This window comes from Oryza sativa, chromosome 9 (genome assembly GCF_034140825.1).
Source record: "Oryza sativa Japonica Group chromosome 9, ASM3414082v1".
Lineage (NCBI taxonomy): Eukaryota > Viridiplantae > Streptophyta > Magnoliopsida > Poales > Poaceae > Oryza > Oryza sativa.
The window spans coordinates 9,998,382-10,070,470 of NC_089043.1; the positions used below are offsets into that span (position 1 = coordinate 9,998,382).

Sequence of the window (72,089 nt, forward strand, 5' to 3'; positions counted from 1 at the left end):
TAAGCGGACGTCATAGGTCGCCTGTGATACAGCCTGTGTATCCTTCAGACCGAACTTATCCCATAGAGATTTGCTTCGGTCCGATGAAAAGTACCTCGAGGTACCGGTACTTCATGGTACCAAATCATTTCCGATCGTTGGATCTAACAATATCCATCCTACTTAGCTAGATCGAACGATAGGAAACGATTTGATACCATGAGGTACTGGTACTTTGAGATACTTTTAATTTGTTAGAACAGAGCAAATCTATATCACACATATGGGCGTTCTCGTGTTCCGTGCAATCCTGTATGAGGGTCGTCTGCGAAAACTATTTTGTACTCCCTCCGTCCCATAATATAAGGGATTTTGAGTTTCTATTTGTACTGTTTGACCACTCATCTTATTAAAAAAAAATTTTACATGGTGCTATAACCAGAACCAGCGAACGCAACCTTACATGGTGCTATAACGAGAAGATGTGATTGGAACGAATTTTTGAACAAATGAATCATATAGTCTATCGTTTCTCTTTCCTCCCTCTGTTCGTTGTGGGACAACATGGGCTCAGCATGATCAGCTTCGAGGAATCTCATCCTATGGATTGCCGACAATTAATTTCAGCCCTTAGAATGATAGGGATGGAAAAACAGAAAGAGTTAGAAAAACATAGGATTTTGATAGGAAAGTAAGTGCAAAACGGTAGATTATGAAATAAGGGAAAAGAAAAAACATATGAATAAAGGCATGTTTAGATCCCACCCCAAAATTTTACACTGCCCTGTCATATCGAACGTTTGAACACATGCATGAAGCATTAAATATAGGCTAAAAACATAACTAATTGCACATATTACAACTACTTTGCGAGACGAATCTTTTAAGCCTAATTGCTCCATGATTTGTTAATATGGTGCTATAGTAAACATGTGCTAATGACGGATTAAATAGGCTTAATAAATTCGTCTCGCGATTTAATGATGGATATTATAATTAGTTTTTTATTAGTGTCCGAACACCCCATGCAACATCCTATATAATACCCGATGTGACACGCCAAAACTTTACACCACTGAATCTAAATACCCGTAACCTTTTAGTTGTACTGCAAGAGAAACATAGATATCGGATGAGAGATTGACAAATAAAATTCTCCTAAGGCCAGTTAGAGCTCTTACTAAATTTCCTTCAAAAACTATATGCAATGAGCCATTAAAATAATTCATATGATTTAAAAGCTCCAATACTTTGTTAAAAAGACCAAATAGAAAAAAGATATTATGGGATTTCAATCTTATGAAATTTCTAAATAAATTGTTTGATTGAAAGGGGCTCTAATTTCATGGTATGCTTACTGGAGATACTTATAGATGGATCGTAGAAGATGAATAAATTGTTTGCTCTTTTATTGTCGGGAAAGATAGCAATATATTGACTAAGTAATAGGAATATATAGCAGTACTCCCCTCGTTTTATATTACTCTCTCCATTTTTTAATCTATGATACTTTGAATTTTCAAAATATATTTGACCAGTTTATGTAATTATTATTTATGTTATTGTTACTTGATTTATCGTTGTTTTTAAGCATGACTTAATTTTTTTTATATTTACACAAAAAATTTTGAATAAGAAGGATGGTTAAACGTTTGTCAAAAAGTAACAGCATCATATATTAAAAAACGAAGATAGTATTAGATTATTAAACTTTTTTAAGTTTAACAAAGTTTCTAGAAAAATTTAGCTATATCTATAATACAAAACGCACCTATTATCAAAATATATTCAATGCTAGATTTACTAAAACTAATTTTAGCGTTAAAATTATTGCTATGTTTTTCTATAAATTTAATCAAACTATTATATTTTGGTATCTACTTAGTAAACATCAGGTGCGCATCCTCTCACCGCACGGCGTAACAATATACCAACCGTTTAGTAAAGTTAGCAAAGTTCATCAGTAACTATGACACTATTTTCACACGTGAAGAAAGACCTGCACATCATCATCAAGGAGAAGACACATGAGGCTCGTCGTCTCTCGAAGGAGGAAGCTGCACCTCAACTTTTGCCCCGTCGTTCGACAGTAACAAATCAGCAATTGATGATGCTATCGAGCTCAGGAATGACTGGACGCTGGATAAATACGAGTGACTTTTCTTGCACCGTACAAGCAGGAGATATCTAGCGCTTGCATATATAGTTAAGACATGATTGACAAGTTCGTCGCTATCCACCGATCTTTTCAATTGCTAATTTCGTTTTAAAATAAAATATAAGGATTTTAAGGCTTGATATGGACATTAAAAAATAGATGAAATTAAACGGGGGAAGATTGTGAAGGTTACTATTGGTCAAGTGAAGAATATAGGCCGGTGAATAAATTATTATATTTTAAGATAAATTTGAATGGTAGAAGTTGTTATATTTTGAAACGAAGGGAGTGGTGTAGACTAACAAATAATAAGATCTATTATTATATACTAAAAGTCCATTAAACACCCTATAAATGCTCCTAAAACGTCACGTGGCACTCCTACAAATGCTCCTAAACTGCCATGTGGCACTCTAATAAATTAAATTTATTTTTCTTTAAATATGGTGGACCCATTACTTTCTACCATAGAAAAATAAAAAATTGAAAGGCCCACGTTTCACCCCTTCCAACCTGTACGTGTAGTTCTAACACCACGCTAACATACGTATTGGCCTCTCCTCCCCTTCTCTTCATGTCTCTTTTATTTTAAATATATTAGATTCAAAACATATTAATTATATGACTATACGATCTAAAATCATATAATTATTTTTTATGCACGTACATCAGATTTTGTTGCATAATTTAAGACCCAAATTAACTATATTTAACAAGTAAAAGAATACGTTACTTTGGACAATCTATTGGTCATTCAAGACAAAATTTTAGGGAAAATCTTAAGTATTAAACACCTAATTAACAGCATGTAGCATATATCAGAACAATATGAAACACAAAGAATTAATTAATAAGATTTAAATAATAAGTAGTAGAAGAAATACATCATTTTGTTCGCTAAGACTACATTTATTGATGTGACCATAGCAACCACAGATGCATCCATAGCTCATATCATGGATGAACAAGAAGATATCGAGATCAAGTGCTGGAATCCGATTCGGCCACCTGCTGCACTACTGATTTCAAACGGCCGCCAAATCTGCATACGAGCTCCGTTTTCGGCCCGTGCATACTTCATGGAAAGCTATCGGAGTCCTCTTTCCAACGGATCCAGCCTCATTGCGAAATTCCATCACAGTGAGCCGCAATTGATAGACCAAGGTGCTGCGCCACCTGTAATGGGCCTATGGGCTTGTAGCTTCATTTGGGACCCTGGCCCAAGTGGGGCCCAAGTGGGGTGCGCCTCAACCAGGTGGAGCATGACCCTTGTTCTTGCTTGTTTCTTCGATTTGCTTGCAGGAATAAGGTTGATTTGCACCGGCAGGATCAACAACCCTCGGAGAGGTGTATCGACCGCTAAGGTGCAACACAACGTCTCGTACGGTTGTAGTTGGGTCGTCAACGCTTCTCCCAAATCGTAGTTATCTACAACTCACTGAAAGATCGGGCCAACAACAGCCTTGAGTGTTGAGAGGAACTCAGGGTTCATCAGGTGGTATCAGAGCTTTCGTTGCTCGGTGAGTTTTTATCTACCCATAACCAGAAAATAGCCGAAAAAATTGCATCATTTACCTAGCCATATTGTGCCATTGCATTGTTCATTTCGGTTTTTGCTTTGTTGAGTTTTGCGTTACATAGTTGAGTCGTGTTGCTGCTCTTAGCGTTTAGTCCATTTAGAGTTTCGAGTTCTGGTCACATCATTTATGTTTAAATATAGATAACTCAAAACGGTGAATCCATTAATTGGATCTCTCTCAATCTATCCGTAGCCTGATATCGCATATAATCTATCCGTTAATAAACAATAATCTTACTTGCTTATAGATAAAATATTATTGGATTACTCTTTTTAAAAAAATGACACATAGGGTGTAACTCTATCAGTATTTATCATATCGTAAAATTTGAACTAAAAATAAGATTTGTATATAAAATAGAAAATAGAAAATAACCATACAGTGTAAATTCAACCATTCGTAGAAATTCTTATAATTTCATAGAACCATTAATATGAAACACAAAGAATCAATTAATATGATTTAAATAATAAGTAGTAGAAGATATACATCATTTTGGTTCGCTATGAATACATTTATATTTAAATATAGATAACTCAAAACGATGAATCCATTAATTGAACCTCTCTCAATCTATCTGTAGCCTGATATCGCATATAATCTATCTATTAATAAACAATAATAATCTTACTTGCTTATAGATACAATATTATTTGATTACTTTTTTTTAAAAAAATTGGCACATAGGGTGTACCACTATCACTATTTATCGTATCGTAAAATTTGATCTCAAAATAATATTTGTATAAAATAAAATAGAAAAATATCCATAGAGTGTAAATTGAACCATTTGTAGAAATTCTTATAATTTCGTAGAACCATTAATATGAAACACAAAGAATTAGTTAATAAGATTTAAATAATAAGTAGTAGAAGTAATACTTCATTTTGGTTCGCTAAGACTACATTTATGTTTAAATATAGATAACTCAAAATGGTGAATCCTTTAATTGGATCTCTCTTAATCTATCAGTAGCCAGATATTGCATATAATCTATCCGTTAATAAACAATGATGATCTTACTTGCTTACAGATAAAATATTTTTGGTTTACTTAAACGCAGACTAATGACAAAACTCATTTCATAACCCTGGACTAATTCGCGAGACGAGTCTATTGAGCCTAACTAATCCATGATTAGCCTATGTGATACTACAGTAAACATTCTCTAATTATAGATTAATTAGGCTTAAAAAATTTGTCTCGCAGATTAGCTCTCATTTATGCAATTAGTTTTGTAAGTAGTCTATGTTTAAAACTCTAAATTAGTATCCAAACATCCGATGTGACAGGCACTACTATAGTCCCTGGATCTAAACACCCCCTAAGTCATCTTTTTAAATGATAAAGAAGATTAACAACCCCATCAATTGGTTTATTCCTGGAATAAGCCAAGTAGCATATTTGCAAACGAAAAGTGATTTATGAATAATAATTTTATATGCGTGTTATTAGCGATCTAAAAGCAAAGGTTGAATAATAAACTTCAATGAGAAAACTCCAAAATCAACTCCAAATTTAAAGTTGAAAATTCAAATTTTGGCTGATTGGTATAACAATAAGTGAAAAGATAAGGCTGTAAGATTATAGATAAGTGCGTACATAGATGAATTAAGTATTACATAATATAAAACTAACAAATATCTTAGAAAAATATTTAACAATGATACATGCATGCCTAGGCGAATGCATGGGCTAAAAGTCCGTTAAACTTCCTATAAACGCTCCCAAACCGTCAAATAACACCCTATAAATGCTCACGAGTCGCCCCGTGGCACCTAATAAATAAGAGAAATCCAACCATCTATTTTTACTTAAATTGGTGTACCCATTGTTTTGGATGGTTATATCTATTTTGTAAAAAAAAAAACATCTGGAGCCAACATCTGAACCAATGTACAAACATACGTAATAGTTTTGGATCGTACTAACGAACGTACGTATGTACTATACGTACATCCCATCTGTTCCTTCCATATTTCTATTTTAAGAAGACTAAAATCAAAATTACTTTTACCGGTAAAAGAAAAAATCACAAATAGACTACAGCTCTCCCCTCGTCACTTTAAAATCCTACCAAAGCTTCGAAATCTCTACGTGGTGCTATTAAATTAGAGAAAGTACTAATTTTTTTTTAAAAAAATACAAAGCAACCGATCATCGATTTTTACTTAAATTGATGTATTTTAGGTTGTTATATTTTTTTAATAAAAAATGCCAAACCTCTCTCCCTCCCCCCTCCACACCCCCATGCGGTGTTAAAATCCATTAAACATTTTATAAACACCTCTAAGCTACTATATAGCATTCTTAAATTAAAGAAAATCTTAGAAATGTCAAAAGAAAAAGACTATTATAAGTCTATTAAACATCCTATAAATACTTCTAAACCGCCGAATTACACCTTACAAACACTCCTAGATTGCCAAGTGACACTCTAATCCACGATCATCGATTTTCATTTAAATCGGTGGATCTATTATTTTATTTTCAAAGGTTAGATCGTTTTTTTAAAAAAACACACACATCTAGGACCTCCTCGTCAAGTACGTACCAACGAGCTAACTTCATGGTAAATTAAAATCAATATTATTTTTACATTAAAATACCACAAATAGATCTCCACCCGCTAGGTTTAGCAGCTTTCTCTCTCTCATTCTAAACATGCTGCAAACGCTTTTAATATGCTATGTGGTACTATTAAATTAAATAAAATACTAGAAAATATTAAAAATGAACAAAGCATTAGACTAGCGATTTGTTAGTTTTTTAATAGAAAAAACTCTAAGCAACAACATCCTTTTCTTCGAGATTAGGAACCACCTCCATAGTTTTGACACAATATTTTCTTATCAATTCAAAACCGTATGATATTAAATAATTTTATTTTAGAATTTATATGTTGCAAGAGTAATTATAAAAAAATAGCAGCGTTCAAAGAATACAAAATAAGTTTAGTTTTAGTTTGGAATATAATAAAAATATTTTAATAAAAAACCCCGCACATAAATATTCATAATAAAATTTCACTCACATTATATAAGAAGGTGTCTGCGCATGTGCGTGGGCTACCATTCTAGTTGATATATAATAAGTAGGTGCTAGTTTGCTTATCAGTTGTAGCTAAATTTTAAATTTTAAAACTTTAATATCAAGTTGATCTTGGTGTCTATACCGTTGTGTATTTTTCTGCCTTTGAAGTATTGAAGTCATATTCGTTTTACTTTTCTAACTAATCCTGCAGTCCTGCACACCATCCATTCGGTTCACTTTATAACTGCCAAAAGTCCGTCTCTTTCTCCCACATCATTCCTGTCGTTTATATATTTTTCTTTTATTTTTGTTATTTCTGAGCAATTCCATAATTCTCTCGCCAATATTCTTCTTTACATGCATCATGTCAATACAATACATGACCCCTCAATATGCACACAATATGGAAGCTATCATAATCTATAGATTTCTTCCATATGTTCCTCTCTTTTGTTGTACATGGTTTTGTTTGTCTTTCCGGAAACATTCTTAATGTCATGTGCCTCTGTTCTTGATAAATTTGGAGGAGCGGTAACCCATCACTCTTACCACTGAAGCTTTTACACAAACATATGTAAGGATAACGGCACCATAGGAATTAATCTTCTATGATCCATGTAATCCATTGCCACCAGATCTCTAGAACAAAGCCACAACCACACTGCCCCAACATCAACTCCAAACAGACAAGCACACGCTGGCTCCTGACATCGCCAGGAAGAAGGGTCGTAGAGGGAGAAATAGCTATAGAGAATAAAAATCTACTCATCTCTCGCATAGATATGAACTAAGCAATAACTGGAGTGGCGGATCTAGAAATTTTTTTTAACCTAGACAAATCTAACGATAGAAAATAAATTAATAAGTAAACACAAATACATATAGCATTTTATCATGGATAGAAGTAAAATTGGGCTATTAGCTAATGACTAAGTATGATAATTAGTACTAATCTAATTGTGTATGTACGCATCTAGGCTAATTAATGGCTAAGCACTATAATTAGTTCTAATGCATGGATGTATGCGGCGGAGCCCGAGCGCCTGCCCGCGCTGGCCGGGCCTTGGCTCCGCCGCTGTCTGCCCGTCATAAGCAAGATCTCAAGTAAGGATGCGATAATAATTAAGTTACCAAAATCATTGCTGCTGCTCATCCAAGAAATCCTTAGATATGATTTTCACTCAGAGGATCCCGCTAGAGAGGGAGAGGGGCCACCTCGTTTAAGCCTCTCCTACATGGATCATGATGCCAAAAAGACATCGATGTTGCCGTCCCAATATGCCGGCAGGCTAAGAATTCACTTGCAGCCTACCAACCCCATAGTCATTCAATCCAAGCCTCATCAACCACCATCATCCATCTAATGTTAGCTAGCGAGTCTCTGCTGCATACATGCGTCACATAACCAACATGAGCGACATGGGTGGTCTAGGGGCACTGGTGGACAGGTGTGGTTCAGGTAGACCACGGCGTCGGCATTCAGAATGCGAAGGGGGTGACAACAGCGGGTGGGGTGAGAGCATGGGCATCCCTGTGGTTGGGCAACAGTGCCCCTAGACCACCCCACACCACACTGGCACACTTGGCCACCAGGGCAACACAGTCGGGCATCACCCCCTGGGACCACCCACACCGCATCTGCACAATAATATTGGTCACAGTCTGATTCATTTAGAGCAAGTTTAATAGTATAGTCCACTACTAGCTACAATTCATCTATAGCCAATCTAATAGCTAATTCATACAATAGTTGCTTACTATATTATTAATGCATGGTCCCACCTGTCATACACACATTGCATCTAAGAGGCCGCGCTACAGCTGACTACAGATCTGTAGCCCGCTGCTCTTCTCTCTTATTTTTTATCTCATTAAAATATGTTTACAGCTGGCTAATAGTCTATTATTGTACCTGCTCTTAGCTTGAGAGTGCGATGATTGGTTGAGCATATGGCTGAAACATTCAGGCAGCCAATTTTAATAAGAGCAAGAGCTAGCTAGATGCAGTTACAAAGGGAAAGCAATTACTCCTCTATTTGATGTATTCTTTTCTGGATAAATTGCTCATATGAAATGTCCATATGCTTCAGGGATACAACTAATTAATTTACACGTCAACAACGTAATTAATAATATTATTTACAGATGTATACGTGCTCATTTATAGATCATGATTTTATTGTAAACTTTTTTAATCGACAATGTGTATCTACAGTTGCACGCACAGAGAGAGATATCCATACTTAACTCAATTCTAGTCAATTTAGTACTATTTCATAGGCCTATGTTATTTTCTATAAGTAGTGTTTGTAGGTATACAAATTTTCAGTCAATATTTATACCTATTAATAGGCCAAATTTACTATAGGACACTCAAAACATATGGCCTTTACTGGCAGACGTTGCAAGAACGTGAATTTGCTTGAGAAGACTTCTGGTGGACACTGTAAGCATTAAAATATAACATTCACTCGGTTGAGCAGAGAGAAGCTACAAAATATCTATTTTACCCTCATATTCTTTCTCCTCAACAGTAGTAGCACCAAGCCATGTCCATGTCAACTTGGCCATCGATGCCTTCGCCTCCCACCGCCCAAACTGCTACGACCTAGCCGGCATAGCCATCGACGTCAGGCCACCTGTCACACCCTAAAATCACCCTAAAATTTCATCGTCTAAATTATTTCTAGAAATTGTAAAGGCTAAAAATAGCATTCAACAATTAAAAATCACCAAGTTTCAACTCAAATTGGCATATGGGAATTTTTGTTAAATTCCTCATGCTTCAAAAAACTTTTCAAATTTTCATAGCATTATAAATAAATAATTTTAATGCATCAAAAACCTTTCTCAAATTTTCTTAAAAAAGAAAAAGTAAAATAAATATACCTCCCTCTCCTTAGGCCATTTCCGGCCCATCTCTTCCTCTCTCTCTGCCTCCCACCAGTCGCTGGCCCACTCCATCTCTCCCTCTCCTCCCACCCTTTCTCGGCCCGGCCCAGCCTCAGCTCTTCCCTCCCTCTTTTCTCCCACTGTGGGCTGTGCCCCCTCTTCCCCGTCCCAGCGCCGCGTGCTCACCAGGCCGCCCCGTCATTCTGTTCGCGCGTGGGCCAGGCCGACCCACGATGCCGGACACGCACTTAGCTGCTGACTGGTGGACCCCACCAGTTAGGCCCTTCTTCCACCTCCAGTTGCCCCCGTATCTCTCTCTCCCCGTGAACCCTAGCCAGCGCCGCCCCTTGATTCGGCTCCTCCTCAAGCCGTTTCTCCAAATTAATAGAGGAGTTTTACTCCACAGATCCACCCCTTCATTTCCCTTTTGAGTTTCACACTCAATCAAGCCATTAGAACTTGTTACTCGAAGTTTTTATTCCTTTCAGCGAATCGACGCCATTGATGGCGTTGTCCAAGCCCCAAGGCACCTCCCTTTCTTCTCCGGTGATGAATAAATAGAACACAAGACCTCCTCCTCCCTTTCCCAATGCCACACAAACACCACACTTGCCCCATCCCTGTCCCCTTTACGGGGATTGAATATGTAGTTAAAATTTAACTTGTAGATGTAAGATCTTGTAATTGTAGTTAAAAATTAAATTAAGAAATTTGTGTGATGTTATAATTATTGAATTTAATATAGTTATAGAAACACCTACATAATGTCTGAAATACATAATTAAAAAATAACTTATAGTTCTTAAAAAATAACCGATGCCAAAATGAGTCTGCAGCCCACACTCGCAGTTGTATGTGCCGTTGTCGGTATTGTGGGTTACCAAATAAGTACCACGACACCAAGACCCAATTTCTTCCGTGTTGACATCTGTAGCTTTGTACAGACCAGACTCTTCCTCATATGTTATGATATAAGAGGTTGATTTGGAAACCTCTTACACGAATAGGTTGTATGCAGCGATTGTAGTAGATCTGTGCTACATGCCGCACTATTGGGTACCCAAAAGCAGGCTTGATACGTACCTATTCGAGGCATGGAAAAAAATAGTAGCTGGAAAAATCAAAACATGCATATATGAAAAAGAAACCAAAATTGTTATTTTCCCTCTCGCACATGTGAATTGTCATTCTGCTGTTGGTCATCATCCTCCTCCCTTTGATGGACGAGCTTGGCATACAGTTCAACAAAATCATGCAGAGGAGAATTGCGAGGGACAAAAATTTTTACCATAAAGTTCGCGCACTCACTACGTTGTGTGCTTGTCATCCTAGCACAGAACGTATCCTTAAAGAATGACTTAGCCCACATTTCCTTACTTTCAAAGGCACGACTCAGGAAAGGATTCTTCTAGAGATTGTATCTCAAAATTAGTGATGTTCCATCCTTCATTGAACTCTTCAATAGTCATCATTTCGTTTACTATCTTCTGGAACTCATTTTTGAATTCCTTGTCGTTCACGTACACTTGATCAATCCCCGTTTGTGTGTCCTTCAGTACATGCCATTTGCACCACCTGTGCACTGTCTGTGGATGGGGATATACCTTCCTTATTGCAGCTGCCATAGCGGGAGCTTGATCTGCATAACAAAAAGCACCACATAACCAAAGAAGTGCAGCAAAGGTTTCCCAAAATAAATATAAAAATTTAATTATAGGCAATGACAGATCAACGAACCAGTCAGGATGGTCATGGGCGGAGGGCCACCCATTAGGTTAATAAACTCTGAAAATGCCCACTCAAAGCTTTCTTTGTCTTCGTTGTCAGCAAAACACCAGCAAATACCAAAAGTCATGTCATAGAAGTTTGTTTGGTGTGTAGTGTCAAACGTAACTGCATCACCGAAATGGCTATACATCCTCCGACTTCGGCCACTGCACCACATCAATGATTTTATCTTGTTCTCCTCATCAAGCTGTACTGAAAATTTGAAGTCAGGGTCTGACTTTGAAAGCTTTTGGAATAGTTCCATGGTCTTTTTTACATCATCTTGCAGGTTGTCCTGTGCAATCTCAGCACATACATTGCGCACAGAATTCTTTGTCAATAGTAGAGCGTTCATCGATCCATGAATGCTTTCTAGTATACAGTTCACTTTTGACAGGCTGACGTTGTTTTTTTCTTAGGTGGCGGATCATCTCCTTATCGATGGCCAAAAGGCCCGCCCGGCACGGCCCGGCCCAGGCACGGCCCACTAGCCATCGGGCCGGCACGGCCCGATTGGCACTTCGTGCTAGGCCGTGCCGGCTCATGGGCCACGCCTCCCGCCCAGGCACGGCCCACCAGCCGTCGGGCCGTGCCGGGCCGGCCCAAAGGCGCGGGTGGCCCATCGTGCCTTTTTTAGATAAGTCTATTTTCAGTCCCTCATCTTTAGGCTGTGACTATATATAGCGAAAATAAGTCTATTTTCCGTCCCTCCTCTTTGGGCTGTGACACATGTATAGTGAAAGTAAGTCTATTTTCCGTCCCTCCTCTTTGGGCTGGCATATATATAGCTAAAATAAGTCTATTTTACGTCCCTATTCTTTCGACCGTGGTATATAATGTCTATTTTTACTCCCTACTGTTTATGTGTCGGGCCTGGCCTACGGCCCATCGTGCCGTGCCGGCCCGGCCGTGCCGGGTCAGCCCAACGTGCCGGTGGTCGGGCCAGGCCGGCACGGGCCCGACCCCTAACGGGCCGTGCCATGCTTGGGCCGGGCCAAAACATCGTGCCGTGGGCCGGGCCGTCGGGCCTCGGGCCTTCTGGCCATCTATACATCTCCTTGACAGCCTGATCAATGGATTTATGGGAGAAGAAGTGATGCTTCTCGACACAACTTTCAACCAGCCGATGGTTATGCTCATGCACTACGGTTTTAACGTAACAACTACCCGTGGCTGTTTTCAGCACTCTCCAACGTGCAGAGCACTCACATTTGGTGGTGGACCTTTGGTGCTCCTTTGGCCTCCCCTATACGACACAGTATTGCAGAATGCTATTAGGTGCAGTGATAGTGCATCTAGGCCCCTAATAATTTTGATGATTGATTACAATACGATTAGAGAGGACTAACATTTTTATTCAAGCAAATGTGAAGGTTGTTAAGTCCTCAAAGTGTTGTAATACAATGCATATCCCGTGAATGCGACATCGCGATGCAATGCGGCAATGATCAAATGGTATATTGTATCTTTTTCCTCGCATTGTGTCGTAGGAAAGCCGTATTATTAAGGGGGATGATGCATAGACATATAAGGAGTGATGCGTGTGCTTAAAATCAATTTTTCTTCGAAGCATTTTTCTTTTGGAGCGTTCTGGAAATTTTCGGAAGTTCCGAAAATACACAGAACCGTGTTTAGGCGTTCTGGAAACTTTCGGAAGCTCCGAAAATACACAGAACCGTTTGAGAGCTCTCTGGAAATTCTCGGAAGTTCTGAAAATGATTTTCGAAAGTTCCGAAAATACAAAGAAGCGTTTTAGAAATTTTCGGAAGTTCCGAAAAGTGCGTTGACTTCGATTATTTCTCAGATCTGGAATTTTCGGAAGTTCCGAAAATTACTTTTATTGCACTCCAACGGGCAGATTTGTGCTGTGGGTATAAATACCCACCTCCCCCCACTTGTGAGGGCTGCTGGTTTCATTCCAATTATTTGTGCCCTTGGCTTGCTCTCTCTCTCTGGTTCATTTGAGCCTTGCTTCCTCGATTCATCTCTCCACCCGTGTTTGATTCGGATTTGGTGTGTATGTGAGAGTGTGGATTCGAGTTTGTGTGGGTGCTTCTTGTGGTCTTTGTGAATATTTGTGAGCACTTGCATCATCTTTTACTCTTGGAGGTTGAGGACTCCTAGACGGCTAGGTGTCACTCCCGAGCCAACGATCTACTTGTGGTTGGCCGGGAGAAGTTTATGAAGGCCGGATCTCGCCTCCGCAAAGGAAGAGATACCTCTTAGTGGAAGGAGGAGTGCTTAGTGCAACCTCTTGAGGAAAGGGTTAGCTAAGATCCGGCTCTTAGTGAGCTCCTCAACGGAGAGAAGAATCTCCTTAAGGATTTGAACTCCGGGAACAAGTTTGCAAGCTTCACCTTGGTGATATCTCTTCATCCCTCTCCTCTAACTTTGCTTGCTTGTGCCGCTATTGGTCTAGTTGATGTATGTGCCTTTGATTACATGTGGTAGACTTCTAGATCTAGATACTTCTTTTTGTGTGCGCTGCTCTGTGCATTTTCGGAAGTTCCGAAAATCCTTTTGGAAGTTCCGAAAATTCCCAGCCTAGTTCCGAAAATTACTGCTTCCGCTTTACTTAAGTTTTTAAATGAGCCTATTCACCCCCTCCTCTAGGCCTAATTGACCTTTTCAATTGGTATCAAAGCCTAATCTCCTAATTAGGCTTAACCGCTTGGAGAGATCATGTCGGGTCAAACGGGGGATGGTAATGATGGTGAAAAGGGAGCTAGGATTCCTTTTGACTATCCCTCCACATCTACATCTTATGTGAGTACCTACAATGGCAAAGCTCCGTACTTCAATGGTACGGACTATGCCGCTTGGAAGCATAAGATGAAGATGCATTTGAAGTCTATTAACCCATCTATTTGGAGAATAGTCGAAAAAGGCTATGTTTTGCAGAATCCCGAAGATCCCACCAAGGAGGACGACGAGAACGAGCACAAGAATGCTCAAGCCGCTAATGCAATACTTAGCGCCTTGAGTGGAAGTGAGTTCAACCGTGTGGATGGTATTAAGAGTGCCAAAGTGATTTGGGACATGCTTCGGAACTTGCATGAAGGCACGGATAGTGTTCGTGAGTCTAAGGTGGAGATTCTAAAGGACAATTTGAGAGGTTTGTGATGTTGGATGGAGAGAGCCCAAGCGACATGTACGACCGGTTGAGCAAGATCGTCAATGAGATCAAGGGACTTGGCTCTAAGGACATGACTGATGAGGTTGTGGTCAAGAAGATGGTTCGGGCAATCACTCCAAGGAACTCTAAGCGTCCGGACTACAAAAATATCACACCTCATGATTTGCTCGGGCATATCCTTGCCCATGACATGCTCGTGCAAGAGTCCAAGGATGTTATCCAATACATCAACCAAAGCTCAACCGCAAGCATCAAGAAGGAAGACTTGGCACTGAAGGCAAAGGAAGAAGAAGAAGAGAACCACGAGAGCAAGAGCAAGGCGGAGATCGATGATGAAGAGATGGCTCTTTTCGTCAAGAAGTTTGGCAAGTTTATGAGACGAAGCGGCTTCTTCAAGGGAAACTCTTCCAAGCACTACTCCAACAAGTCAAGTGGAAGACACTCCGCAAGGGTGTGCTACGTGAGCAAAGAGCCCGAACACTTCATTGCGGAGTGCCCCCACCTCAAGGATGGTTCCCACCTCAAGGAAGATAAGAAGGGTGAGAAGAAGGGTGAGAAGAAGGATGAGAAGAAGGAGAAGCACAAGCATAGCAAGCGAGAACATTATGGCCAAGCTCATATTGGGATGATCTTCGGCTCCGACTCCGAGTCAAGTTCAAGTGATGAAGAAGGAGTCGCCACGTTCGCCGTCAAGCCTTCATCACCACCGAGGCTCTTCGATTACTCAAGTGATGAGGATGCTCCCATTTGCCTCATGGCAAAGGAGCCCAAGGTACCTTGTCCTCTCAAGTCATTTAATGCTGATCTTGTTAGTAATGAGGAGGATGAGGTTGAGGATGAGGTTATAGATGATGAGTTGTTCAAGTCCATAACCAAGGAATCCATACCACACTTGAGTGAGTTGCTTGGGAGAATTGAGGACCAATATACAACCCTGGAGAGGCAAGAGGCTTTGCTCATTCGTGAGAAAGAGCGGTCTCATGAACTCAAGAGTGAACTTGCTAAGGAGAGAGAGAAAAATGAGGCTTTGGTACGGCTTTACAAGCAAACCAAAGAGTCTCATGCTAATCTTGAGGTGGCGAACGCTCAACTTCAAGAGAGAGTGGATGGCTTGGACAAAGCTTACCTCTCCCTTGAAGAGAAGTTCGAAACCTTAAAGAGTAGTGTCTCTCTCCCAAGCGAGGCATCGTGCTCCAAAATTGTCCCAAGCAATAAACCATGTGTGAGGTGCAAAAATATTGATATTGAAGCTTGTGCTACTAACTCTATTTCATTGAGTGCTTTGCAAAAGCAAAATGAGAAGCTTATGGGACTTCTTCACAATGGCCTACTTAAGTGCCACATGGGTAGTAAGGCCCTAAAGGAGTACGTAGGCTATCAAAGGGACAACTTCAACCATGAGGGTCTTGGGTATGTTCCTCCACCAAAAGGAAGGTGGACAAGAGTGTGATGATCAAGAGGCCCCAAGGTCTTAGCAACTTTGTTAAGGCCAAAAGTATCCTCCCTAATGATCATGCTTCACATTGTTCTTTTGATGCATCTTATGTTCTTAGGAAGAATGCTAGTGGTCGTATTATTGCTAAGTATGTAGGCCCAAGGGGCAAGAATATTTCTATCAAGAGAGTGCTTTGGGTGCCGAAGGCACTTATTACTAACATGAGAGGACCCAAGCAAGTATGGGTACCTAAAACTAGAAATTAATCTCTTGTAGGAATATGTCTCCGGTGGAAAAAGTTGGGTGATTGATAGTGAATGTACCAATCACATGACCGGAGAAGAATCAATGTTTTCATCTCTTGATTCAAATGGCACTTCTCAAGAGAACATAGTCTTCGGGGACGATGGAAAGGGAAAGGTTATGGGATTGGGTAAGATTGCAATCTCCAATGATCTTTCCATTGCCAACGTTCTCTTGGTAAAATCTCTAAATTACAATCTTTTGTCCGTTTCTCAATTATGCTCTATGGGTTACAATTGTCTTTTTACCGATGTTGATGTGACCGTCTATAGAAGGAATGATTCCTCGGTAGTCTTTACGGGTGTTCTCAAGGGAAAGCTTTACCTTGTGGATTTTTCCTCAAGTAAAGCCAAACATGAGACATGCTTAGTGGCTAAGTCCAACACGGGGTGGCTTTGGCATCGGAGGCTAGCCCATGTTGGTATGAGGAATCTTCGCAAGCTTCTAAAGCACGATCACATCCTTGGACTAACAAATTATCAATTTGAGAAAGATAGGGTGTGTAGCGCGTGTCAAGCCGGCAAACAAATTGGAGCACATCACTCCGTCAAGAATGTGATGACCACTTGTAACACCCTGAAAATTCGACCGACAAAATCAAAACTCTAAAAATACGGATTTTCAAAAACTTTTTAAATAAATTGCATCATGCCGATTTTATTCGATGATTTTATTGGATTTTGATTTCGGAATTCATCGATCACAAATAGAGGAAAATTAATTAGGAATTAACCCTGAAATTAGATTTGGTTAAAGAAATAAATTATAATTTAAAATAAAGACTATATAAGGATAGAAATAAATAAAATATCATCGAGGCCATATTTGTATCAATTAGGTTTAAATGCAATGGAACAAGAATTAATCCCAATTAAAAATTCAAATAAATTATATAAAAATAAAATATGGGTAATATTAATCTAGGGTGAATTCATTAGTTGGGATAACACAAATATTGAGTAAAGTCCATATATGCAAAAATTAGGAATAGTAGAATCAAATTTATATAGGAAAAACAACCAAAATTGGAAAAATAAAAAAATTCACTGTTCATTGCGCTTTAGGTGTTCGATCGTGTCCTCTAGCCCTAACCCTCCCCGTGCACCCACGCCGTGCGTCCTGTCGCCGCGCCGCTGCCGCCTGCCGCGCGCCTCGCGCCCCGAGCCGTCGTTGTCGCCGCACCGCGCCGCTGCCGCCTGCCGCGCCGTCGCCGTCGCCGTCGCATCGCCGCTCGGCCGTCGCGTCGCGCCTCGCGTCCCGCGCCCCGCTCGTGCCCGCGCCTTGCGCCCCGTGCCGCGCCGCTCCCCCGAGCCCCGTGCGCCGCTGCTGTCGCGCCGCGTCGCCGCCCGTCGCGTCCCGCCCCGAGCCGCGCACCGCCGCTGTCGCCCCGTCGCCGTCGACGTCCCGTCGCCGCGCGCATCCCATTCCGCTGCTGCGCCGTCGCCGCACCGTCGCTGTCGCCCCGTCGCCGCTGACGCCGCCTCGCGCCGCGCGCCGCCGCTGCCGCGCCGTCCCGTCCCCGCGCCGCCCGCCAGTCGCAGCGCCGTCGCGTCGCCGCCTCGTGCCGCGCGCCTCGCGCCGCGCATGCCTCGCGCCCCGCGCGCCGCTCGCCCGTCGCGTCGCCACCTCGCACTCCGCGCCGCTGCCGCGCCGCGTCGCCGTCGCATCATAAGGCCTCCCAGCGCCTTTATAAAACCCCAACCCGTCCCCTTCACCACCCCACACCATTCCCCAATCTTTCCTCCTCCTCCCCATCTCAACCGCGCCACCGTCGCCCTTAGGCCGTGCCGCGTTCCCCGCTGCCGTCGCAGCCGCCGTGCGCCGCCGCCGTTGCCGTTGCCGCCGGTAAGCCGTGCCGCCGCCGCCTTTTCCCCTTTTCCCCAACTGGTCTTGGTAGGTAGAAAGAGGGAGAGAGGAAGAAGGAGCCGAGGGAGAGAGGGAGAAAGGGGCCGGGAGAAAAAGAAAAAAAAAAGAGGAGAGGAAAAAGAAAGAAAAGAAGAGAGAAAAGAGAGAAAAAGAAAAAGAGGAGAGAAAAGAAAGAAAAAGGAAAAAGAGGGAAAATAAAAGGGAAAAGTTAGGGGAAAGTTTAAAATATTTAAAAATAGTAGAATTAAATTATAGTATTAATAAAAATATAATTAGATGAATTCTTACTAATTAAATACCTAAAATACTAGCATTTAATTATAGGATTAATGAGAATATGACTAGATGAATTCTTATAGATTGTTATAGATTATTTTTAGTAAACTCTATAAGGGATTAATTCGCGGTAGTGATCTAGATGTAATTAAGGACTAGATAATTAGATAAAGTCTTAGGGTATGACTTTAAATCACAAAATTTCTTAAGAAACACAAAAATTTTAGGTAGAGGAATAATTCCACTTCGCGAATAATATACTTGATGTAGAGTTCGTCTCTCGTGCTCGTTTTTCATTCGGTCATTGTTTCGATTTTGTTTGAATTCTAAATGAATTCAAATTGTTTTCCTCACACGTAATTATAGAGACCGAGGGAGCCGCGGATCCGGGTGAAGGCCAAGACCCGCAAGACCTCGAGCAAGGCAAGTCATCACTATTCTTTGATCACGTTGATCCCAATTGCGAAATCAATTTTTATTTATAAATAAGATTGCATGCAATGATGAACATCCTACTTGAGATTATGCCATGCCTTGATTATTGTTTATCCTTAAATCTTTGTAACCACGATTACGTATGAGTCCCTAGTCAACTATGACACTTGCTTAGAAATGCTACTTTAGAATCTTGCATACTCATGTTTATCAAACGCTATATGCTTGGGCAATTACCTTTGGGAAGGTAATTGAGATGCGGCATGTGGAGACATGAACACCACATTGCCATGATAATGATGACATGAAAGGAATTAAAAACCTATGTTTTAGATCGGGGCGGACGGTGGATTTGGGTGGTATCTGGGAAAGGCTAGTACCGTCCCCGGTCAATTAAGGATCGAGCCATGAAGTTAAGCATGAAACGACTTCGTACAACCACATTTCTCGAATGGGGATAGACCTAGCGGAGTAAATAGCCGAGCGGAGGCAGTATCCATGCATAGTGGTTTCTCATGTGTATGGCAGGGGGTCTACAATGGTGTCGCCATTGCTAGGACTGTCGTGTGTTGAGTTGAACCTAGTTATAGCTTAATTACATGGGTGTAAAACTTCCCTTCCCGGGTGCGCCAGAACTCCTCTCACTGCTAGAAACTGTGTACACCTAGAGTGCATGAGGATGAAAAGTTCATGGAGCGGGTACTGCCAATGCGGGGTTATCGAAAAGCTTTGCCGTGACGCGTCTCATGTGTTGAGACAAGGCTCATGTGTTGGGCAGTCGCGGAGTGTGGGTAAAGTGTATATCCACTGCAGTGTGAGTAAACCAAATCTATTCAAATAGCCGTGCTTGCGGTTATTGAGCACCGGGACATGTATTACACTTGGCTAGTCTCTAAATTATTAACTTGTGTGGGATGGGTTGTTGCATGATGAATTTTTATGCTGTTGGAGCCACTTCCTGAGAAGGGGGAAAGTGAGCGTCCTCAGAAAACCATAACGATTCAATGGCGGGAAGCTATCCTTGGGATCACAATGGATGGTGGACAGAACCGTCATTGTTTAAATACAAACACTGGTATTAAAATTTGATCAGTCAATACTAGGTCTTATGCTTGTGAAAAGAATTACAAAATTTGCTTTGCGCAAAAGAACCATAGCCATCCTTTGAAATACCCCTTTCATATGCATTGTTGCTGTGGTGGCTTGCTGAGTACGGTTGGTACTCACCCTCGCAAATATAAACTTAATCAGAAGCGGGAGATGAAGCTCCGGAGGATCCCTATGCCTACTACCAGGAGGGAGATGAAGACGATGGCGCTCAGTAGGTCTTAGTACGGTCGTTGCCTGTGGCAATGGCATGTCGCTGCCTAAAATCCGCTGCCTTATCTAATTCTGCTTTTGGTTGTATTTCGGACCGCTCGGTCTGATGATTTAAGACAATGTCTGCGGGCTTATGTTGTAATAATTCGCACTAAACTCTCGTGTATGAGCATTTGGTATTTCAGCTATGAACTCATGTGTACCAGACTACTTGATCCAGAGAAATGGTACTGTTTACACGATTGATTCCTGTTATAAAAACGGGGGTCCACACCACTACAAGACCATTGGAGCTTCTCCACATGGACCTCTTCGGACCAATTGCTTATCTAAGCATTGGAGGTAACAAATATGGTCTTGTTATTGTTGATGACTTTTCACGCTTTACGTGGGTGTTCTTTTTGCATGACAAGAGTGAGACATAAGCCATTTTCAAGAAGTTTGCAAGAAGAGCATAAAACGAGTTCGACCTCAAGATCAAGAACATTCGTAGCGACAATGGCAAGGAGTTCAAGAACACGTGCATCGAGAGTTTCCTTGATGAAGAAGGCATCAAGCACGAGTTCTTGGCTCCATATTCACCTCAACAAAATGGAGTAGCCGAGAGGAAGAATAGGACTCTCATTGAGATGGCGAGGACCATGTTGGATGAGTACAAGACATCGGACCATTTTTGGGCCGAAGCCGTCAACACCGCATGCCACGCTATCAACCGCATTTATCTTCACCGCCTTCTTAAGAGACTCCCTATGAGCTTCTTACCGGTAACAAACCAAATGTCTCTTACTTTCGTGTTTTCGGTAGTAAGTGTTACATTCTTAATAAGAAGGCTAGATCCTCTAAGTTCGCTCCTAAAGTGGATGAGGGATTCTTGCTTGGGTATGGGTCAAATGAATGCGCATACCGCGTTTTCAACAAATCCTCCGGTATTGTTGAGATCGCACGTGATGTGACATTTGACGAAACTAATGGCTCTCAAGTAGAGTAAGTTGACTCACATGTGTTAGGTGAAGAGGAGGACCCGAGTGAAGCAATCAAAAGGTTGGCTCTTAGGGACGTACGCCCTAGGGAGCCACAACAAGGAGCCTCTTCCTCAACACAAGTGGAGCCACCTACATCAACCCAAGCCGACAATCCCTCTACCTCAAGCTTGGATCAAGGTGAAGAAGGCGTGCAAGTGCCACCCTCACTGATCAACTTAGCTCGCCCAAGAATCCACCAAAGTATCCAAAGAGATCATCCCACTGACAACATCTTAGGAGACATCAACAAGGGAGTATCCACTCGTTCTCGTATTGCAAATTTTTGTGAGCATTACTCGTTTGTGTCTTCTCTTGAACCTCTAAGGGTGGAAGAAGCTCTTAATGATCCGAATTGGGTGATGGCGATGCAAGAGGAGTTGAACAATTTCACCCGGAATGAAGTGTGGACTTTGGTGGAGTGACTTCAGCAAAATGTGATTGTCACAAAGTGAATCTTCCGCAACAAGCAAGACGAGGCCGGGGTCGTAATAAGGAACAAGGCGAGGTTAGTGGCGCAAGGGTTCACCCAAATCGAAGGATTAGATTTTGGTGAAACTTTTGCGACGGTAGCTAGACTTGAGTCAATTCGCATATTGCTTGCTTTTGCTACTAACCTCAATTTTAAGCTATATCAAATGGATGTCAAAAGCGCCTTTCTCAACGGGCCTATGAACGAGTTGGTATACGTGGAGCAACCACCGGGCTTCGAGGATCCAAAATATCCCAACCACGTGTACAAGCTCCATAAGGCACTCTACGGGCTTAAGCAAGCCCCTAGAGCTTGGTATGAGTGTCTTCGCAATTTTCTTGTGAAAAAATGGCTTTGAGATCAGGAAAGCCGATTCAACTCTTTTTACTAAAAGGCATAATAATGATATTTTTGTGTGCCAAATATATGTCGATGACATTATATTTGGTTCTACTAACAAGTCTTTTAGTGAAGAGTTTAGTAGGATGATGACCAAGCGTTTTGAGATGTCCATGATGGGTGAATTGAAGTTCTTCCTCGGCCTTCAAATCAAGCAACTCAAGGAAGGAACTTTCATTTGCCAAACAAAGTATTTGAAGGACATGCTCAAGAAGTTTGGAATGGAGAATGCGAAGCCAATCCACACTCCCATGCCATCAAATGGCCACCTCGACCTTAACGAGCAAGGTAAAGACGTCGACCAAAAGGTATACCGTTCCATCATTGGCTCACTCCTTTATCTTTGTGCATCTAGGCCCGATATTATGCTTAGTGTGTGCATGTGTGCAAGATTTCAAGCCGCTCCGAAGGAGTGTCACCTTGTGGCCGTGAAGAGAATTCTTAGATACTTAGTGCACACTCCTAACATTGGTCTTTGGTATCCTAAGGGAGCGAGGTTTGATCTCATTGGCTATGCCGATGCGGATTATGCCAGGTGCAAAGTGGATAGGAAAAGCACATGAAGTACTTGCCAATTCTTGGGTAGGTCGCTTGTTTCTTGGTCTTCCAAGAAGCAAAACTCCGTCGCCCTATCCACCGCCGAAGCGGAATATGTTTCGGCGGAGAGTTGTTGTGCTTAACTTCTTTGGATGAAGCAAACCTTGAGAGACTATGGCCTAAATATGTCTAAAATCCCATTCCTATGTGACAATAAGAGCGCCATTAAGATAGCCAATAACCCCGTCCAACATTCCCGAACCAAACACATAGATATTCGCCATCATTTCTTGAGAGACAATTCCACGAGAGGCGACATAGATATCCAACATGTGAGAACCGACAAACAATTGGCGGATATCTTCACCAAGCCTCTAGATGAAGCTAGGTTTTGTGAGTTGAGAAGTGAACTAAATATCTTGGATTCTCGAAACGTGGCTTGATCTTTTGCATGCATTTGTTTTTTATTTCTACTATAGGTTACTTTTCTCCTTGTGATAAAATGAACATTCAATTCATGGATGGACACTCGTCACATTTCTGTGGATATTTTGAATCTATGTGTATGGGGATCTCATTTTTCAATGAATGTTGGTCCTAACACAATTTGCAGTAGATGCGCACATTCCCTCTTTCGAGGGTGAATCATCTTGTCTCATGGTAATTCACTCTCATTTGATCTTTGGATCATCCATTTGTCTTGTGGCTATTGTTTTGTGTGGTTGATTGCGTGCTAGCCATAAGCTCAAATGGGGCCTAAATGTTCGACCATTCTTTTCACTCCATCTCCTATCCAAAGGTTTGCAAATTGCTTTCATCAAAATTCCTGGTGCGAATTCCCTTGAAAAATGCATTTCAAAAAGTTTGCAAAATTGTTTTTCATCAAAATTCTGGCGCGAATCCTTTCAAAAAGGGGTTTTTGTTAGCTTTCCAGGTTTTTTCGGAATTATTCCGAAAGTTATCGGATAATTCTGAAAATTTCCAGAACCATTGCGTCGCTTCTGTATATTTTCGGAACTTCCGAAAATTTTTCGGAACTTCGGAAAATTTCTAGAACCGTCGAAATGTTTATGTAAATTTTCGGATCTATCCGAAAATTTTTGGAATTTCCGAAAATTCTCGGAGGGATACTAATACCCCCGACCGTGGACCTCTTTTCTCTCTCTCTCTCCTCTTTCTTCTCCACGGTTTCCTCTTCTCCTCCCTCCCCTCTCCGGCGATCCACTCCTCCCCGGTGATTCCTCAGCGATTCCCCGGCACTCCCCTCCACTCCAACTTTGTGGGAGCAAGGTTGGGCGTCTTCTTGGCAGCTACATTGTTGTTCTTCACCGAGTTCTTCGCGTTCTTCGTGTTCTTGAGGTACCCATCTTAAAATCGAATCCCTCGATTCCTCGAGTTTAATCTTGCGATTTCCTTCGGTGGAGTTGTTCCCCTAGTGCCATAGACCCTGTAGATTCAATTTCACAAGTTTTTGTTGGTGGATTTGTGCGGGATCTAAGTTGTAGTGCTCGGGCTGAAATTTTCGGAAGTTCCAAAAATTTTCGGAATTATTTTCGGAAGTTCCGAAAATTCCTGGCCGAGCCCTCCAACCTTGGTTTCGAATGATTCTTGCCTCCAATCACTTGTACATCTTCTCTTTGGCTTCTGAAAAGGTCAATTAGGCCTAGAGGGGGGGGGTGAATAGGCTAATTTAAAAACTTAAGGAAAGCGGAAGCAGTAATTTTCGGAACTAGGCCAGGAATTTTCGGAACTTCCGAAAATGCACAGAGCAGCGCACACAGAAAGAAGTATCTAGATTTAGAAGTCTACCACACGTAAACAAAGGCACATACAGCAACTAGACCAATAGCGGCACAAGCAAGCAAAGTTAGAGGAGAGGGATGAAGAGATATCACCAAGGTGAAGCTTGCAAACATGTTCCAGGAGTTCAAATCTTTGAGGGGATTCTACTCTCCGTTGAGGAGCTCACTAAGAGCCGGGTCTTAGCTAACCCTTTCCTCAAGAGGTTGCACTAAGCACTCCTCCTTCCACTAAGAGGTATCTCTTCCCTTGCGGAGGCGAGATCCGGCCTTCACAAACTTCTCCCGGCCAACCACAAGTAGATCGGTGGCTCGGTAGTGACACCTAGCCGTCTAGGAGTCCTCAAACTCCAAGAGTAAAAGATGATGCAAAGAACTCCCGGAGATGATGCAAGTGCTCACAAATATTCACTAAGACCACAAGAAGCACCCACACAAACTCGAATCCACACTCTCACACACACACCAAATCCGAATCAAAGACGGGTGGAGAGATGAATCGAAGAAGCAAGGCTCAAATGAACTAGAGAGAGAGCAAGCCAAGGGCACAAATAATTGGAATGGAACCAGCAGCCCTCACAAGTGAGGGGAGGTGGTTATTTATACCCACAGCACAAATCTTCCCGTTGGAGTGCAATAAAAGTAATTTTCGGAACTTCCGAAACAATTTTCGGAACGTCCGAAAATTCCAGACCTGGGAAATAATCGAAGTCAACGCATTTTTCGGAACTTCTGAAAATTTCCAGAACGCTTTTGTGTATTTTTGGAACTTCCGAAAATCATTTTCGGAACTTTTGAAAATTTCCAGAGAGCTCTCACACGGTTCTGTGTATTTTCGAAACTTCCAAAAATACTTCTGAAAATACTTCCGAAAATTTCCAGAAGCTTATAACTCGTTCTGTGTTTCGGAATTTCTGAAAATACTTCCGAAAACTTCCAGAACAAACCAAATAGAGAAATGCTTCCAAGAAAATTATATTTTGAACACACGCATCACTCCTTATATGTCTATGCATCATCCCCCTTAATAGTACGGCTTTCCTATGACACAATGCAAGGTAAAAGATACAATATACCATTTGATCATTGCCGCATTGCACGATGTCGCATCCACGGGATATGCATTGCATTATAACACGTCGAGGACATAACAACATTCATATTTGCTTGAATAAAAATGTTAGTCCTCTCTAATCGCATTGTAATCAATCATTAAAATCATTAGGGGCCTAGATGCACTTTCAATCTCCCCCTTTTGGTGATTGATGACAATACGATTAGATCAAAAGAGAGAATGGATTTAATAGATGATTTTGGTGCAAAGTTTTAGTGAAAGCTCCCCCTAGAAGTGTGCATTAAGGCAAGTGGAGAGCTCCCCCTAAATCTTTGCATCCACATTGAAGCTCACAAGACAACTAGACTCACATTTTGCTCATCACATCACATGCATAATAATCATTTCATCTCATCACAACCACAATATAGAATAAATGAGACATGACATCACATTAAACAAGACACAATAATATCCATTACATCCCATCATCCATAATTAAACAATAATGTCTTACAAAGCATTAAACTAACTTAAGAAACACGCATGTCTCATACAAATAAAAAGCCACTAATGTTCGACCAACATAAAGGATAGAGATGATAGATAGTCTCCCCCTTTGGCATCAAGACACCAAAAAGAGAGGACGAGGAGACAAAGACTCAAGCAAGGGGCGCCCGAGGAGGATCCTCTGGAGGAGGTGGAGGAGGATAGCCATAGCCATGGCCATAACCAAAGAAATCAAAGTCAGGAGGCACCCCAGCAAATGGATCCTCTAGCTCTTCCTCCTCGGGCTCATCGGGCTCGGCCTCGAAACCCGGAGGGAAAGGAGGGATATCAATATGGTGGTCCTCATGATACCGCGCCTTGAGGTACTTGACGTCATGAGCCGTTTTCTTCGCCGGATTCCGCAATCGGCGGTTCTTTTTAGCCTCCGCGGAGCAAAGGCCAAAAAGAGTCCGCAAAATGCGGAATAAGGGAGACGGCTCACGACGAGCCACAGAGGAAGGACGCTCAGGAGCAGAAGGCGGCTGAGAGGATGTGGAGGGGATGTCCCGAGGCACAGACCCGCGCTTGGGCAAGCGCAAGGAAAGAGCGGTATGTGGCTCCTCGCACACAAACCGAAGGTGAGTGACATGTTCAATCATCCGCATTATATGAGGAGCATAGGGAAGCCCTCGCTTATACTGAAGAGAAGCCATGCGGATTTCCTGCCAAACAAATAAAAAGACATGAAAGGGACGGCTGGGGGGATTGAACCTAAGGAGCATGGAGAGGGAGAAGTGGTTGATGTTTTTAGCATCGCCGTCCTTTGGAGTCAAGGTCCGCCTGAGGATGCGGTTGAGATAGATATGATAAGGCTTGAGCCCTTCAGTAGTCCCCAACTTGCCGCCAGGAAGATACAGAGGGCGCAAGTCATGATTGTGAGGAATCACAATGTCATGCAAGTGGGTCATGTACCGCATCCAGTTCTCATCAAAACCCCACAGATTGGCAAGCTGGTCATAAGAGATAGAATACCACGAGCCCTGAGTCATCCAATGAATGTCACGATCACCATTAAAATAGACTGTGGCATAGAATTGAGCAATGATCTCTTTGCAGCAAGCCTACTGAAGGGTCATGAAATTTCGAACCCCCATCTCCTCACAAGCGCCAATGACGGCATTGAGGTCAGGATCATCGAGGGTCGCCAAAGCCTCCCAATCAATCCATTGCATGGGCACTGTAGGATTGGAACGAGGCAAAATGACAGTTTCATAAAAGTCTTGCTGAAAAGAGGTCCAAAACCTGCCATCAGAGGCGGAGCACGGCATGGAACGAGGATCCTGATTCCGCTCCACAGCCACAATGTCAGACTTTTGGCGCCAGTCACGTACAGCTCGGCGAGGATTGCGCGAGGGAGCATGAAGCATGAGAGGGCCGATGAGCCCCGCCGGAGGAGGTGCAGTGGTGTGAGCTTAGCGAGGAGAGCCCTCGCCAGAGAAAGCACAAAGCTGCCTCGAGGACCCTTGATCCCCATGAGTTGAGCGCCGAGGTGGGAGAGAGGAGCCCCGGGGAACATTGGCCACCTGAGGGCCGGTCTCCTCTTCTCCTCCCCCGGACCAATCACGGTCCGAGTCCTCATGATAGGATGGGGAAGGAGTGGGAGACCGATCCCTAGAGCGCTTGGACTTGCGAGAAGTTTTCTTGCGAGGAGGCATCCTTCAATCAAGACAAGAATAACAATGAGTATAAGAATAACAAGGAGTGGGAGACCGATCCCTAGAGCGCTTGGACTTGATTGAAGGATGCCTCCTCGCAAGCAAACTTCTCGCAAGTTCAAGCGCTCTAGGGATCGGTCTCCCACTCCTTCCCCATCCTCTCATGAGGACTCGGACCGTGATTGGTCTGGGGGAGGAGAAGAGGAGACCGGCCCTCAGGTAGCCAATGTTCCCCGGGGCTCCTCTATCCCTCCTCGGGGCTCCACTCATGGGGATCAAGGGTCTTCGCAGCAGCCTCTTGCTTCCTCTGGCGAGGGCTCTTCTCGCCAAGCTCACACCACTGCGCCTCCTCCGGCGGGGCTCATCGGCCCCCTCATGCTTCATGCTCCCTCGCGCAATCCTCACCGACCTGTTCGTGACTGGCACCAAAAGTCTGACATTGTGGCTGTGGAGCGGAATCAGGATCCTCGTTGCATGCCGCGCATTGCCTCTGATGACAGGTACTGGACCTCTTTTCAGCAAGACTTTTATGAAACTGTCATTTTGCCTCCTTCCAATCCTACACTGCCCATGCAATGGATAGATTGGGAGGCTTTGGCGACCCTGGATGATCCTGACCTCAATGCCGTCATTGGCGCTTGTGAGGAGATGGGGGTTCGCAATTTCACGACCCTTCAGCAGGCTTGGTGCAAGGAGATCATTGCTCAATTCTATGCCATAGTCTATTTTAATGGTGATCGTGACATTCATTGGATGACTCAGGGCTCGTGGTATTCTATCTCTTATGACCAGCTTGCCAATCTGTGGGGTTTTGATGAGAACTGGATGCGGTACATGACCCACTTGCATGACATTGTGATTCCTCACAATCATGACTTGCACCCTCTGTATCTTCCTGGCGGCAAGTTGGGGACTACTGAAGGGCTCAAGCCTTATCATATCTATCTCAACCACATCCTCAGGCGGACCATGACTCCAAAGGATGGTGATGCTAGCAACATCAACCATTTCTCCCGCTCTATGCTCCTCAGGTTCAATCCCCCCTGCCGTCCCTTTCATGTCTTTCTATTTGTTTGGCAGGAAATCCGCATGGCTTCTCTTCAGTTTAAGAGAAGGCTTCCCTATGCTCCTCATATAATTCGGATGATTGAACATGTCACTCACCTTCAGTTTGTGTGCGAGGAACCACATACCGCTCTTTCCTTGCGCTTGCCCAAGCACAGGTCTGTGCCTCGGGACATCCCCTCCACATCCTCTCAGCCGCCTTCTGCTTCTGAGCGTCCTTCCTCTATGGCTCGTCATGAGCCGTCTCCCTTATTCCGCATTTTGCGGACTATTTTTAGTCTTTGCTCCGCGGAGGCTAAAAAGAACCGCCGATTACGGAATTTGGTGAAGAAAACGGCTAGTGACGTCAAGTACCTCAAGGCGCGGTATCATGAGGACCACCACATTGATATCCCTCCTTCCCCTCCGGGTTTCGAGGCCGAGCCCGATGAGCCCGAGGAGGAAGAGCTAGAGGATCCATTTGCTGGGGTGCTTCCTGACTTTGATTTCTTTTGTTATGGCCATGGCTATGGCTATCCCCCACAACCTCCTCCAGAGGATCCTCCTCAGGCGCCCCTTGCTTGAGTCTTTGTCTCTTCGTCCTCTCTTTTTGGTGTCTTGATGCCAAAGGGGGAGACTATCTATCATCTCTATCCCTTATGTTGGTCGAACATTAGTGACTTTTTATTTGTATGAGACATGTGTGTTTCTTAAGTTAGTTTAATGCTTTGTAAGACATTATTGTTTAATTATGGATGATGGGATGTAATGGATATTTGTGACGCCCCACACTTTTAACAATGAAGATAAAAGTGCCAGACTGTAGATTATTATTTAACAACCATTATTTTGCCAAATAATAATCCACCATCAGAGATCGCAACAGAGGAATAGTTAGAGCTACCTTTAATTCGTCCCTAGGAGTATTAAGGCCATCTCTAATCCAGCTCACTCTTGCAAGGGATCAAACCTGTACAAAGGGGTTATATAGCAAGGGTGAGCACTTTCGTACTCAGCAAGTCATTAGTAATAAAATGTATATGCATGAATAATAATATATAAATCTATATACTATAATACTATACCTTACGTAACATCATCACCTTCATTGTCATCAAAAGTAAAGTATATTTCTATTTTCTAAAAGAGTTTTCAAAAGGAGATTTATAAAAGCTAGAGTACACTCGTAACATTGAATAGAGTTTGTAACAACTCCCCGTAGCCTCCAATCCAGGAGACAGGCGTGAATCACGATTTAATTTAGCACTGCGCAGGCTTGTATCACTGTACCCATAGCTAGTCTTAACACGTTTGACTGTCGCACTTCACTAGATGCGGCACCACGCTAAGAGTACAAAACTTTTTCCCTACTTCAATTTACTATACTCCACGTTTGTGTTGAGCCTATCAGCTCTCCACACCACCGCGCTACTATATGAGGCCTGGAATGCACTTCATCGGCATTCCTGGGGTTTATATCATCTCCCATCCTACTACTACGTACCCATGTGGAGTATAATAAACTTGATAAGGTACTAGGTCCAGCCCGTCTTAAGACGGATATATGGTCGACACGGTATATACGGTTCTTTGATACGAGTGAGGGGATGATTAGTCCTTATATTTATACACCGTATGTAGGGAGAGCCCTGTCCTGCCCTCATCATCAATCATCTCATCCCTGAGCTCCCCATACCCACCATACTAGTATCCCAATGATCTCCATCATCATCAGTTTGTCAATCATATCATCATAGTTAATCTCATTATTCTAGAAAATATATTTGGATGCAATACTAGGAGAAATATTTTTATGAAATAGATTTTTAAGTTGAAATAGAATTATCATCTATCAACATGATCAAAGGAGAGACTTGCCTGAGTTTCTGTAGTTGAATCGAAATTATGTAGCACTGCCGATTGACCCAATTATCATTCTACTCATTCCTGCATTATATTATATATATACGTTGAGGTTTTGATAAATTTAAATACTAGGGATACAAATGATCTACCAATAAAATGTGCTCTGTAGAGTTTATTTTAATGTGCAAACTTTCTTCCAGATAATGTGTAGTAATAGGTAATGCGTAGGTTCAATTTAATATCTTGTGTAGCCTAGTAGTGTACATCCAGCAATTAATCCCCTTTCCTTCTCTAATCTCTCCTTCCTCGAACAGATAAGGCAGCAGCAGCAGTAATTCCTCTTCTTCTTCTTCCTTGCTGCTGTTCCTAAGGCACTTCTCCCTTTCCCAGCTAAATCATCCAAGCCATGGCTACCGATCTACCATTGCTAGTGTGGATCAGCTCTGCTGCGGCTACTGCTGTGGCGGTGGTGGTTGCTGCAGCTACGGCTGCGGCTGTGGGTGCTCTCTCTCTCTCCCTCCCTCTCTCTCTCCCCTTCTCTCATCTCTCTGGCTGTAGCACTTGTGCAGTGATGGGTGCAATTTAGTGATGGCTCTAATGGTGATTTGCAGGTGTAGGGGGAACAGATGCTTGGTTGCTAGGTGCTAAAAAAAAAGGAAAGCCAAGTATTGAGGGATTCACCTTTGCCTAGGTGACAAGTTCGTCCATGGCTGTGCTCCCGTGTTCATCCTCGCCGATGCATTGGCCTTTCCTCTTCCTTGGGTAAATCACATTCCCTCCTTGCTGATTTCTCTTCTCCTCTTCCTAGCCGACATAGTGATGGTATGAGTATTTGGCCAAGAACTATTTGGCTACTAATTATAGGGGATTCAAGATTTGGTGCTTGCAATGGATGGGGCGCAATCTTGCATTTCACTGATTTGTTTGCTCCTCACTCCCTACTTCTCTCCTCCTCCTCTCCTGGGCTGCTCACTCCTCACTAATTGGTTGGAGCTCATATGCATGCATCTGCTGCCATGGCTGTGGTCATGCTTTGAGTGCTTGACCAAGGTGAGATAGAGTCTTGACCAAAGTGGATGGAGTTGTGCTACTATCTTTGTGGTCTTGTGTGAAGCTTCCTATGTGGAGCTATGTGATTGGTGGATAATTAATACTGCTGGTGAATTGAGGTCCCTTTGGTGAGATTAATTCTTTATATGAGATGTGCGGCTTCTTTGTGTTAATTAGCCGGATGACGAACCCGACTTAAGTGAGGGGTGCCAGACGGTATTAGCTGATCTAGGTGATCTAGGTATCTCAGTGAACGGTTGAATATACACCACTTTGTGTATGGGTCTGACGGCAACATTTATTTACATATTACCTTTTGTGCATAAAAGGGGTCAAGCTATGTATGTCCTGTGCAACCGTATATTCAAATATATGATGTATTGTATTATTAGTGTAAGTTTATGTATACATGATGACTGTTTATAGTGATGTTTGTTCGTATAATATTTCCATGTTATTATTATTAGTATATTGTGGTGGTATATTGGACATTATTTATTTGTTTTACTTCAACGGATGCGAATGTTATAAATTTTGAGTGGCTTATTCTTGTTTCCAACAATTTTGCTAGTTAACTGATTAATTAATGATATATGTCACATAATTTTTATTTTTTTAAATAGCTTAAAATTCCGGGTTGTTTCAATATTATTGTGTCTTATGTTTAAATGTGATGTCATGTCTCATTTATTCTATATTGTGGTTGTGATGAGATGATGATGTATTTGTTGCAATGGTCTATTCTCTCTATGTTGTGATGGTGTTGAGATGAAATGATTATTTTGTTTGAGATGCGATTTTGATATGATGAAATGATCCTTCATGCATATATTGTGATGATACTTGTTCTTTTGTGAGTTTCAATGTGGATGCAAAGATTTAGGGGGAGCTCTCCACTTGCTTTTATGCACACTCTTAGGGGGAGATTTCACTAAACATTTGCACCAAAATCATCTATTATTATCATTCTCTCTTGTGATTTAATCGAATTGTCATCAATCACCAAAAATGGGGAGATTGAAAGTGCATCTAGGTCCCTAATGATTTTGATAATTGATTACAATGCGATTAGAGAGGACTAACATTTTTATTCAAGCAAATGTGAAGGTTGTTAAGTCCTCAACGTGTTGTAATACAATGCATATCCTGTGAATGCGACATCGCGATGCAATGCGGCAATGATCAAATGGTATATTGTATCTTTTTCCTCGCATTGTGTCGTAGGAAAGCCGTACTATTAAGGGGGATGATGCATAGACATACAAGGAGTGATGCGTGTGCTCAAAATCAATTTTTCTTCAAAGCATTTCTCTTTTGGAGCGTTCTGGAAATTTTCAGAAGCTCCGAAAATACACAGAACCGTTTGATAGCTCTCTGGAAATTCTCGGAAGTTCCGAAAATGATTTTCGAAAGTTCCGAAAATACACATAAGCGTTCTGGAAATTTTCGGAAGTTGCGAAAACGTTTTTTGGAAGTTCCGAAAAGTGCGTTGACTTTGATTATTTCTCAGATCTGGAATTTTCGGAAGTTCCGAAAATTGTTTCCGAAGTTCCGAAAATTACTTTTATTGCACTCCAACGGGCAGATTTGTGCTGTGGGTATAAATACCCACCTCCCCTCACTTGTGAGGGCTGCTAGTTTCATTCCAATTATTTGTGCCCTTGGCTTGCTCTCTCTCTAGTTCATTTGAGCCTTGCTTCCTCGATTCATCTCTCCACCCGTGTTTGATTCGGATTTGGTGTGTGTGAGAGTGTGGATTCGAGTTTGTGTGGGTGCTTCTTGTGGTCTTTGTGAAGATTTGTGAGCACTTGCATCATCTCCGGGAATTCTTTGCATCATCTTTTACTCTTGGAGGTTGAGGACTCCTAGACGGCCAGGTGTCACTCCCGAGCCACCGATCTACTTGTGGTTAGCCGGGAGAAGATTATGAAGGCCGGATCTCGCCTCCGCAAGCTAGGGAAGAGATACCTCTTAGTGGTAGGAGGAGTGCTTAGCGTAACCTCTCGAGGAAAGGATTAGCTAAGACCTGGCTCTTAGTGAGCTCCTCAACGGAGAGTAGAATCCCCTCAAGGATTTGAACTCCGGGAACAAGTTTGCAAGCTTCACCTTGGTGATATCTCTTCATCCCTCTCCTCTAACTTTGCTTGCATGTGCCGCTATTGGTCTAGTTGTTGTATGTGCCTTTGATTACATGTGGTAGACTTCTAGATCTAGATATTTCTTTTTGTGTGCGCTGCTCTGTGCATTTTCGGAAGTTCCGAAAATCCTTTCGGAAGTTCCGAAAATTCCCAGCCTAGTTCTGAAAATTACTGCTTCCGCTTTACTTAAGTTTTTAAATTAGCCTATTCACCCCCCCTCCCCTCTAGGCCTAATTGACCTTTTTATGCAGAACACGAACATATTCCATGAAAGGATTCGCGATAAAAAAAAAGACAAAACTATTATGCTTAATGATTTGTGTTCACCGACAGATAGCTGGCATTCAAACTCCCTGCATGTATAGCACTCCATTGGATCGATCTTCCGGCTTTGCCCTAAACGAATACTTAACCCTGACTCCCAAGCATGCAAGTTGTAAAATTGATAGGCTTCTGCCGGCGAATCAAATAGTTGCCCCTCGTGCGGTTGACAGATGATTCCTGTCGACGTTGTAAATGTGTTTCTTATGGCTTGCTCAATTGCTCCAGCGAATTTGGGATTATTCACAAGCAAGTCTGTCCCAGACCATCGTCTCTTCAGCCTGCATTGCTCATATGTTAATGTCTACAATACTCTGTGATAACGACATCACGTCTAATGGCTCTAATGGCAATTAGAATGAGTTCAGTAATAGATACATGTAGATGGATCCCATTAATCAAAATGAGAAACTTTCCCAAGTGTATGGCAATTAGAATGAGTTCAATCATAGATACATGTATATGGACCCAGTGAATCAAAATGAGAAACTTTCCCAAGTGCATGATATCCATTTTTAGGATCATGTGTATGGCACTTAGAATTAGTTCAGCCAATAGTACTAGTAATATGCCCGTGCTAAACGCTACGGTGCAATTATATTTAACTGTATCTTTAAAAAAATTTCACGTTACCAAAAAATATTTTTATATGATCTGTGCATTTGAACTTTAATTAAATCATATAGTACATTTAATATATTTCATGTAAGGTGCAGTACTATGATATTACGTGGGCACAGTAAAACTTTACAAGACTTAATTATATATAATATACCCTATGTACACACTACACAATATAAAAGGCAATATACGCATAAAAATATGTTAGAGAAGTATAGAGTTATTCCATTATTTGTTGCGGGCAGAAAAATATGTTAGAGAAGTGTAGAGTTATTCCATTATTTAAATAAAGCATTTGTTATGTATAAAATACACCCCATAGGTAAAGAATAACTATTCTAATGTTTTGCATTTGCGATACAGTGAAGAAAATCTCGTGCGCCGCTAGGAATGTTGCTTGTGCACTCATTTTGCTCATACATCAGTATATGTAGCAAAAATTGTTTCCTTAGCTCATCAACATCCTGCAAATGCATATGTTTATAAAATAAATGACTGTATTATAAAATAAAATATAATATTCTAAATGCCAATGCTAGTCGGAATGACCTTAAAAGACGGCAAATGAAGTGCTCCATCTTTCCAGGATCGCATGAACAGATGTACGAGACAACCCGACAAATTCCTATGAAATTTGAATAGTTAGGCACCATGCGTTAGACAAAAATAATTTATAAGATCAAACAAGATTATACAAGAAAACTTACGAGTTAGCCACCGGATTTGTGACATACATATGGCCCCACAAGTCGATATCCTCAGTCCACCTAGAGCCAGGACATGCCACACGCATGGCTCCGTTGAAATAGTTGGTAACGTTTAACAATTTTTTGGTATATGTCATAGTTGGGTTGTTCTCATACATTGGATTTAGTGGATTAGGGTCTAGTAGATAAAGTGTTCTGCTTTCTTGGTCCAGTATGACCAAGATATAGCTTCCAACAGCACATACTGGTATAAGAATATGGAAAAAGTCAACCGTCAAGATAATATAAAAAAACACATTCAAATAAGAACAAAGGATAGCTAGCTTACCAATTTGCATTTTGCAACTTCATAATGGATTTTCGACCAGCTACCAACCGACCCCGCAAGATCTATATCCTTATGGAACATTGGACTTATACCAAATCCAGTAGCAGTCTATATGATGTACAATAATTGTTTAAAATATGAGCAAAAGAATCAATATTGGGTAGATTATAAAAACTTACCCAAAATTGTAAGTCCAGGCAATGCTTTGTTATTGCTTAGCTGGTTTTGTGAAGCGACCGGATGTTTTCATACATGAACTTGCGTATGGCCATGTTGAAGCAATCACGGTCAAGTGGTCCATCCTTTAGTACTGATTGAAGTGTTTTGAGACTTAATTTTATGGTGTGCGGCCATGAACTTTGCACCCATATATTCCTGTCAATCAATAAAAAAATAAGTTAGTGCATGTTTGAACTATAGGGTAGATACATTATATAGAAGTGGCTTACTCCAAGGTTTCGGCACAATTTATTTGTTGTATGTACTGGAAAAGGCCGCCTATCAACTCCTGTAAACTCATCGTAGAAATGTGGACCCCCGTATTTATAACAGGAATCAATCGTGTAAACGGTACCATTTCCCTGGATCAAGTAGTCTGCTACACACGAGTTCATAGCTGAAATACCAAATGCACATATACGAGAGTCTAGTGCGAATTATTACATCATAAGCCCGTAGGCATAGTCTTAGATCATCTAACCGAGCGGTCCGGAATACATTCCAAAAGCAGAAGTAGATAAGGCAGCGGACTTAAGGCAGCGGCACGCCTTTGCCACAGGCAACGACCGTAACTAAGACCTACTAAGCGCCGTCGTCTTCATCACCCTCCTGGTAGTACGCGTAGGGATCCTCCGAAGCTTCATCTCCGGCCTCTGATTAGGTTTATATATTGCAAGGCTGAGTACCAACCGTACTCCGCAAGCCACCACAGCAACAATGCACATGATAGGGGTATTTCAAAGGATGGCTATGGTTCTTTTGCGCAAAGCAAGTTTTGTAATTCTTTTCATAAGCCTAAGACCTAGCACTGACTGATCAAATTTTAGTACCAGTGTTCACATTTGAATAACGACGGTTCTGTCCACCATCCATTGTGATCTCAAGGATAAATTCCCGCCATTGAGTCGTCATGGTTTTCTGAGGACGTCCACCTTCCCGCCTCTCAGGAAGTGGCTCCAACAACATAAAAATCATCATGCAATAACCCATCCCATACAAGTTAAGAATTCAGAGTCTAGCCAAGTGTAATACACGTCCTGGTGCTCAATAACCGCGAGCACGGCTATTCGAATAGATTTAGTTTACTCACACTGCAGTGGATGTATAATTTACCCGCACTCCGTGACTGCCCAACACATGAGCCTCGTCCCAACACATGAGACGCGTCACGGCAAAGCTTTTCGATAACCTCGCATTGGCAGTACCCGCTCCATGAACTTTAGCCCTCATGCACTCTAGGCGTCATACATTTCTAGCAGTGAGAGGAGTTCTGGCGCTCCCGGGAAAAAGAAGTCTCACACATATTAAATTATGATTCAGGTTAAGTTCTCTCTCTCACGCACTCATGGCAGTCCTACCCATGGCGACACCGATGTAGGGCACGCCTCTCGGCCCTACCTCAACGGCTGTCCCACGGTAGCGCACCTGCGTCACTCAGGGGTGAACCATCTATGTAGGGATACTGCCTCCGCTCGGTTATTTAATCCGCTAGGTCTATACCCATACGAGAAGTGCGGTTGTACGGGGGTCGTTTCATGCTTAACTTCATGGCTCGGTTCTTAATTGACCGGGGACGGTACTAGCCTTTCCCATATACCACCCAAATCCATCGTCCGCCCCAGTCTAAAACAAGTGTTTAATTTCATTCCTACTTTCACAAATCATGTCATCATCATCATGGCAATGTGGCGCTCATGTCTCCACATGCCGCATCTCAATTACCTTCCCAAAGGTAATTGCCCAAGCATATAGCATTTGATAAAATATGAGCGTGCATGAATCTAGTGTAGCATTTCTAAGTATGTGTCATAATTGACTAAGGACTCATACGTAATTATGGTTACAAGGATTTAAAGGTAAACAATAATCAAGACATGGCATAATCACAAGTAGGATGTTCATCATTGCATGCAATCTTATTTGTAAATAAAATAATTTCGCAATTGGGATCAACATGTTCAAAGAATGGTGATGACTTGCCTTGCTCGAAGTCCTGCGGGTCTTGACCCTCGCTCGGATCCGCAACTCCCTCGGGCTCTAAAATTACGTGCGAAGAAATGATTTGAATTCAATTAGAATTCAAATAAAATCCAAATGACTCACATAAAAGTCGAACGCGAATCGATCTTTCTAAATTGACTACAAAGTTTGCGGAACCACTTTATTCGAATTGTTGGGTCATTTAACCTAAGTCATTTTGGGATTTGGAAGTACATTCCTAGGAATTCGACATAATTATTTACTTCTTAAATAAATCTAAATTCCTACCGCGAATCGACCTCTTACAGAGATTACCAAAAATAATTATAATCACATTAACATTTTACAATTCTAGGCTATAATTAACCTATAATTAAATTCTAATTATTCTAAATTTTCTAAACTTCTTAATCTCCCTCAAATTCCTATTTTATTCCCCCCCCCCTTTCTTTTTCTTTTCCTTTCTTTCCTTTTCTTCCTTTTTCTCTCTTTTTCTTTCTCTCCCTCTTTTCTTTCTTTTTCTTTCTTTTTTTTCTCCCCCCCGGTTTCTTTCTTCCTCCCTCTCTCTCTCGGCTCTTGCTCCCCGGTGACAACGGCGGCAGAACGAGGGGAGGGCGGCGGCGACGGCGGCGCACGGCGCGGTGCGGCGGCGCGGCGGCACAACGGCGGCGCGGTGGAGAGGGTAGAGGAGAGGAGGAGGGAATGGGGTGGGGAGAGTGGAGAATGGTGGGGCTTTTATAGGGGAGAGAGGGGGAAAAAGGGGAGAGGGAAGAGAGGGGGGGCCGGTTAAATGGCGATGCGACGGCGGCGCGGCGGCGCGGGGCGCGAGGCGGCGAGGGGATGGGCGACGCGACGGCGGCACGCGCGGCACGGCAGCGGGATGGCGACGGCGATGGCGCGGCAGCGGCGGCGCGTGGCTCGGAGCGACGACGGGACGCGACGGCGACGGCGTGCAGCGGCACGGGGCGCGAGACAACGCAACGGCGACGGCGACAGCAACGGCGACAGCGCATGGCGACGCGCGACAGGCGGCAGCGGCGACGCAACGGCGGGCGGCGCGGCGTGGGGTGCGAGGCGATGGGACGGCGGCGCGGCAACGCGACGGACGCGACGGCGACGGGTGACGATGGCGACGGCACGCGGCGCAGTAGAGGCGACAGGGCGCGACGGACGTGACGGCGACGGTGGCGCGGGGCTCGGGGCGGCCAGGCGCACGCGGCAGAGAAGGGGGTAGGGCTAGGGACCTCGTCGAGCACCTAGAGTGCAATGAACAGAGTATTTTCCTATTTATCCCAAGTTTAGCCTATTTCCTATATAAATTCTATTCTATAAATCCTAATTTTTGCATAAATGAGGTTTACTCAATATTTATGTTATTCCAACCAATGGATTCACCCAAGATTAATATTACCCATATTTTATTTATATAATTTATTTGAATTTTTAATTGGGCTAATTTTTTATTCCGTCGCACTAGAATTCAATTGTTACTAATATGGTTGCGATAATATTTTATTTATTTCCAACCTCACCTTTTATTCCCAATTATATTTCAATTATTTATTTTTCTCATTTAATTTTTAGGTTTTCTTCCTAATCAATTAATCCTTATTCGCGATCTATGAACTTCGAAACCAAATTCCAATGAAATGGGCGAATAAAATCGGCATGATGCAATTTATTTAAAAAGTTTTTGAAGGCCCATATTTTTAGAGTTTTGATTTTTGTTGGTCGAATTTTCAGGGTGTTACAAACCGACCACCTTAAATAAATCTCGTCTCGAGATTTCTTACCGGTCTTCGAATAGGTGTGGGTATTCTGTCTTCAAGAATTCTTCGCTTTCCCAAGTGGCTTCATCCTCAGTGTGATTACTCCATTGTACCTTGTACATATGCCACACTTTGGTCCTAGTCCTCTTTTCTACTTCATCCAATATCCGAACTAGGTGTTCTGGATATGTGAGATCATTGCCAATGTGAATTTCTTCCAACGGAGCTTGCTCCTCCGGCACTCGTAAGCATTTCTTTAATTGAGACACATGGAAGACTGGGTGTACATCCGCGATATTCTCTGGTAGCTGTAACTGATATGCAACTTCTCCTCGTCTAGCCGTGATTTGAAAAGGTCCCACATATCTTGGTGCTAGTTTCCCTTTGACCTTAAACCTTTTCGTTCCCCTCATCGGAGAAACCTTCAGATAAGCGTAATCTCCTTCCTTAAATTCCAGGTTTCTTCTTCGGGTGTTGGTGTAACTCTTCTGTTGTGATTGTGTCACTTTTAGACGGTCACGGATCAGGCGAACCTTTTCTTCGGCCTCTTTGATAATGTCAGGCCCAAATACCGTCCGTTCTCCAGTCTCGGACCACATCAGTGGAGTACGACATCGTCGACCAAACAATGCCTCATTGGGTGACATCTTTAGGCTTGCTTGAAAACTGTTGTTGTAGGAGAATTCGACGTAGGGCAAACATTTCTCCCAGTCTTTGCTAAAATCCAATGCACAAGCTCTCAACATGTCCTCTAAGACCTGGTTTGTTCTCTCTGTCTGGCCATCTGTCAGTGGATGATAAGCTGTGCTAAAAGCAAGGTAACTTCCTAAGGCTTCATGTACTTTCTCTCAGAAATGCGAGGTAAACTGTGTGCCTCGATCGGATATAATTCTCTTAGGCACACCATGAAGACATACTATCCTGGTCATGTACAACTCGGCGAGTTTGGCACCGCTATAGTTTGTCTTGACGGGGATAAATCTTGCCGTCTTGGTGAGTCGATCCACAATCACCCAGATGGAATCATACCCTGTTGCGGTCTTGGGCAACCCAACTATAAAATCCATACCTATTTCATCCCATTTCCATTCGGGAATCCTAAGGGGTTGCAACAAACCTGCCGGTCTCTGGTGCTCAGCCTTCGCCTTCTGGCATACGTCACAGAGCGCTACGTATTCTGCCACATCTCTCTTCATGTTGGGCCACCAGTATCCTTCCTTCAGATCCTGGTACATTTTAGTACTTCCGGGGTGCAATGAATATGCCGATTCGTGAGCTTCCTTTAGGATTAATCCTCTCAGTCCACCCTGTTCGGGTACATAGATCCTCTTTTTATACCAAAGGACATCTTTTTCATCGGTCAAAAATTCCTTTGCAAACCCTGCAGCTAGGCGTTCCTTCACCTCTTGGATTTCTTCGTTGTCCTTCTGGGCTTCTTCTATTTGGGTTCTCAAAAGAGGTTGAATGTCCAGGGTGTTTATCTGTCCACGGGGTACTATATGTAGATTTAGCTGGGCGATTTCCTCCTTAAGCTCAGGAGCCATCCCTTCCATTCTCAGATGATTGCAATGGCTCTTATGACTCAAAGCGTCGGCCACAACGTTTGCCTTGCCTGGGTGATAGTGAACCTCCAGATCATAGTCCTTGATTAATTCCAACCATCGCCTTTGCCTCAAGTTGAGATCTGACTGGCTGAAAATATACTTCAGACTCTTGTGGTCAGTGTAGATATCACAATGGTTTCCAATCAAGTAGTGTCTCCAAATCTTTAGCGCATGAACCACGGCTGCTAGCTCTAGGTCATGAGTAGGGTAATTTTCCTCGTGTGGTCGCAGTTGTCGCGATGCATAGGCCACAACCTTTCCGTCCTGCATCAGTACTCCTCCTAGTCCTTGCCTTGATGCATCACAATATATAACAAAGTCTTTCCTATTGTTGGGGAGAACTAGAATAGGCGCAGAGGTCAGCTTTTCTTTGAGCTGCTCAAAACTTTCCTGGCACTGTTCTGACCACACAAACTTCTTTTCCTTCTGGAGTAGTTGAGTCATTGGTCGAGCTATCTTAGAGAATCCTTCAATGAACCTTCGATAGTATCCGGCCAAACCTAGAAAACTCCGAATCTCAGTCACAGATTTGGGTGCCTTCCATTCCGTAACGGCCTCAACTTTAGCGGGATCCAGTGCTACTCCACCGGCTGAGATTACGTGGCCTAGAAAGGCGACTTCTTTTAACCAGAACTCACACTTACTAAACTTTGCATATATCTTATGCTTCCGAAGTTTCTCGAGTACCAATCGCAAGTGCTCCGCATGCTCTTCCTCGTCTTTGGAGTAGATTAAGATATCATCGATGAATACTACCACAAATTTGCCCAAGTAATCCATGAACACTTTGTTCATAAGATTCATAAAGTATGCCGGGGCGTTGGTTAATCCAAACGACATTACTGTGAACTCATACAATCCATAGCGCGTTGAGAACGCGGTCTTGGGTATATCCCCGATCCTAATTTTCAATTGGTGGTATCCTGATCGAAGGTCAATCTTAGAGAACACCTTAGCTCCTTTGAGTTGATCAAAAAGATCATCAATTCGTGGTAATGGATACTTGTTTTTGATAGTGACTTCGTTCAGTGAGCGGTAGTCCACACACATTCTCATGCTACCATCCTTCTTCTTGACGAATAACACTGGGGCGCCCCAAGGTGACGAACTAGGACGTACAAATCCCTTCTCTTGCAACTCTCTGATTTGCTTTTTAAGTTCCTCGAACTCATTGACCGGCATCCGATATGGTCTCTTGGATATGGGGGTAGTCCCGGGTATCAGGTCAATAGTGAACTCTATGTCACGATCTAGTGGCATTCCAGGTAAATCTTCTGGGAACACATCGGGGAATCGCTACACTACGGGCATTCCTTTCAGGGGTAGCATGGTAAATATGCCTCCGGCACGTTCAGTTAGTCTAGGATCTTGATCCATGGTTGCTCTCATATCCGATCCCCAGGGTGTGGTCAGGGTAACTTCTCTACGTCTACAGTCGATTACTCCTCTATTCTTTGTTAACCAATCCATACCCAATATGACATCAAGGGTCTGAGGCATCAGCACCATAAGGTTGGAGGGAAATACCACATCCCTAAGGCGAATGGGTACGTCAATGCAAGCTGTATCCACGGCTATTTCACCCCCAGGTGAATGTACTAACATTGGTTGCCTTAGTTTAACTCTGGTCAAATTGTGTTGTTGGCTTGCTTTCAAAGATATAAATGAATACGATGCTCCTGAATCGAAGAGAACTTTAACTGGAGTGGAGTTGATAGAAAACATACCCATCAATACGCCCTGGTTGTCACGCCCAGAAATTCACTAGTAATTTCCAAACTAATTTGTGCATAAAACCCTCGTCCAGGAATCAGCCGAGGTACACAAACTGACAATTTAATATACAGAATCATCAATAATAACGTTACATACTTACAAAAGAAAAGAAAACTGCAGCGGAATTACGGTCTAGCGAAGCTCCGGCTCCACTCCCACAGGCAGCTCAACTGGGGTATAAGCCAAACGTCTTCTCCTTCGCAACTTGTCTTCAACTGAGGTTTGATTGATTATTGCAAGGTGAGCATATGACATACTCAGCAAGCCACACAGCAAATATGCAAGTGCACAAGGATACCAAAGGATGGCATAATATAGGGCTTATTTGCAAAAGCGGCATTTAGCAAACATTTGAGAATTGTAAAACAGTAGAGTAATTAATCATCAATATTAATCAACACTGAACAGCACACCCATGCTGCTCAGGCCCAACCATCCTGAACAACCATACCCTGCTGTACAGATCTATCTCCAAACCAGGAATATACCATTCCAAACCAGGAGCTAAATTAATTACCAACAATTACCACATCATTATTAATGAGTAGTGTGGGACTAATCACGAAAGACATTGTTAGACCCGCCCATAACCGCGGGCACGGCTATTCGAATAGTTTTACTCTGGCCAGAGGTGTACCACTGTACCCACAAGACACAACTCCACAATATGTCACCATATCATCATGTGCCCATGCTGAACATGTCACCATTTGTGTAGTTGTGACAAGACCCCTCGCATAACTCAATCCAAAGCAGTGCACCTTTCCTGGATCATAGTCACCCCCTCAAAAACCAGAGGCATGGACTCCCCAGCGACCCCCGTGGGCTTATCTCCGCCACTTCTCAGTCTGGTGCTCCGCAATGAGCCTTGTTATACAAAGTGTCCAGCCGTTGCCCACTCTGGCTTGTGGTTGGCACGATTAATGTTTCACAACCGAAACTCGTGAACCGGTCCTTAATTGTCATGAGCATGACCATCAAAACCATGTGCTCACAACCCACCATTATCAAGTTTTAGTTGGCACATTAATTAATTAACCAATCACGATTGACCATCGTGATCTATTAAATATCCATCATTAAGTAAGAGTGAAACATTAATTATCCCGATCATATGCTAATGTTTCTAAGCATGGCTAAGCAATTATGTCTAACATCTAGCTGAACCAATATATAAAGCTCAACTAGTCAAATTATAATAACCCAAAGTATCAAGGAATAGAGTAATCAATGCAAATTGGCCATACAAAGGAATAGGTTCACACCACCCAGTGACATTTGAAAATAAATGCACAGTTGAAATAAATAGAGAATTTAAATATAGGATCAACATGCTCAAAGGAATTGTGTTTGGGATCTGTGTGACTTGCCTTGCAATAACGGGTCTTCAATTAATCTTCTTGAACACTTCTGACGCACTCGCGAACCTTCGAAACGATGGGAACGACAAGCTAACACGCAAAATGAGGAAAAAGACTAATAAAAACCAAATAAACAACACATATAAAGTAAACAAACATGTAGATCATAATTTTAGATGAATTATGAGACTTGAACGGCCTCATTCTGACTTCATATGAATTTATTATGAATTTTACTAGATTAAATCTAATTAAAGCCCATTTAAAAGAATTAAATAAATTTAATTCAATTTATGGATAATTTTAATATGTAGATCTTTATTTTACACAACTTTTGCAACTTGAACCACATTAAACCGAGTTACAATGAATTAGATATGAATTTTTAAAGATTAAACCGGATTAAAGCATTTATATGGATTTTAATTGAATTATGACGCAATAATGAATTATTTTTGAAAAGGAAAAGGAGGAATATTGCGTCATCAAAGGCGGTCCACGGTAAACCGGGTGCATGGGACGGTCTAAGGAAACGAACGGCCGAGATCGATTCTATCCAAAACGGGCGGCCAAGATCAAAACGGTCCACAGCGGGTCTACGGGGACAGCGACGATGACGTCAGCGATGACGTCATCACCGGCGGCGGCTCGGCAATGCATGCTCGCCGGCGAACGACGGCGCGACGACGCGAACGGAGGACACCAACGGGTAGAGGGCGACGCGGCGAACTCACCGAGCACTTGGACAACGACAAACGACGATGGATGATGACGGCGGCGAGGTTGAAGCGGCGGCGGTCTTCGGGTCAACGGTGACGGCGGTGCTCCGGCGTGCTACAGCGGCGGCAAAGCGGTGAACGGGGACGGCGACGACCTCGTGATCCCGATGGTGGCGACGGCGACCGACGACGGCGGCTGCAACGGCGGCGCGGCGCGGCTGGACCGACGGCAACGGCAGCGGCAGCTACGGCTACGCGGAGGCGACGCTACACGCGACGGCGGGCTAAGGCAAAGGTGGCGGCGGATAGAGGAGGTCCCGGGGATGCTTTTATAGTGGCTAGGAGGCGGCGACGGAGGCCCACGGCGACCGGAGGCGAGAAGGAAAGTCTAGGGTTAGAGGAGAGAGATGAATCCGAATCCAACTCAAATCCACCGGTTTCCAAAGAAAATTAGCCGATGTTTCCAAAAGAGAAAAGGAAGAGGAGATCTCAAGGATCATTTGCCCTCAATCAATTTGACCGGAAATAGAGAGGGGCGACGGAATTTGGAAGGGCAGCGGCGGCGGCTCGGGAGCGGCCGGTGTCACGCCCGGAATTTCTATCCAAAATTCCAAACGCTTACATGTGTGTGAACCCTCGTCCAGAAATCAGCCGAGGCACACAATAACAAATTGATAGTAGAGTACAATTATTACTCTAATTATTAAGCGTATAAAATGTCATTACAGAGGTAGATAGTTCCTCTCAATCAATAAAGATCTAAGCAGCGGAAAATAAGATAAACAGCGCAGACGGCTCCACTCCACAGGCAGCTTGACCAGGGCTACACCTAATCCTCCACACCATCAGCTTCACTGTAGAACTCTTCCTCTGATGAATGATTGCAAGGTGAGTATATGACATACTCAGCAAGCCACGCAGCAAATATGCAAGTGCACAGGATAACAAAGGATGACATAGTATAGGGCTCATTTGCAAAAGCAGCATTTAGCAAACATTTGAGAATTTAATAAAACAGTTAAGTAATTAAACAATATTAATCCAAAGCTATACAACATACCCTGTTGTATAGGCCCAACCATTCTGAACAACCATCCCGGCTGCACAGTTCTATCTCCAAACCAGGAATATACCATTCCAAACCAGGAGCTAATCAAATTATTACCAATTAAAGCACCTTTTATTATGATGAGAAGGGTGAGACTAATCACGAAAGACATTGTTAGACCCGCCCATAACCGCGGGCACGGCTATTCGAATAGTTTTACTCTGATCAGAGGTGTACCACTGTACCCACAAGACACAACCCCACATCATGTCACCATGTGCCTCAATACCACCACGGTACCTCGGAAAGGAGTTGTGACAATACCCCTTGCATAACACAATCCACCGCAGCGCACCATTCCTGGATCATAATCACCCCCTTATAAACAAGGCATGGACTCCCCAGCGACCCCCGTGGGCTTATCTCCGCCACTTCTCAGTCTGGTGCCCCGCAATGAACCATGCTATACAAAAGATAAAGCCGTTGCCCACGCTGGCTTGTGGCTGGCACGGTTAATGTTTCACAACCGAAACTCGTGAACCGGTCCTTAATTGTCATGAGCACGACCATCAAATACATGTGCTCACAACCCACCATTACCAGGTTTTAGTTGGCACATTAATTAATTAACTAATCACGACTGACCATCTTGAACTATCATTAAGCCATCATTAAATAACAGTGAGTCATAAGTTATCCCAATAGTGAGCGAATGTTTCTAAGCAGGGCTAAGCAATTATATCTAATATCTAGTTGAAGCAATATATAAAGCTCAACTAGTCAAGTTATAATAACCCAAGGTATCAAGGAATAAAGTTGTCACGACCGGAAATAACCCAACGGGCATTCCTTACGTGCGTGCATTAATCCTTGTCCCAGGAGGCAAGGTACACCAAAAGTTGATACAAATCAGAGTTTAACAAGCGGAAGCGTAAATAGTTAACTTATTACATGGGCAACGAGGGCCCAGCACACACAAAGACAAACGAAAAACAGCGGAAGACTAGGGCGATGACCACAGGCACTTGACGGCAGGCACGAGCTAGACACCGAAGCCTTCATCCTCCAGGAACTCCTCTTCTGGGTTTGAGAAAAATTGAGCAAGACTGAGTACAACCACCGTACTCAACAAGACACACCCACAAGTGCAGAATAAATGCAAGGGAGTACAAAGGAGTTATACTATAAAGGTTAGGGTTGCAGTAAACAGCATTTAAAGATATTTAGTTGCTCAAAGCTATTTTGTAAACACGATTCTAGAACTAAACAATATTATTTATCAAGGCCGTGAACCCACACGAACCTGCCTTAACCCAAGGCCTACGATGATTCAGACCGAACTGGCAACCCGACCCTGGGTCCCAGCTCGTCCCAAGCCAACCCAGGCCAACCATTCCATATTTTAGTTGTTAAGCAAGTTTTAAGAATTAAAACACTAACTTGGGTACATTGCTCGGCTTGCCCATAACCGAGGGCGCGGCTATTCGAATAGATTATACTCTGATCAGAGGTGTACATCTTTACCCACAAGACACATCTTCCTCACGTGTAACCACGTGCCACATACCACCACGGTATACAGACGAAAGACGTGACATAGTTTCCAACCCATCCTAGCCATAGACAAGAGTACCGACCCAATCCCGCCTACGGCCGGAACCCCCGGGACAGGCAGGCAGGACTGAGCCCCTAGCAGCAGGACACCGGCCCTGTGCCATGACATCTCGACTACCGGGCCGCAGCTCGTGTAGCCTTCATTTGCCCTGGAGAATGTCCATCGACCCCCGACTTCATCCATCTCCATCCGTGTACTTTTGTTTATAACCAGACTGAGCCACAAACTAAGCCTTACCCACTAGACATGTGGAAGTACGGTAGTGCTTTGCAACAGAGGCCCGAAGACCGGTCCTTATATGGCCGAGGTGCTACTATCAAAACCATGCACCCCGAGCCCAGCCTAAAACCTTTTTTGGGGATTTTGAATAGAGGGGGCGGTGTGAATCCAATTCCACAATAATCCAACAATTCCAGAGTGTCCAGGTGATATGAATATTCCCAAAGTCTAGAGTTGTAAAACCGCCTAATGTTACCTAATTAAAAGCGAAGCATCTACCTAAAATCATACTAGTGGTACCATGAGTAGAGTGTCCACTAGTTGGGGTTTTGTTTATTCTAGGGTGAACAAGGTAATAATAACAATAACAATAAAAAGGTCATAACAAAGGTAAATAGGCATGGCTAAATAAAACAGTGATAGCGCGGAAATTTAAATAAAACGATAATGCAATAATTTAAATCAACATAATTTTACAAACTGGGATTCAATATGTTCAAAGATGATGTGACTTGCCTTGCTCGCTTTCCCAAACGCCGGCTTCAACTTCCACGAAGAGCGGATCTTCCGAAGCTGCAGCGTCTACATGACCAACGGAAAAGAAAAGGCTTTTACTCTACTAAACTCCATATAACAAGCAGAAACAAAGCACAAAAATGGGTTCTTGACTTCTTAAGGAAAAATTAGAGACTTGAACGGTCCAATTCCGAGTTCAAATGGCCAAGATATGGCCATTTGAAGTTTATATGTTCTTTAAATGGATATTTACGAATTTCTTCATTTAAATTTTAATTTAAAATCGGGTTTATTGCGTCAGCCGAGGGAGGGGCGCGCGGACCGGGTCCACGGGAGTGGGGCCCACGCGGCAGCCTCACGGTCCACGGTGGACCGGGCGCACGCGGCTGACACCGGCCGGCGCCGTGGGTCCCACGCGTCAGCCGCACCGAAGGCGCGGGCGGCTGACGGCCGGGCCCCACCTGGCAGCCGCGGGGCGCGCCCGAAGGCGGCCTCGCCGGCACGGCCGACGGGAGGCGGCGCGCCCGCGCCCCGATGGTCGTCGGCGGCGACCTCCGGCGCGACGGAGCGGCGGCCGAGAGAGGGGAGGGAAGGGGAAAGTGAAACAACGGTCCTCGGCTCACCCCGGGTCGACGGCGACGACGGAAACGGCGACCGAAGCGGAGAGGGGTGGCGGCGCGGCTCGGGTCGACGAGGACGACGGTGCTCCGGCGGTCGGCGGGCGAAACGGAGGAGTGGACGAGGTCGACGAGAACGCGGCGAAGCCGAAGGAAGCGATGCCGAAGCGGGAGGAGGTCCGGGGCGACGACAGCGGCGAACCGGAGCTCGGCGGCGACGGCGGAGAGAGAGGACGACGGCGCGGGCTCGAATCCGACGGGGAGAGAGTGCGGCGAGGGTCGGAAACGGAGGAGGGAGGCACGGGGAGCGTTTATATAGGGTTGGGAGTGAGAGAGGGCGGCCGGAGGAGAAGGAAACCGGCGCGGAAGATCCGGCCGCCATTGATGACGCCGGCGAGGATTTCGGGCGGGATTCCAAACGAATCCGAGGGAGAGAGAGAGAGGGAAAAGAGAGGGGAAAGAGAGAGGAAATCACGGGGAGTGATTTCCCCCTCTTTAATGAGCGCGGGGACGGCGGGATGCGGCGGATTCGGCGGCGGCGGCGGCGCTAGGGCACGGGCGGGCGGCGGATGCGGCGCGAGGTAGGGGATGACGGGTGGGCCCCACCCGTCAGCGAGGGTGGCAGGCAGGCCCGCCCGTCAGCGGCGCGCGCGCGGGGGAAGGCCGATGGGCCGCGGGGGAGAGGAGAGAGAGGGAGGGAGCTGGGCCGAGCCGGCCCAAGAAGGGAAAAGGGGGGGGGAAAAGGACTTTTAGGATTTTTCTTTTTATAAAACCTTTTTAACTTTGTTTATTTCTTCTTAATTATTATTTGTGCTCTGAAAATTCCACTAAAATTTATTTACGCATTTTAGGCTTTTAGGAAATATACAAAAATCCTCCAAGCCTTGTTTGACTTTTAAATTTGCACATTTTAATTGTTGGAGGCTTTCACAAGGATTTTAATTATTCTATGCACAATTTCGAGGATGTATTTTAGAGTCGTTTTGGGACGCGACAAACCTACCCCCCTTAAACGGAATCTCGACCCCGAGATTCGGAAGAACTGGCGAAGAGATCGGGATGGGCTGCCTTCAGCTCGTCTTCACGCTCCCAAGTAGCTTCTTCTTCGGCGTGGTTGTTCCATTGGACTTTGCAAAAACGGATTACCCGGTTCCTGGTCCTGCGCTCCATGGTGTCCAGGATTTTCACTGGCCTCTCCACATAGGTCAAATCTTCGCGAACTTCAATTTGCTCTGAGTCGGCTTGCTCGGATGGCACTCGGAGACATTTCTTGAGTTGCGACACATGGAACACATCATGCACGTTGCCCAAGGAGGCGGGCAGCTCCAACTGGTAAGCGACTTCTCCGCGCCGAGCAACGATACGGAAAGGACCCACATACCGAGGTGCGAGCTTCCCTTTTGTCTGAAACCTGTGTACACCTCGCAATGGCGTGACCCGAAGGTACACAAAATCATCCACGGCGAATTCCAGGTCACGGCATCGGTTATCTGCATAACTTTTCTGCCGGGACTGTGCTACCTTTAGATTATCCCGAATGGTTCTGACTTTCGCTTCAGCTTCTCTCAGGATATCAGTCCCGAACACTTGGCTTTCCCCAACTTGGTCCCACAATAGCGGTGTCCGACATTTGCGCCCATACAACGCTTCATAAGGTGCCATTTGTATGCTGGCTTGATAGCTGTTATTGTAGGAGAACTCGGCATAGGGGAGACTCTTATCCCAGGTCTTCCCGAAATCTAGGACACATGCGCGAAGCATATCTTCTAGGATCTGATTTAGACGCTCGGTCTGCCCATCTGTCTGCGGGTGATACGCGGTGCTGAAGTTTAATCGGGTACCCAGCTCTTCTTGGAGCTTCTTCCAAAAGTGAGAGGTGAATTGGCTTCCCCTATCAGATACGATTTTCTTGGGAACGCCATGGAGACTTACGATCCTAGCGAAGTAGAGTTCGGCTAGTTTGTTCCCTCCATAGGTGGTCTTCACAGGAATAAATCGGGCTACCTTGGTTAATCGATCCACGACTACCCATATAGAATCATATCCACCTTGGGTTTTTGGAAGTCCGGTGATGAAATCCATCCCAATTTCATCCCATTTCCATTCTGGTACTTGGAGAGGTTGGAGAAGTCCGGCCGGTCGTTGGTGCTCTGCCTTGACACGCTGGCACACATCACAAAGGGCCACGAACTCTGCAATTTCCCGCTTCATACTAACCCACCAGTATTTCTCCTTCAAGTCTAGGTACATCTTCGTACTGCCAGGGTGGATGGAATAAGGACTTTCGTGGGCTTCCTGAAGTATCAGCTGTTTAAGTTCTCCGTTATCTGGAACGCATACTCGATTTCCGTTCCATAGGGTTCCGTGTTCATCCTCTGTGAAACCAACGGCTTTACCCTGTTTCATATTCTTGAGGAGCCCATGCATGTCCGGATCGTTCTTCTGAGCCTCGCGGATTTGATCGAGCAAGGTAGGCTTGGCTTCCAACGCAGCCAAGAATCCGCGACTAACTATGCTTAGGTTCAGGGCTTCCATCTGTTGACTAAGTTCGGGTGGAATGCCACGGATGTTAAGAGTGTTGCAATGGCTTTTTCGACTTAGAGCGTCGGCAACCACGTTGGCCTTACCAGGATGATAGTGAATTCCCACATCATAATCTTTGATGAGTTCTAACCATCTCCTTTGCCGAAGATTCAGGTCCGACTGAGTGAAAATGTATTTCAAACTCTTATGATCAGTATATATTTCACAGCGATTCCCAATGAGATAGTGCCGCTAGATTTTTAGAGCATGAACCACCGCGGCTAACTCCAAATCATGAGTAGGGTAGTTGCCTTCATGAGGCCGTAGCTGGCGTGAGGCATAGGCCACCACATGACCATCCTGCATGAGCACGCACCCCAATCCTTGGCGCGAAGCGTCACAATACACCATGAAGTCCTTGTGAGTATCCGGCAAGATTAACACCGGCGAGGAAACCAGCTTTTCTTTGAGAGTTTGAAACGCCTTCTCGCATTGCGGGCTCCACACAAATTTCTCTTCTTTCTTCAACAACTGTGTCATGGGTCGAGCGATTTTGGAGAAGTTCTCGATGAACCTTCGGTAGTATCCTGCCAAACCTAAGAAACTGCGGACTTGAGTGACTGTCTTGGGTTGCTTCCAATCAGTGATGGCGGTCACTGTTTCGGGGTCCACAGCAACTCCTTTAGCAGATATCACGTGCCCTAAGAATTTGACTTCGGACAACCAGAACTCACACTTGCTAAGTTTGGCATACAATTGATGTTCCCGCAACTTTCCCAACACCAGACGGAGATGGTGCTGATGGTCTTCCTCTGATTGTGAGTATATCAGAATGTCATCAATGAAAACCACCACAAACTTATCCAAGTATTCCATGAACACTTTGTTCATTAAGTTCATGAAGAAGGCAGGTGCATTGGTTAAACCGAACGACATCACCGTGAATTCATACAGTCCGTATCGCGTGGTGCATGCGGTCTTCGGGATATCTTCTTCACGAATACGTAATTGGTGATATCCGGAACGAAGATCAATCTTGGAGAATACAGTGGCACCTTTAAGCTGATCGAACAGATCATCGATCCGGGGAAGAGGGTACTTGTTTTTGATGGTGACTTCATTGAGAGCTCTGTAGTCAACGCACATCCTCTTCGTCTTGTCTTTCTTCTCCACAAAAATCACAGGAGCACCCCAGGGGGAAGTACTCGGACGTATATACCCCTTTTCTTTCAACTCTTCCAGCTGTTTTTTGACTTCGGCCAGTTCATTTGCTACCATACGGTAGGGTCGCTTGTACAGAGGAGTAGTTCCTGGAGCAAGATCTATCCGGAACTCAATCTCTCGCTTGGGCGGCATACCAGGTAGTTCTTCCGGAAACACGTCTCCGAACTCCCTGACGATGGGGATTTCTGACAGTCCTATCTGATGAAGTTCTGAACTTTTGACAGAGGTTGGGGGTGCAAAGAAAACAACCGGTTGTTCCGGCCCTCGGTACAGAGTGACAGTGCGTCTTGCGCAATCCACTACTCCTTGGAATTGAGCCAACCAATTCATCCCAAGGATCACATCCAAGTTCTTGGTGTCTAGCAGAATCAGATCCGAGGGAAAAGGAATCCCCTGAATTTCTATAGGAACGGCAGGGCTATAGTACTTTGCTGTCATAACCCCTCCAGGGGTGGTGATGAGCAGAGGGTTTCTAAGTCTTTCTACCCCCAACTGATTTCTCCCCACGAATGGCACAGATATAAACGAGTGGGAAGCTCCAGAGTCGAACAAAATGGTAGCAGGGATGGAATGAATGAGGAACGTACCAACGATGACGTCTGGAGTTGTCAGCATGTCCTCGGCCGTCACATGGTTCACACGACCCCGAATGACGTCCTTACCACCGTTGTTGGGGCGGGGAGGCGCTTGGCCTTGCTGACGCCTTGGCTTCGGGCATTTATCCGCAATGTGCCCGGGCTCGAAGCAGTTGAAGCACAGACGCTGCGGACCTTGAGCGTCCCTGCGGCCTTGACCAGGCTGCACAGTTGGCGTAGGAGGACGGGGCGCACGAGTCCCTTGTTGACTCTGCTGTTGCGGCGGCTGTGGGACGCGCACCACGAATTGAGGTCGAGGCGCGGAGCGAGGTTGCTGCTGCTGTTGTTGCTGCTGCGAGGAGGATCCCCCTGGATAGGGATTGGTGTAACGGACCCTTTGGTTAGCACCCTGTTGATTGCGGAAATTCGCCAAGCGGCGCTTGTGCGACTCCAGTTCCTTGTGCTTGGCTTCCAAGCGGATGCTCTTGTCCACCAGACGTTGGAAATCCGGATAATCCCCAGAGACTAGACGGACGGACAGCTCAGGGTCCATTCCTGCCAGGAACTTCTCTTGCTTCTCCTCATCTTCCCGCACATCCTCCGGAGCGTAACGGGCCAGGTTGTTGAACTCATGCAAATACTCCATCACGGAGCGGTTGCCTTGCTTCAACTCTCGGAATTCTCTTTTCTTAAGGGCCACGACTCCGGCGGGCACATGGGTTCTTCGGAAAGCGGCGGTGAAGCGAGCCCAAGTAATAGGCTGTCCCTCTGGCTGCGTAGCCTGGAAATGGTCCCACCATAGAGATGCGGGTCCCTGCAGCTGGTGAGCGGCGAAGATGACTTTCTCCTCATCGCTGCACTGCACAGTGTCTAGCTTTTTCCCCACGGCATGCAACCAATCCAACGCATCCACGGGGTTGTTGGAGCTAGAGAAGGTAGGTGGGCGGATGCGGAGGAACTCGGCGAGTTTAGAGTGTTGGGGAGGTGGTGGTGGAGCATTCTGTTGTGGCGGATTTTGGAGGTGGTGGAGGAAAGCAGTCATCATGTTGGCTTGCTGGGCGAGGATTTGGGTGAGAATGGCGTTGGTATCTGGTGGTGGTGGTGGAGGAGGAGGTGGAGGTGGAGGTGGGCTGCCCTGGTGGTGGTGGTTGCTGCCTTCGGGTTGGTTGCCATCACCGGTGTTAGCGCTCCTCCTGGTCATCACCATCTGAAAACCCCACACAGAACCAGCAAACAGAGAGAGCTGACAATTAAAGCTAACCACCCACGACTACCATAATTCTTAAACTTATTACTGCTATTAAATTGGTTCATTAAAGTTCAAGTTGCTTAGGCGAATAAAATAAAGACAGGCTCCGACACAGTTACACCACACACCGGCATAACCGTGCCCCACACGACCCAACAAGAAGACAAACGAGGAAGAACACACGCGCAAGCCTACTAACTGCTCGTCTACTGCTGCGACGGGCCAGGACGGAAGGTGAGCAACAGCGCATCCTCCGTGCTACCAACGCCGGAGGCTTCCCCCTCCTGGGGAACCACGGGCGCGGGCTCGGCACGAGGGGTCTCGACGAAGCAAGTCCACGCCAGGGACTGACGAACAAGCTCGGGCCTGGAGGTGCTCTTGCGGGCGGTGATCTTCTGACTGCGGCAGACACGGCGACGCTTGGGGCGGCAGATCTCTCCCTGGGCGATCTTGAGCTGATGCAGCTGCGCCTCCACTGCGTCTAGGTCCTTCTTGAGCTGCAGGTTCTCTTGACGCAGCTCCAGGATCTTCATGTTGTTCTCGACCATCCAACGGCGCACCATCTGATGGAAGTCGATACGAGCCGCGTCGTACGCCTCCACCATGCGCGCCAGGTGCACGATGGTAGCGTCATCCTCCGAGCTAGCATCCCGGAAGGTGGCGTGGTCGCAGGCTCCTCCGCGACGAGGGTGGTAGCGGTAGGGCGAGTGCTGCAACTCGTCCGGGTAGCGCTGGTAAAGAGTGCCGATGGCGAGGAGAGCGGCGCTCTGGCAAGCGGCGGGGAAAGAATCTCCACCCGCGGTGACTGTCAGCGAAGTCCGCTCGGGAGAGCCAGCGAGGATCACTGCAGTGACCTCCCAAGCAGCGTGGGGCTCCGCATCGTCACCCTCCTGCTCCGGAAGCGGCCTAGCCTGGTAGTCCACTCCATGTGGATACCCCAGGGCAACGCACATGCCCCGCAGCTCCAAGACGAAACCAGTCATGTCCAAACCACGACGGGTGACGCTGCCGGCCATCTACAAACAAAAACAAAAAGAAAAGCAACATTTTAAAGGTCAGATTTTGGCAGTAAATGAAGCAGCAAGACAGAGAGAGACTAGACAGTTTTCACAAATAACAAAGGATTTTTATTTTTGAAAATATTGCTAAGGCTTGGGATCTACGGCTCGTCCTAGGGTCAAGGGTGGCTCTGATACCAACTTGTCACGACCGGAAATAACCCAACGGGCATTCCTTACGTGCGTGCATTAATTCTTGTCCCTGGAGGCAAGGTACACCAAAAGTTGATACAAATCAGAGTTTAACAAGCGGAAGCGTAAATAGTTAACTTATTACATGGGCAACGAGGGCCTAGCACACACAAAGACAAACGAAAAACAGCGGAAGACTAGGGCGACGACCACAGGCACTTGACGGCAGGCACGAGCTAGACACCGAAGCCTTCATCCTCCAGGAACTCCTCTTCTGGGTTTGGGAAAAATTGAGCAAGACTGAGTACAACCACCGTACTCAACAAGACACACCCACAAGTGCAGAATAAATGCAAGGGAGTACAAAGGAGTTATACTATAAAGGTTAGGGTTGCAGTAAACAGCATTTAAAGATATTTAGTTGCTCAAAGCTATTTTGTAAACACGATTCTAGAACTAAACAATATTATTTATCAAGGCCGTGAACCCACACGAACCTGCCTTAACCCAAGGCCTACGATGATTCAGACCGAACTGGCAACCCGACCCTGGGTCCCAGCTCGTCCCAAGCCAACCCAGGCCAACCATTCCATATTTTAGTTGTTAAGCAAGTTTTAAGAATTAAAACACTAACTTGGGTACATTGCTCGGCTTGCCCATAACCGAGGGCGCGGCTATTCGAATAGATTATACTCTGATCAGAGGTGTACATCTTTACCCACAAGACACATCTTCCTCACGTGTAACCACGTGCCACATACCACCACGGTATACAGACGAAAGACGTGACATAGTTTCCAACCCATCCTAGCCATAGACAAGAGTACCGACCCAATCCCGCCTACGGCCGGAACCCCCGGGACAGGCAGGCAGGACTGAGCCCCTAGCAGCAGGACACCGGCCCTGTGCCATGACATCTCGACTACCGGGCCGCAGCTCGTGTAGCCTTCATTTGCCCTGGAGAATGTCCATCGACCCCCGACTTCATCCATCTCCATCCGTGTACTTTTGTTTATAACCAGACTGAGCCACAAACTAAGCCTTACCCACTAGACATGTGGAAGTACGGTAGTGCTTTGCAACAGAGGCCCGAAGACCGGTCCTTATATGGCCGAGGTGCTACTATCAAAACCATGCACCCCGAGCCCAGCCTAAAACCTTTTTTGGGGATTTTGAATAGAGGGGGCGGTGTGAATCCAATTCCACAATAATCCAACAATTCCAGAGTGTCCAGGTGATATGAATATTCCCAAAGTCTAGAGTTGTAAAACCGCCTAATGTTACCTAATTAAAAGCGAAGCATCTACCTAAAATCATACTAGTGGTACCATGAGTAGAGTGTCCACTAGTTGGGGTTTTGTTTATTCTAGGGTGAACAAGGTAATAATAACAATAACAATAAAAAGGTCATAACAAAGGTAAATAGGCATGGCTAAATAAAACAGTGATAGCGCGGAAATTTAAATAAAACGATAATGCAATAATTTAAATCAACATAATTTTACAAACTGGGATTCAATATGTTCAAAGATGATGTGACTTGCCTTGCTCGCTTTCCCAAACGCCGGCTTCAACTTCCACGAAGAGCGGATCTTCCGAAGCTGCAGCGTCTACATGACCAACGGAAAAGAAAAGGCTTTTACTCTACTAAACTCCATATAACAAGCAGAAACAAAGCACAAAAATGGGTTCTTGACTTCTTAAGGAAAAATTAGAGACTTGAACGGTCCAATTCCGAGTTCAAATGGCCAAGATATGGCCATTTGAAGTTTATATGTTCTTTAAATGGATATTTACGAATTTCTTCATTTAAATTTTAATTTAAAATCGGGTTTATTGCGTCAGCCGAGGGAGGGGCGCGCGGACCGGGTCCACGGGAGTGGGGCCCACGCGGCAGCCTCACGGTCCACGGTGGACCGGGCGCACGCGGCTGACACCGGCCGGCGCCGTGGGTCCCACGCGTCAGCCGCACCGAAGGCGCGGGCGGCTGACGGCCGGGCCCCACCTGGCAGCCGCGGGGCGCGCCCGAAGGCGGCCTCGCCGGCACGGCCGACGGGAGGCGGCGCGCCCGCGCCCCGATGGTCGTCGGCGGCGACCTCCGGCGCGACGGAGCGGCGGCCGAGAGAGGGGAGGGAAGGGGAAAGTGAAACAACGGTCCTCGGCTCACCCCGGGTCGACGGCGACGACGGAAACGGCGACCGAAGCGGAGAGGGGTGGCGGCGCGGCTCGGGTCGACGAGGACGACGGTGCTCCGGCGGTCGGCGGGCGAAACGGAGGAGTGGACGAGGTCGACGAGAACGCGGCGAAGCCGAAGGAAGCGATGCCGAAGCGGGAGGAGGTCCGGGGCGACGACGGCGGCGAACCGGAGCTCGGCGGCGACGGCGGAGAGAGAGGACGACGGCGCGGGCTCGAATCCGACGGGGAGAGAGTGCGGCGAGGGTCGGAAACGGAGGAGGGAGGCACGGGGAGCGTTTATATAGGGTTGGGAGTGAGAGAGGGCGGCCGGAGGAGAAGGAAACCGGCGCGGAAGATCCGGCCGCCATTGATGACGCCGGCGAGGATTTCGGGCGGGATTCCAAACGAATCCGAGGGAGAGAGAGAGGGAAAAGAGAGGGGAAAGAGAGAGGAAATCACGGGGAGTGATTTCCCCCTCTTTAATGCGCGCGGGGACGGCGGGATGCGGCGGATTCGGCGGCGGCGGCGGCGCTAGGGCACGGGCGGGCGGCGCATGCGGCGCGAGGTAGGGGATGACGGGTGGGCCCCACCCGTCAGCGAGGGTGGCGGGCGGGCCCGCCCGTCAGCGGCGCGCGCGCGGGGGAAGGCCGATGGGCCGCGGGGGAGAGGAGAGAGAGGGAGGGAGCTGGGCCGAGCCGGCCCAAGAAGGGAAAAGGGGGGGGGGAAAAGGACTTTTAGGATTTTTCTTTTTATAAAACCTTTTTAACTCTGTTTATTTCTTCTTAATTATTATTTGTGCTCTGAAAATTCCACTAAAATTTATTTACGCATTTTAGGCTTTTAGGAAATATACAAAAATCCACCAAGCGTTGTTTGACTTTTAAATTTGCACTTTTTAATTGTTGGAGGCTTTCACAAGGATTTTAATTATTCTATGCACAATTTCGAGGATGTATTTTAGAGTCGTTTTGGGACGCGACAAAAGTAATCAAGATCAAAAAGGGCTATAACAAACAATAGGTTAATTCCACCCAATGACATTCGAAAATAAATGCAATAGTTGAATAGAAACAATAGCTTTAAATAGGATCAACATGCTCAAAGGGTTGTTTGAGATCTGTGTGACTTGCCTTGCTGGCCTTGGAACTCTTCAAACTCTTCTCCGGCGAAAACGGACTCTCCGGAAACGACGGAATCTAAGCAGAAAAGAGCAAAATCACCAAAACAGCACATAAACAAGTATGAACAGTACATGTGGATATTTTTAATATGTAGATCTCAATTTTAGAAAAATTTAGAGACTTGAACCAACTAAATCGGAGCTAAGATGAATTAGTTATGAATTTTTGAAGATTTAATCGGATTAAAACACTTATTTTGATTTTAATTGAATTATGACGCAATAATGAATTATTTTTGAAAAGGAAAAGGAGGATTATTGCGTCAGCGGGCTAGGGTTTGTGGTGGACCGGGCGCACGGCGGCGGTTCACACGAACGGACGGCCGAGATCGATCGGTCAACGACTGGCTCACGGGAGACGGGGACGATGACGTCGGCGATGACGTCACCACCGGCGGCGGCGGCTCGGCGGCTCGGGCGCGCATGCTCGCCGGCGAACGGCGGCACTTCGGCACGAACGGAGGGCACCAACGGGTAGCGGACGGCACGGCGAACTCACCGGCGACCAAAGCGACGGCGGAAGAGGAACGGATGGTGACGGCGACGAAGAAGAAATGGCGGCGCTCTTCGGCTTGACGACGGCGACAGTGCTCCGGCGATCTTCGGCGGTGGCGAAGGGACGGACGAGGACGGAGACGCGACGGCGACCACGATGATGACCTTCCCGAGCGATGGCGACGGCTGGAGCGACGGCGGCGCACGGCTGGAGCGACGGCGGCGACGGCGGCGCTAGGTCTCACGGCGCTAGGGCGTTTCCGATGGCGAGAGGCGATAGCAAGGGTGGCGGCGGGTAGAGGAGACACCGGGGAAGCTTATAAAGGGGCTAGGAGGCGGCGGCGAAGGCCCACGGCGGCCGGCGACGAGATGGAAACTTCGGGGTTCGGAGGAAAGAGGCCGATCCGAATCGAACTCGATTCCACGAACTTCCAAAACGAATTAGCCGATGTTTCCAAAAGAGAAAAGGTAGAGGAGATCCCGAGGATCATTTCCCCTCTATCAATTCGGCCGGAAACGGAAAGGGGCGGCCGGATTTGGAAAGGAACGTCGGTGGCGCGAAACTAGGGTTTCGGGCGGCGGCGGCCGGAGGTAGACGACGAGCCTGACAGGTGGGACCCACCTGTCAGCGACAGCGCGCTCGCGCGGGCGGCTGCGGCTGCGGACTGGGCCGGCTGGGCCGAGGAGAGAGAGAAGGGTTTTGGGCCGACTTTCGGCCCAAAGCCAAAAGAAGACTTTTTAAAACCTTTTTCAATTTAAATTATTTCTTAAATGCAATTCCATTTATTAAAAATACTTCCTTAGCTCAAATAAATCCCAGAAAAATCTAGGAATTATAAAATTAAGCAAAGTATTTAATGAAATTTTATCTGGCCCCATTTTATATTGGAATTTATTAATTAAAATTAGATCTTCTTTTCTAGGATTTTTTTTAAAATAAATTCTAAAAATTCCATTTAAACAACAATTTATATATTTTGAATTTTTAGGGTGTGACAGCTGGGCGGCTCGAGGAGGACGACGACCCCGACAGGTGGGTCCCGCCTGTTAGCGGCTGAGAGAGAGGAGGGAGGGGCGTGGCGGACTGGGCCGGCTGGGCCAGATGCAAGCAGGCCGAGGAGAGGGAGAGAGAGAGACTTGGGCTGACTTTCGGCCCAAAACCAAAAGAAAGATTTTAAAAACCTTTTTCTATTTAAATTATTCATGAAATGATATTCCATTGATTAAAAATACTTCCTTTGCTCAAATAAATCCCAGAAAAATCTAGGAACTATAGAATCAAGTAAAGTATTTAATGAAATTTTATCTAGCCCACTTTTATATTGAGATTTAACAAATTAAAAATTAGATCTTCTCTTCTAGGCTTTTAAGATCATTTCTAATAATTCCTTTTAGACAACAATTTATAAATTAAGGATTTTTAAACAAGAAAAGCACTTAAAATAATTATAATTAGATCATTAATTGATTAACTAATTACTGAACTGTTCTTTGTATCATTTAGGAATTGAGCTCTGAAAAATCCGAGAAAATTTCAGAGAGTGTAATTAATCATGGAGAATTTAATAAAAATTAAATCCATCCATGCTTTATATTTAGGAAATTTTATTTCCCACATTGAACTTCACTTGTAAATTAAAGAACATTTAATATAAATTCTATTAATAATTTATTAGATAATTTATAAAGCCTAAAACGAAAATTCAGGCTGTGACACTGGTCTTCCTGGGCCTCTTCAGCTCGAACGTGGTTCACTTGCCCGCGTCCAAATCCGGTAGCGGTCCTGTTAGTCTGCGGAGTCCTGAATAGACCTCGTCTAGCAGCAGGGGTAGCAGTCCCGTGAATAGCCGTTGCATTAGCTCCGGTGCGAATGGGTGTCTTGTCTGGATGGGGGCATTTGTTGGCGAAATGCACGTACTCTCCACAGTTGAAATAGCTCCCTGGCCTCACTGATCCAGTAGCGACCTGATTCGGTGCAGGAGCTCGGTTCTGAATGGTTACCGGCCTGTGGAAATTGCTAGATGCGGCAGGACGATTGGTTGTCACCACTGTTGGTTTCCATACTGAGGAGGTTGTTCCTTTAGGACACTGGGGTGCGGCCTGAGGCGGGCGGTTCATGGCACGCCTCCTTTTGCGATTGTGCTCCACAACCTTCCGGTCGTTTTCCAATCTAACGACCTTATTGATTAAACTCTGGAAACTATCGTGGTCCTATCCAATCATGGGCCCACGCAACTCGTCGTTCAGGCCTTCGATGAATTTGTCGATCTTTTCCTCGTCATCGGCAAGATCTCCAGTCGCGTAACGCGCCAGCTGAGTGAAACGGTTCAGGTACTCTTGTATGGTGGTATTTCCTTGCCGTAGTCTCCTGAACTCATTCTTCTTCATTCGCATCACAGCGGCAGGCACGAAGTTGTCATGGAAGGCTGTAGTGAATTCCTCCCGGTTTGGTTCTCCAGCATCTTCTTCTCGGGCTTCTTTATATGTGTCCCACCAGTCTCCGGTTGGTCCTTCCAATTGGTTCGCCACAAAGATCACTTTATCGGCTTCACGTACTCGAACAAGGGTCAGCTTCTTCTCAATGATCCTTAACCAATCCTCAGCATCCATAGGTTCTTCAGCTGTGGCGAACGTGGGTGGCTTAGTCCTCATGAATTCTCCAAAGCTTGATCCTCCACGGTTGCCTTGATTATTTGTGATGGCTTGTAGAAGTTGGGTTTGGGTAGCCATGACTCCGGCCAGGGTGTTTAGGTCGGGTGCTTGAGTTTCTTCATTGCTGGTTGACGCCCTACGTCGGCTTGCCATCTGTGTACGCCGATGAGGTAAGTATCCTATTTTCCTAACTAGCCCTTTTGGTTTTATCTCGTTAAAGGAGTTGTTTTGATTGTGAACTTTATTTTGCAAGCATGGTGGAATAAACTCATTCATAACACAACAGTAATAATATCATAAATAACATCACAGAGTTCCACAGATAGTACATAAATCATGATGCAATCGACTGCACATATACGCAGTCCAAATAAAGTTCATCCAAAAGATACATCAAACTAATCATCAAGCTACTCGTCAATCTAGGTAGCGGGGGTGTGTGTCTCGCATGCTATCCAAAAACCATCTGAAGCGAGATCGAAGCTGCAATAGACCTCCAGTCTAGTCATCCAACCATCCGCAGGATCCTGGGGCAGGTAGAGGGTGGTCGCTGGCACGGGCAAACCCGAGTCCCCACGGCTCGGAAGTAGTGGCCTCTGGATTTGGCTTGGGCTTCTTGCCCGGGGGTCGTGCGCTCTTGCGGGCAGTGCTGAGGGTGCGAGGGCCTCCGATAAAGGTGATGCGGGGGACAGGAGTCTCGTCCTCTAAAGGATCAGTGATGTCCGGCTCTATCTCTGGCTCGGTGTCAGTCCCCTCTGTCTCGGAGTCGACCTGGATCGGAGTCTTCATACTGGAACCCAGCTGCGGTGACGGAGTAGGGATCAGTGGAGTGTGCACAATCTCTGGGGCAGGTGGCTGTGTCACTGTCGGGTCCACCAAGTAAGGTGCTGACTCAGTAGCCAGCATACCAACCTCTCCCAGAAGAGCGTGGAACGCTGGTGGGTACGGCCGGGTGAGGAAGAAGTAGCGGTCACGCCCCACTGCTGTGGAAGTAGAAGCTCCTGTGGTGCTGACTATAGCTGCTTGAAGCTGCTCCTCAAGCTGGCTGACGTGCTCCTAACTCTCTCTCAGCTGCTCCTCGAGTGTATCCATCATCCCGCGGCGATCATTGTACTGATCAGATAGCTGCTGAAACTGGTCACCGTGGACCTGAAGCTGTGCCTTCAGTGAGTCTATCTCACTGCCCCAAGCCTGGTGCTCCTCCTCTAGCTGAAGCTGATGTACTGTGAGGTCAGTCACCTCACTCTCTAACTCTCCCACACGCCTCTGCTGGTCGTCGATCTCTAACAGAGCCTCCTCGTAGAAGTCGTCTACTGCCTCAGCCCATCGGGACAGTAGAGTCACTATCGGGTTGTAGCAGCAAGGTGTGTCCTGAACTGTGCAGACGGAGTTGCTCTCCTCTCGAAACGGGTGGTGAGCAAACTCGGTACTCACTAACTCAGCTCGGTGAATAGAGCTAAGTCGGAGGAAGGCCTCCCGGGCTGCACCCTGCATCGCGGTCTCCGGTAAGTCGCGACGATGGCGTGTCGGAAAGCTGTAGTCTGACTTTGAAGGAACTCGTGTATGAACCTCGACCCAGGCCTCCCAAACGGGTCCACACTGTCGAACTCGGTAGATCGGAAATCTGGGGTACCGTAGGCGCCTCATCAACCGATGTAGCTCAATGACGTATCCCTCTGAGCGGGGTACACCCATCTCCTAGGTAGTGGGTGAATCCTGATCTGCCATCTAATTTTAAGAAAAACCCAAAGTCAGCTAAGAGTAAAACTTGTTTTGTGAAGAAAATAGTTAAGAGTAAGATGAAAATCGTATAGAGTTTTGTAAACATAGCGTTTTTTTATTTTTAAAAGTATTACTAAATGGGAATTTCCCCCTTGGCCAACTAGAAAAGGGGCGGGGCGCCTTTTGGTCTTTTCCTACAGTCGTATGGCTCTGATACCAACTCTGTGGACCCCCGTATTTATAACAGGAATTAATCGACTAGCAAATGCATATGTTTATAAAATAAATGACTGTATTATAAAATATAATATAATATTCTAAATGCCAATGCTAGTCGGAATGACCTTAAAAGACGGCAAATGAAGTGCTCCATCTTTCCAGGATCGCATGAACAGATGCACGAGACAACCCGACAAATTCCTATGAAATTTGAATAGTTAGGCACCATGCGTTAGACAAAAATAATTTATTGGATCAAACAAGATTATACAAGAAAACTTACGAGTTAGCCACCGGATTTGTGACATATATATGGCCCCACAAGTCGATATCCTCAGTCCACCTAGAGCCAGGACATGCCACACGCATGGCTCTGTTGTAATAGTTGGTAACGTTTAACAATTTTTTGGTATATCTCATAGTTGGGTTGTTCTGATACATTGGATTTAGTGGATTAGGGTCTAGTAGATAAAGTGTTCTGCTTTCTTGGTCCAGTATGACCAAGATATAGCTTCCAACAGCACATACTGGTATAAGAATATGGAAAAAGTCAACCGTCAAGATAATATAAAAAAACACATTCAAATAAGAACAAAGGATAGCTAGCTTACCAATTTGCATTTTGCAACTTCATAATGGATTTTCGACCAGCTACCAACCGACCCCGCAAGATCTATATCCTTATGGAACATTGGACTTATACCAAATCCAGTAGCAGTCTATATGATGTACAATAATTGTTTAAAATATGAGCAAAAGAATCAATATTGGGTAGATTATAAAAACTTACCCAAAATTGTAAGTCCAGGCAATGCTTTGTTATTGCTTCGCTGGTTTTGTGAAGCCACTGGACGTTTTCATACATGAACTTGCGTATGGCCATGTTGAAGCAATCACGGTCAAGTGGTCCATCCTTTAGTACTGATTGAAGTGTTTTGAGACTTAATTTTATGGTGTGCGGCCATGAACTTTGCACCCATATATTCCTGTCAATCAATAAAAAAATAAGTTAGTGCATGTTTGAACTATAGGGTAGATACATTATATAGAAGTGGCTTACTCCAAGGTTTCAGCACAATTTATTTGTTGTATGTACTAGAAAAGGCCGCCTATCAACTCCTGTAAACTCATCGTAGAAATGTGGACCCCCGTATTTATAACAGGAATCAATCGTGTAAACGGTACCATTTCCCTGGATCAAGTAGTCTGGTACACACGAGTTCATAGCTGAAATACCAAATGCACATACACGAGAGTCTAGTGCGAATTATTACATCATAAGCCCGCAGGCATAGTCTTAGATCATCGAACCGAGCGGTCCGGAATACATTCCAAAAGCAGAAGTAGATAAGGCAGCGGACTTAAGGCAGCGGCACGCCTTTGCCACAGGCAACGACCGTAACTAAGACCTATTAAGCGCCGTCGTCTTCATCACCCTCCTGGTAGTACGCGTAGGGATCCTCCGAAGCTTCATCTCCGGCCTCTGATTAGGTTTATATATTGCAAGGCTGAGTACCAACCGTACTCCGCAAGCCACCACAGCAACAATGCACATGATAGGGGTATTTCAAAGGATGGCTATGGTTCTTTTGCGCAAAGCAAGTTTTGTAATTCTTTTCACAAGCCTAAGACCTAGCATTGACTGATCAAATTTTAGTACCAGTGTTCACATTTGAATAACGACGGTTCTGTCCACCATCCATTGTGATCTCAAGGATAGATTCCCGCCATTGAGTCGTCATGGTTTTCTGAGGACGTCCACCTTCCCGCCTCTCAGGAAGTGGCTCCAACAACATAAAAATCATAATGCAATAACCCATCCCATACAAGTTAAGAATTCAGAGTCTAGCCAAGTGTAATACACGTCCCGGTGCTCAATAACCGCGAGCACGGCTATTCGAATAGATTTAGTTTACTCACACTGCAGTGGATGTATAATTTACCCGCACTCCGTGACTACCCAACACATGAGCCTCGTCCCAACACATGAGACGCGTCACGGCAAAGCTTTTCGATAACCTCGCATTGGCAGTACCTGTCACGCCCGGAATTTCTATCCAAAATTCCAAACGCTTACATGTGTGTGAACCCTCCTCTAGGAATCAGCCGAGGCACACAATAACAAATTGATAATAGAGTACAATTATTACTCTAATTAATAAGCGAATCAAATGTCATTACAGAGGTAGATAGTTCCTCTCATTCAATAAAGATCTAAGCAATGGAAAATAAGATAAATGGCGCAGACGGCTCCACTCCACAGGCAGCTTGACCAAGGCTACACCTAATCCTCCACACCATCAGCTTCACTGTAGAACTCTTCCTCTGATGAATCATTGCAAGGTGAGTATATGACATACTCAGCAAGCCACGCAGCAAATATGCAAGTGCACAGGATAACAAAGGATGGCATAGTATAGGGCTCATTTGCAAAAGCAGCATTTAGCAAACATTTGAGAATTTAATAAAACAGTTAAGTAATTAAACAATATTAATCCAACGCTATACAACATACCCTGTTGTATAGGCCCAACCATTCTGAACAACCATCCCGGCTGCACAGTTCTATCTCCAAACCAGGAATATACCATTCCAAACCAGGAGCTAATCAAATTATTACCAGTTATAGCATCTTCTATTATGGTGAGAAGGGTGAGACTAATCACGAAAGACATTGTTAGACCCGCCCATAACCGCGGGCACGGCTATTCGAATAGTTTTACTCTGATCAGAGGTGTACCACTGTACCCACAAGACACAACCCCACATCATGTCACCATGTGCCTCAATACCACCACGGTACCTCGGAAAGGAGTTGTGACAATACCCCTTGCATAACACAATCCATTACAGCGCACCTTTCCTGGATCATAATCACCCCCTTATAATCAAGGCATGGACTCCCCAGCGACCCCCGTGGGCTTATCTCCGCCACTTCTCAGTCTGGTGCCCCGCAATGAACCATGCTATACAAAAGGTAAAGCCGTTGCCCATGCTGGCGTGTGGCTGGCACGGTTAATGTTTCACAACCGAAACTCGTGAACCGGTCCTTAATTGTCATGAGCACGACCATCAAAACCATGTGCTCACAACCCACCATTATCAGGTTTTAGTTGGCACATTAATTAATTAACCAATCACGATTGACCATCGTGAATTATCATTAAGCCATCATTAAATAACAGTGAGTCATAAGTTATCCCAATAGTGTGCTAATGTTTCTAAGGAGGGCTAAGCAATTATATCTAATATCTAGTTGAACCAATAAATAAAGCTCAACTAGTCAAGTTATAACAACCCAAGGTATCAAGGAATAAGGTAAACAAGAACCAAAAGGGCTATAACAAACAATAGGTTAATTCCGCCCAATGACATTCGAAAATAAATGCAATAGTTGAATAGAAACAATAGCTTTAAATAGGATCAACATGCTCAAAGGGTTGTTTGGGATCTGTGTGACTTGCCTTGCTGGCCTTGGAACTCTTCAAACTCTTCTCCGACGAAAACGGACTCTCCGGAAACGACGGAATCTAAGCAGAAAGAAGCAAAATCACCAAAACAGCACATAAACAAGCATGAACAGTACATGTGGATATTTTTAATATGTAGATCTCAATTTTAGAAAAATTTAGAGACTTGAACCAACTAAATCGGAGCTAAGATGAATTAGTTATGAATTTTTGAAGATTTAATCGGATTAAAACACTTAAATTGATTTTAATTGAATTATGACGCAATAATGAATTATTTTTGAAAAGGAAAAAAGGGATTTATTGCGTCAGCGGGCTAGGGTTTCGGTGGACCGGGCGCACGGGCGACGGTTCACGCGAACGGACGGCCGAGATCAACCCATCCAAAACGGACGGCCGAGATCGATCGGGTCCACGGCGGCTCACGGCAGACGGCCACGATGACGTCAGCGGTGACGTCACCACCGGCGGCGGCGGCTCGGCGGCTCGGACGGCGCACGCTCGCCGGTGAACGGCGGCGCTTCGGCACGAACGGAGGGCACCAACGGGTAGAGCGCGACGCGGTGAACTCACCGGTGACCAAAAGAGCGGCGGAAGATCAACGGATGGCGACGGCGACGACGAAGAAACGGCGGCGGTCTTCTGGTCGACGGCGGCGATGGTGCTCCGGCGATCTTCGGCGACGGCGAAGGGGCGAACGAGGACGGCGACGACTTGGCGACCACGACGACGGTCTTCCCGAGCGACGGCGACGGCTGGAGCGACGGCGGCGCACGGCTGGAGCGACGGTGACGACGGCGGCGCTAGGGCACACGGCGCTAGAGCGTTTCCGACGACGAGAGGCGAAGGCGAGGGTGGCGGCGGGTAGATGAGACACCGGGGGTCCTTTTAAAGGGGCTAGGAGGCGGCGGCGAAGGCCCACGGCGGCCGGCGACGAGAAGGAAAGCTCGAGCTCGGAGAGAGAAAAGCCGATCCGATTCGAACTCGAATCCATCGATTACCAAACCGATTTAGCCGAAGTTTCCAAAGGAGAAAAGGTAGAGGAGATCTCGAGGATCATTTCCCCTCTTTTGATTCGGCCGGAGAAGGAAAGGAGCGGCCGAATTTGGAAGGGAACGGCGGCGGCGGCGAGCTAGGGTTCGGCCGGGCGACGGCGGCTCGGGGAAGACGAACCTGACAGGCGGGACCCACCTGTCAGCGACAGCGAGGGCGCGCGCGGCTGCGGCGGACTGGGCCGGTTGGGCCGAGGAGAGAGAGAGAGGGGTTTTGGGCCGACTTTCGGCCCAAAGCCAAAAGAAGACTTTTTAAAACCTTTTTCAATTTAAATTATTTCTTAAATGCAATTCCATTTATTAAAAATACTTCCTTAGCTCAAATAAATCCCAGAAAAATCTAGGAATTATAGAATTAAGCAAAGTATTTAATGAAATTTTATCTGGCCCCATTTTATATTGGAATTTATTAATTAAAAATTAGATCTTATCTTCAAGACTTTTAAAATTATTTCTAAAAATTCCATTTAAACAACAATTTATATATTTTGAATTTTTAGGGTGTGACAAACCTACCCCCCTTAAACAGAATCTCGTCCTTGAGATTCGGAAGAACTGGCGAACAGATGCGGATGAGCTGACTTCAATTCATCTTCTCGTTCCCAAGTTGATTCTTCTTCCGAGTGATTACTCCACTGGACTTTGCAAAAACGGATAACTCGATTTCTGGTTCTTCTCTCATCTATTTCCAAAATACGGATTGGTTTCTCAACATAGGTCAGATCCTCTTGGACTTCTATCTGTTCAAGATTAGCTTCTTCGGTAGGTACCCTTAAACACTTCTTCAATTGCGACACATGGAACACATTATGGACTCCTGCCAAAGATTGAGGTAACTCCAACTGATAAGCAACCTCTCCTCTTCTACTGACAATCTTATAAGGTCCCACAAAACGCGGTGCCAATTTTCCTTTGGTGTGAAAACGATGAACTCCTCGAAGAGGCGTGTCACGCCCGGAATTTCACTAGTAATTTCCGAACTTATTTGTGCATAAAATCCTCGTCCAGGAATCAGCCGAGGTACACAAACTGACAATTTAATATACAGATTCATCAAATTAATTACAATGATAAATACTTACTTAAGAGGCACTTAGTCCTCACCATGAAGAAAACTGCAGCGGAAAATAAAATCTAGCGAAGCTCCGGCTCCACTCCCACAGGCAGCTCAACTGGGGTATAAGCCAAACGTCTTCTCCTTCTGGATCCTTTTTCTTCAACTGAGGTTGATTGATTATTGCAAGGTGAGCATATGACATACTCAGCAAGCCACACAGCAAATATGCAAGTGCACAAGGATACCAAAGGATGGCATAATATAGGCTCATTTGCAAAAGCAGCGTTTAGCAAAATATTTAAGAGAAATAAAACAGTAGAGTAGTTAATCAGAAATTTTAATCAACACTGAACAGCACACCCATGCTGCACAGGCCCGACCATCCTGAACAACCATACCCGGCTGTACAGATCTAATCTCCAAACCAGGAATTTTCCATTCCAAACCAGGAGCTAAGCAAATTATTACCAGTTATAACATCCATAATTATTGTGAGAGGTGTGAGACTAATCACGAAAAACATTGCTCAACTCGCCCATAACCGCGGGCACGGCTATTCGAATAGTTTTACTCTGGCCAGAGGTGTACCACTGTACCCACAAGACACGGCCTCAACATCATGTCTACCATGTGTCGCGATACTGGAAAGTACCCGAATAGAGGCTGTGACAATACCCTTTGCACAACACAACTCACCACAGTGCACCATTCCTGGATCATAATCACCCCCTTATAAAACAAGGCATGGACTCCCCAGCGACCCCCGTGGGCTTATCTCCGCCACTTCTCAGTCTGGTGCTCCGCAATGAATCATGTTATACAAAAGATAAAGCCGTTGCCCACGCTGGCTTGTGGTTGGCACGGTTAATGTTTCACAATAGTAGCTCGTGAACCGGTCCTTAATTGTCATGAGCACGACTCTCAAAACCATGTGCTCACAACCCACCATTATCAAGTTTTAGTTGGCAAGTAATTAATTAACCAATCACGATTGACCATCGTGAGCTACCATTAAATATAACCATAAGTGATAGTGAAACATTAGTTATCCCAATTGTGTGCTAATGTTTCTAAGCATGGGTAAGCAATCATATCTAATATCTAGCTGATCCAATATATATAGCTCAACTAGTCAAGTTATAATAACCCAAGGTATCAAGGAATAAAATAATCAATGCAAATTGGCCATAACAAAGGAATAAGTTCACACCACCCAGTGACATTCGAAAATAAATGCACAGTTGAAATAAATATAGAATTTAAATATAGGATCAACATGCTCAAAGGATTGTGTTTAGGATCTGTGTGACTTGCCTTGCAATAATCGGTCTTCAATTAATCTTCTTGAACACTTCCGACGCACTCGCGAACCTTCACAATGACGGAAACGATAAGCTAACACGCAAAACAAGGAAAAGACTAATAAAAACCAAATAAACAATACATAAAAAGTAAACAAACATGTAGATCATAATTTTAGATGAATTATAAGACTTGAACGGCCTCATTCTGACTTCATATGAATTTATTATGAATTTTACAAGATTAAATCTATTTAAAGCCCATTTAAAAAGAATTAAATAAATTTAATTCAATTTATGGACAATTTTAATATGTAGATCTTTATTTTATATAACTTTTGCAACTTGAACCACAAAAAACTGAGTTCAAATGAATTAGCTATGAATTTTTAAAGATTAAATCGGATTAAAACACTTATATGGATTTTAATTGAATTATGACGCAATAATGAATTATTTTTGAAAAGGAAAAGGAGGATTATTGCGTCAGCGGCTAGGGTTTGCGGTGGACCGGGTGCACGGCAACGGTTCACGGAAACGAACGGCCGAGATCAACCCTATCCAAAACGGACGGCCGAGATCGATCGGTCCACGACCGGCTCACGGGAGACGGGGACGATGACGTCAGCGATGACGTCACCACCGGCGGCGACTCGGGCGCGCATGCTCGCCGGCGAACGACGGCGCGGCGACGCGAACGGAGGGCACCAACGGGTAGAGGGCGACGCGGCGAACTCACCGGTGACCAAAACAACGGCGGAAGGGCAACGGACGGCGCCGGCGATGAGGAAGAAGCGGCGGCGGAGATCGGGTCAACGGCGG

The 72,089-nt window shown here is 44.9% G+C and overlaps 1 protein-coding gene, 1 long non-coding RNA gene and 1 other non-coding gene across 5 annotated transcripts; 1 reads left to right on the forward strand and 2 right to left on the reverse strand.

The window, feature by feature from the left end:
• Positions 1-10,779: 10,779 nt before the first annotated feature.
• Positions 10,780-31,579, reverse strand: LOC107278792 (uncharacterized). Of its 2 annotated transcripts, none has more exons than XR_010735125.1 (6): positions 31,463-31,579; positions 31,257-31,379; positions 30,588-30,656; positions 29,614-29,679; positions 11,381-11,618; positions 10,780-11,282 (listed from the first exon to the last, which is right to left on the reverse strand). It is a non-coding gene; the product is annotated as an uncharacterized protein (transcript). The 2 variants fall into 2 exon arrangements; XR_010735126.1 differs by having other exon boundaries at positions 11,381-11,623.
• On the forward strand, positions 30,932-32,069 carry LOC9271719 (uncharacterized). 2 transcript variants are annotated; one of them, XR_010735123.1, is made up of 3 exons: positions 30,932-31,071; positions 31,187-31,337; positions 31,417-32,069. It is a non-coding gene; the product is annotated as an uncharacterized lncRNA (long non-coding RNA). The 2 variants fall into 2 exon arrangements; XR_010735124.1 differs by having other exon boundaries at positions 31,440-32,069.
• Positions 32,070-62,005: 29,936 nt separating this feature from the next.
• LOC136351673 (uncharacterized) lies at positions 62,006-62,524 on the reverse strand. The gene has a single exon (XM_066303938.1). It carries the CDS (start codon positions 62,522-62,524, stop codon positions 62,006-62,008), a length of 519 nt encoding a protein of 172 aa, XP_066160035.1.
• Between the last annotated feature and the right edge of the window lie 9,565 nt (positions 62,525-72,089).

Coding starts and splice junctions, on each gene's coding strand:
- LOC136351673 (XM_066303938.1), bottom strand. CDS start 62,524: ATGGCTACCCAAACCCAACTTCTACAAGCCATCACAAATAATCAAGGC.